General features: G+C 36.3%; 4 protein-coding genes and 2 non-coding genes across 7 annotated transcripts; 5 read left to right on the forward strand and 1 right to left on the reverse strand.

Annotated features, from left to right (window-relative positions):
* The first annotated feature begins 28,602 nt into the window (after positions 1–28,602).
* LOC117569730 (circadian clock-controlled protein daywake) lies at positions 28,603–30,102 on the forward strand. Of its 2 annotated transcripts, none has more exons than XM_034251003.2 (6): positions 28,603–28,687; positions 29,068–29,160; positions 29,224–29,377; positions 29,439–29,572; positions 29,644–29,793; positions 29,847–30,102. In XM_034251003.2, exons 1-6 carry the CDS (start codon positions 28,603–28,605, stop codon positions 30,050–30,052), a joined length of 822 nt encoding a protein of 273 aa, XP_034106894.1. In that variant the 3' UTR covers positions 30,053–30,102. The 2 variants fall into 2 exon arrangements, with proteins under 2 accessions (XP_034106894.1, XP_051860266.1); XM_052004306.1 differs by having other exon boundaries at positions 29,071–29,160.
* Positions 30,103–33,438: 3,336 nt separating this feature from the next.
* On the forward strand, positions 33,439–33,510 carry Trnam-cau (transfer RNA methionine (anticodon CAU)). The gene has a single exon. It is a non-coding gene; the product is annotated as a tRNA-Met (tRNA).
* A 460-nt stretch (positions 33,511–33,970) lies between these two features.
* On the forward strand, positions 33,971–34,042 carry Trnam-cau (transfer RNA methionine (anticodon CAU)). Its single transcript has one exon. It is a non-coding gene; the product is annotated as a tRNA-Met (tRNA).
* A 5,650-nt stretch (positions 34,043–39,692) lies between these two features.
* On the reverse strand, positions 39,693–40,543 carry LOC117566524 (uncharacterized). The gene is made up of 2 exons (XM_034246064.2): positions 40,328–40,543; positions 39,693–40,265 (listed from the first exon to the last, which is right to left on the reverse strand). Exons 1-2 carry the CDS (start codon positions 40,403–40,405, stop codon positions 39,759–39,761), a joined length of 585 nt encoding a protein of 194 aa, XP_034101955.1. The 5' UTR covers positions 40,406–40,543; the 3' UTR covers positions 39,693–39,758.
* Positions 40,544–40,727: 184 nt separating this feature from the next.
* LOC117570196 (uncharacterized) lies at positions 40,728–41,662 on the forward strand. Its single transcript, XM_034251683.2, has 3 exons — positions 40,728–40,806; positions 40,868–41,182; positions 41,285–41,662. Exons 1-3 carry the CDS (start codon positions 40,741–40,743, stop codon positions 41,498–41,500), a joined length of 597 nt encoding a protein of 198 aa, XP_034107574.1. The 5' UTR covers positions 40,728–40,740; the 3' UTR covers positions 41,501–41,662.
* Positions 41,663–56,479: 14,817 nt separating this feature from the next.
* On the forward strand, positions 56,480–58,936 carry LOC127565390 (uncharacterized). Its single transcript, XM_052003545.1, has 2 exons — positions 56,480–56,661; positions 56,729–58,936. The coding sequence occupies exon 2, from the start codon at positions 56,879–56,881 to the stop codon at positions 58,934–58,936; it is 2,058 nt and encodes a 685-aa protein (XP_051859505.1). The 5' UTR covers positions 56,480–56,661; positions 56,729–56,878.
* The last annotated feature ends 2,012 nt before the right edge of the window (positions 58,937–60,948 follow it).

The raw sequence follows: 60,948 nt of genomic DNA on the forward strand, positions 1-60,948 counted from the left end.
TGTCGTGCAGCTTTGATAACATTTTAAGCGGCTTCTGTAGATTTTATTCTTTCGCCTTGATATCTAGATAATCGCATAATTTCAAGGGCTCGTGGACAGCAATGTCTTTAAGGGTTGAGTGAGACGGGTTGAAGGTTGCGCCTATTAAGCACAACATTTATGCGTTGTCTCACACTTATTGCATATTATTTTTTGCTGTATTGTTTAATGGACGCACGTGACTTTGGTTTTAATTTGACTCAAAGAGCGAGCTCATCTGTTGCTTTTAAGTTGAATTGAAAATTGAGTTTTGTTCGAATTGAAATTCCAGTCGCAGTCGAGTGTGGTTGCTGTTTAAGCACGCTAATCGTCTGCGTTATGTGTCTGTATGTATTCCATTTAAGGGCTATTTTTGTTGCTCTAATCATAGCTATAACTACTCGTAACAAAAACACTTGAACAAAACATTTCCATGCAACTCTGATGCTTGTGGCTGCCTCTTTCTTTCTCTCTTACTCTGCTCTGCGGTTGCTTTCATGTCTAATTTAGCGACATTTTATTGTACTTTTCGCCGCAATCGCTTTCCATTGTTGTAATACAATTTTCTTGTCGCATTTCAGTCAAGTTATTTTATTTTATTGTTGCTGGCCGCAAAATGTGTTCGCTTGGGCAATGCTCGACGCCTAAAAGCAGGCAACATGAAGCGAATGTTCTGTGTCGTTTGCACATTTTGGCAAATTTTGTGTGTATTTTGCGGACACACTCCAGCACACACAGTGTCACTTGGGGAAAGAGTTCACATGGGTGTGGCACACCCTCTACACACACACATAACTCAGGAACAGAGGCTGTGACTGTGAATGCGACTGCGGCTTTGTCTGCACTTCTTTCATGAGGTCTCCTAAGATAGTGCAAGAATTATTGGCAAGCAATGCGGTGCCTGCTTTTGCATGTGGAGTGCCGCATATGTTTTATTAAAATGAATTCACATTTCGCTTTCAATTTGCAGACAATTCTCAGATGCTTATTTTTTCTCGTTTTTACCAACTGGTGTTCTCACTCGGCGACAGTATTAAAAATTCGTATACTTAACACCAAAGTTGTAAAGAAATACATTTGCTTGAAGTTTCTTTTCGGTCGTAAATTGTCAGGTATCTAATGCATATTTTAATGCTGCCTAATGGTGCATAAATTACTGTTGCTTCGCCTCTAATTACAACTTTATGCAGCAATTAATCGAGCCATATTGCGATTCAAATTGTTCGACACCTCTGGAAAAGAAGCAATGCAAAGTAAATTGGAAAAAAATAAAAATGTTGCCTCAGCGAACAGTTCATTAATATTTATAAGAGCGCATCAAAAATCCAAAGAAAATACTTTCAATGTGTCTGTGTGGCTTTTGTGTGCTTGCTCACCAGTATGTGGCAGTTGAGAACAAAACGACCAAATTAATTTAACGCCAACACTGCCCCCACTTGACCCTCTAACTATCTATCTATCTATCTATCAACTACCAACAGTTGCAACTAACAACAGGAGGAGAAAAAAAGAAATAAACTGAAGCCAGAGATAAAGAAATGAAGCAAAACAAAAAATACAGAAAAAACTTTGGTTTTTCTCTTAATTTCAACAGCTAGACAAAATGGCGTTGAGCATACCAATGGCCATAGGCCAACCCTAGTTGTCGTATCTAAAACCGAGCACAGTCCGCAATAGTGCACATTGCCACACTTGATTGATTTCATTTTATATACGCTGCGATTTTCCAATTACAGAAGCGCTAAAATCAGCACAAAATCAACGAGCGCACAGTGGAATAGAATGGGTAGATTTTAGCTTACATAATGAAACAATTAAAAAAGTCGAGTGTGGTCGACTGTAAGATACCCTGTATCCATTATGAATAGAGGCAAAACAGTGCAACAATTATTCTTAAAACATACCAAACATTTCTTAAATAATTTCAATAACACTTTTAAGATTTATAAATACTTTAATTATTAATTTTAGTACAAAAAATCAATTTTATTTTTTTTTAAATTATTTTTCAATTTTTTTAGTTTATTTAATATTTAATATTAAGTTAACTTTCACCCACTGTAACCCATTTCAAAGGCTGAAAATAACATCTATAGTGGCACATTGAATAAACTAGGGTTGTACTCACTCCCTTCCTCTCTCTCTCTCTCTCTCCCTCTTATTCTGTGTGCTGTGTTCGATTTTTCAAAAAGCACAAAACAACGAGCCTAATTGCGGAAGCAATGCGCTGGAGAATCAGTTTTCTAAAGCTGCTCTGGCCACAAAAGTGTGGTGAGAGGTCGCGTAACGTAATATATAGAAAATTTAACTTTCATTTCATTTTCGCTTAGCTTCTTTTGCTTTGAAAATGGCAATTAGCGTGGGCCAGCTAAGACACTGGAAGTGGAAGGGGAAATGGAAGGTGGGTTGGGTCAAGGCTGTATTAATGAATTAACATGGCCAAATGAGTTTCTGGCCAACACAATACAAATGGTCGTTGTGCTTAACTCTTGGCTTACGCCAAGCTAAAGCTAAGTGCAAAACTTTTGCAATAAAATGTTAAAAGAAGTTCGCCACGTGTTTCGCATTGAGAATACTGCAATTAGTCCTGTTTCACATTGTGTGTTGCTCTTGCTGCTGCACTTCACAAAATGCATCCGCGCAATTTGGCGAATCAGAAGCCGTTAAATTGTACAGCGCATAACAAATTGGTTTTTTGGCAGCTACAACATGTGCTCCAGACATACGCAGACAAGCCTTCCACTGTCCACATTCTCTCCACCTCGCTTTTCTCACCAATCCCATAAACACCAGCAAACACTCCCCCCTTCCCCCTTTGCAACCATCCGCGCAATTCTGTCAAGCCAGCCGCGACCAAAATTGTTTGTAGCCCGTCGTTGTTGTTGTTGTTGTTGTTGCCATTGTTAATGTCATTTAAGGTTGGAATTGGAGTCAAAGTCGCAGGCAGTGTCTGCTTGATATATTGTTATCATTTTAACAATGGAAATTATTTCATTACATTGTTTTTAAGAGCCCTTTCATTGTGTTAGACACGGCTCGTGTCAGAGACTGGCATAGCATTAGAATATTCTGTGGAGTGAGTCTTGAAAATAGCTAGAAGATGGAAGTTGATAAAGTTCGTAGTAAAAATATCATAGAACTGAATTGAAGGCTTTAAGAAATACTCAACTAATTTAATATTATTGATGCTGATGATAGACTCGCAGGTGTGTATGAAAGTGTAAAGGATTCTCTTTAGTTTGGTGAGAAAGTAAGAAAGCTACAATCGAGTGTGCTTGACCATTTTGAATAAAACCTAAGCAGTATAAAATAAGATATGTGTTGAACTAAAGCATTAATAAACTCTAGAAACCCAAAGGATTGTCTACGATTGTTGATTAATTGGATAAGAATTTGCAACATTCTGATCCGAATAGGATGAGAATTCGCAACATTCTGATTAAAGTCGAAAAGTTAATCGAATTGAAAACAGTATGATACGTATTGTTATATATAAAGTCAATATTTAAATAGATAATAAAATTAAAATCTTGTTTATCTAAAGTTTTTAAGCCAAGTTTCAGTGCCATTAATCAAAAAAATAATCCAATAATTGTAAATACATACAATACAGTTTAATTCGTTAATCTCTAAGTAAATGTTCATATTATTCTGAGACATATTGAATAACACTTTAACTTTCTTTCCAGTTGCACACGAGTAAATAAATTTAGATAAAATATGGACCAGTGAATCGCAGTGAATTCTATTGAAATTTTCAATCACGCAAAAAATGCTACTTTGTCTGTGTTTTTGTGCTATTAAAAACTTTCACTGACTAAACAAATTGCAAACGCAATGCTTTCGAATTTAATAAATCCCCAAAGCGGGCTTTGAAGTTTTACTTACTCGTATTTTTTTTCGCAAATCGTTGAGATACTTATGAATGCGCATTTACTTCATTTGCATTTAAAATGAAATGAAAATCAGACCAGCATAAAAATACAAGCAAGTAGCAAAGAAATTGAGAGCCGATATGGTAAAATGTTTAGTGAAGTTGGAATGTATTTGGACATCATTAAAAATGCCACATTTGAATGAGTGTTTGAGCAGTCGAAGTCCAGGAGGGAGTCCACCTCAAAGTCCTCTTCCTTTTGGTTTCGGTATCGTCTTTTGCTTGATATGCATAAATGTCAAAGTGATTACAATGCAGGCTGAGATGTTCGCCCGTAAATGTGTTCATCGTTTTGTGCCACGCCTCACTGCATTTGGCCCCCCAAAAAAAAAGGACAGCGACAGCGGCTGTGAACAGATAAAGCTATGAGCTGTGAGCTACTACTAGTGAAAGCTGTGAGCTGTGAGCATTGAGTGTGACAACGCCCATTCATTCGCTCACTCGTTGCTTATACGCCCATCGAGCACGACAAGACAGGACAAATCTGAAGTTGGAGCTGGAGCTACAGCTTCAGCATCGTCCATTCGTCGTCTTGATGTACGCAGGTGCGCTTATTGCCGCTCGGCTGCACTTCGTTTGAGGGCAAGCCGAAAATCTCGACAGCAGCAGATCAAAGCCAAGTTCCTGTCCCAGTCTCAGTTACACATGCCCATCTCGTTCCCTTTAGCATTCTTGCAAGTGCTGCTCAAGCTGTCTTCACTTTTCGCCTGGATTTCGAAGTGTGCTTGGACACAAATGAAAAGCAACGTTTTAATAATTTTGCCCTCGAAATCCGATTTTGAGCACATTTCATGTCAAACAATTTCCGGTCACATTTGCGTGACAAGTGCCACCACAATAAATTGAGATACTTCTTGAGTTTTCGATGATTCGTCAGTTTCGTGGTGACATTGAGTATCAACTTGGTTTATATTTGATTTGCATAGTATGCTTGAATTAACTCGAGTTGGCATGCCTTTTATGAAGCAACGTTTAAAATGAGTCTTTAATCCTCTCAAATTGTGACCCACACAGAGTTCTTTCTAAATTGACCATTAAACGTGCTAAAAGGTTTGCAAAAAGTTAAGGTCGAATACAATTAGCAGCTCTAGAGTTCAGTTAAGTTTAGCTCGAGTGGTCATACCCCATAGATTCGAATAGCTTCTATTGACTTTGAGTCAATGTATAATGTAAAATGTCCAATTTTATTTTATTTCTAGAACAAGCTCAAGTGATAGTACTCCATAAATTCAAATAGAGTAATTGTAGTAAGCAACCTTTCAAGTGCAACTTTAAGCTTTTCCAAATTTCTACACAAATATCCACAAATGTCTTTTCATGCGTACTTGTTAAACGTCTGCAAAAGGTTTAGTTGTTAGCAAAAATAAAAATTATTAACCGAGTTGGCAGCTCCATATTAACAGTTGAGTTTAGCTTAAGCCGCTGTACACCATAAATTCACATAGCATTTAATGACTCAAAACTTGCACTAAAATACGTTTCACGTTTGCGACTTTAAACCTTTTCAAATTTGGATCCATGCAGATGTCTTTCTAGGCGTACTATTGAAACGTGCATTTGGAAAAGGTAACAAAAAAACAAACCGAGTTGGCAGCTCCACATTTCCATAGACAGCAGTGCCGTGTGTGGGTCTCTGTGTCTGTGTCTGAAAACACTTTGAACTTTTTAAATTTTTAATGAATCAAAAATGTTTTCACACTTTGGCTCACCTTTTTTGCTGCAGTAAACACCCTATGCCACACGCACACATGTCAATCCATGTGTGAGTTGTCTGCTCTGCAACTCGCTACATGTCCTGTTTTGTGCGAGTTTATTCCCATTTCCAGCAGAAGCAGCAAAAAAAGCGGCAACAGCTCGGCAGTTTAGCCTCCCAGACTCGTGAGTCGCACAAGACCCCACAAAATGTAATTGAACTTAATTCGATTTGAAGCGAGACAAGTTTTTTGACAGCTGTTCAAGTTCTCAAAGGCTGTGCTTAAATTCCAGCTTAAATTCAAGGATTACAGTTGCTGTTTAAAAGAAAGAAAATTATTGCAAAACTAAGAATCGAATTCAAACATTCCACTTAGCAATTACTTTACCAACAATAACTCAATCACTCATGTTTTTATTCGACTCCCAGCTCACTTTATTTTTATACCCGTTAACCATTGGGTATAGAAGGATATTATAACTGTGTACCTACAAACAAATACATATTCCAGGTAGAAGGCGGTATCTTCAACCCTATAAAGTGTATACAATATATTCTGGTATATTCAATATCGTACATTTTGTGTTATATGGCATATGTTGAATCTAGCGGTAGATTAATATACCAAATATGTATACTTTGGTATATTCTATCATTTTCTTACCTCGACTGAGATCTAGACTGAAAATTTGTTTATACTCTTTAGCATATTTGGAATGTAGTAGTATATAAATATACCAAATATAGCCTTCTCTATACTATATTTTTATTTTGGTATGTTAATTTTGTGTATTTTAAGAATAACACCGCACTGTTTTCTTTTTATTGAAAATAAATACCGAGTATCTCACAGTCGAGCACATTAGACTGCAGCTCTCTTGCTCTCTTGTTTTTTTTTTAACTTTTACAATCCCAACTATATATGTATGTAGTTGGTGCACCTATCAAGTCAAGTACCTTCAGGCTGAGCGAGTCCAAGAGTTGTGGTCAATTTTTGCGCATATGTTGCGATGAAGTGAACTCAAGTGCAGCAACTCCACACACAAACACTCACACACACAATACAAATTTTCCATTTTGCCATGAAAAGCACTTGAGAAGGCAGCATCCAAACAACAACAGAAAAAAATATTACATCCAACTGCACCCTAAGGCCCTCTGTAAGTGGAGCCAACAAGTTCATTTTTCTGCCAGTCAGCCACACAATTGCCACATGACACAACACTCTATATATATGTGTGTGGGTGTGTGTGTGTGGCATGGGAATCTATCCATATATGAGAAATGTGATTGCAAAATTGCATCTTCTTGATTGCAATGGCTGAGTACCGATTTTAATTGGTCGAGTAATAAGTAATAAGTAAGCTTCAGACTCACAACTCAATATCTTTCAGCAAATACTCGTTCTTCGTTCTCTTTCAATTCAGCGAGCTGCAGAGCATAATCATAAATCTTGGGGCTCGCAAGTTGAGCCAAAGTGCATATAATTTTCATTTAAATACCTTTAGAATTTGTAGCTCCTTTGTGTCGTCGCTCGCTGTCTGGACGCCGTTCGCAAATATAATACTATCGAGAAAAGTAGCTAAAAATTTGTCCTTTCGAGACTTCGGCACCGTCATCGACATCGACATCGACAACGTCGTAACGTGAAAGCCTGAGCAATATTTTTGCATTTTGCAATATTTTCGAGAGCGTTGTTAATTTCATGGGTGAATGGTTAGTGTTTTCATAGCAGCAATTTCTTTTCTTGAAAGGTGCCATCGCAAGCAGCCTTACAAGAATGATGTTGACTCACCTCGCGTATTTTTTTTTTTAGAAATTTTCTTATGCAACGAGCACAACAAATGCAATTAAATCAACGCATAACTTTGCATTTCTAATCGGCTGGCACAACTTTTTAATCACGTCCACACCTATTCGAAGTTATGCCGAGTGCTGATAATAAGCTCTGCTTAAATTAAAAACTTTTCACCCTCCAAAAATAAAAAACTTCTATTTTATTTTTTCTGTGTTGGTTTCCACTTGAGGCTGCAATTTCCCATCGCTAATTGCAATAAATTTGCGTTAATAAACTGAAACTGAGGCAAATTGCCAGCAGCATTGGCCAAATGGGCAAAGCCTGCCCAGCTGTTTCAAAGTTTCTGTAGAACAGAAAAAACAATTTCTGCGCTTAATTAAAAATATATTAAAATACTTTAATCTCTGTGAGGAAATATTAGATTTGTGATTTAAAGTAGCGCTTTAATTTGATTTTCGTTGTGCAAGCAAAATTGATTTCTTCGATTGTTTTCACCTGTGCAAGGTAAATGAGGGGTCTCCATCTCCCAATTATACTAATTGTACCTTGAGGTCTTCTTCTGCTTCAGCTTTCGACCACGCCCACAGCAATTAGCATGTACAACCAGCGGGCAGCGATTAGTTGACTTTTTCATCGATGCTTTCAGAGTGATTAAAATCGCACAATGGACAAGATGACCAGCGATGATGCTCCTTCCACTCTCCACTCTGTTCCAGTCTCTCTTTCCATCGACTTCCGGCATAAGTAAAACCACACAATGCCTCACATTTGCATACACTTTGAACTATTCAAACAGCTGCACATCCATAAGAAGAGTGTGGGATGAAAGGAGTGAAAGGCTACCCGTTGACTCGACAATTTTGCGAAATTAACCTCAGACCTGACTGAGACTCGGCGGCCTCAGGTCACGTTGTAATTTACCAGCCACAGCATTTCACGTAAGCCACTTGGGTCAACGTCAGCCACTCTCTGACCCCATGCTCCTCCTGACCAAATGCCTCGTCAACTGAGGCTGAGGCTGCTGACATGCGGCGTTGGCATAAATTTAAAGAGCGACTCGGTTAACTTGGTCAGAGATCAGGGAGACGACAGAGGCAACAATGGATGGCAAGTGTAGCTGTGTAGAAGCCACGTCAGCTAACTAATGATGCCCTAAATTGAATCTAATCGTCATTAACAATTACACAGCGCTGGCTCGTGTGATTACCCCCAGTTAGGCCAGTCCCAGTCACAGTAGCTCACTCGACCATTAAGTCTAATCATATGCAAATAATTAAGCGTACTGACACGACCAACACACGGACTGCGGACGGAGGACGAAGGACGAAGGACTGCAGACTGCGGAGTGTCAGGCGGTCAGACAGTCAGCCGTTGAAATATTTCCCTGAGGTCCCATCGTGCCAATTGTCGCCTCTACTTTTGTCTATCTCACTGCCAGATGGACAGCAGCACAGCCAGAGGAGTCTGGGTGCAAACCTTTCCCTCAACTGGAGCAGCGTACAGTGCCTGCTGATAATGCACACACTCGGTTCATAGGTGGCTAATAAATTTGAATATTAATTGTCAGTGTCTGCGCCTGTGCCTGTGCTTATGCTTACGACTGTGGTTGCACTCTCAGATTAAAATGCGCCAATGCAGTGCAACGCCTAAGTACGAATACGAGTACGAGTATGTGAGCTAAGAGTCAAGCCTGTGGTTTGGGTTACTTTGCCAACACTTCTGGGACAGCATCGTTTTCAAGTTCTCTAATTGGTTTGCAAGCAAAGCAATTCTTACGTATATGATTATTGGCAAATGGGTTTATTAAAGGTAGTCAACTTTGTAATTGAGACATTGGAATGAAAAAACTGAAATTTCAGGCAAAACATTTTCCAATCTATTCAGTTTTGGACGACATTGAAAATTAATAAATCTTTCTACTATTTAAAATGATTTTAAGGCAATAGAAGTATTAGAATAAAACAAGGTTGATTACAAAGCAAAGGAGTTTTAGTCATTATTGATTTTGTAGATGAATAAAATAAAATAATTATTATATTAATAGTTTTGAGGGTGGAAAACTTTGTACTTAAGACATTAAATTTAATAAAAATTACCACAGTTTTAATCTATCCAGCTCTAAACAATATTAAAAGAGAATAGAGAAAACAACTTATTTACTTACTTTTAACATATTTTATTTAAAATGTTTTATATGGACAAACTTGTAATCATGTCATTGAAATAAAAAAAAAAATTTAATTTCAGAAAGAAGGCACTCCAAACTATTCAATTTTAGACGATATTGAAGATGAACAAGATAAGAAGTATAAAATGCAACATACTGTTTTTAAGGTTCTACCTTCCTAATAAAGACATTAGCATAAAAAATATAAATTGCAGAGGAAAGATGTCATAATGTATTTAAGGTAGAAAAACTTGTAATTAAAACATTGGATTAAAAAACAACTTTGAACATTTTATATTTCTTTATTATTTATAAATTTTATACAAAATAAAAAGTGTGGAGTGAAACTTTACACTTACCACTTGAATGTCTTTATCCATAAATAGAATTTTAAGAAAGTCAATAAAAAATCGTAAACTTTAAAACTGCTTTCTAGATATAAGTTGAAATATTCGTATTGATACCTTAATTTGCCATTAAAAACTTCCCAATGGATGCGTTACTTTTATGCCATTTTCGTCGAAGATTAATGCCTGCTTTGGTTAATATTTTAAATTCGTATGTTACCCAAAGGAAAAAACCGAGCACAGACAAACAAAACGAAAGACGATTGAAAGAGAGAGAAGCAAAAATTGCATCAAACCAATAAAGCGCTCATATGGACAGCCACCAAAAACCGAAACATAAAAAATGGCCAAATGAATTGCTGCGGCCCATCCAAAAAGTTTTCCTACTGCTCGGCTATGTGGTGGCATCCACATTGGCATCAACAGCAGGCAGGCAGCAGTTGGGCAGCTGCCACGATTAATTTAACGCTCCACTGTGTCAAGCTGTTGTTGAATACGTTGGATACACTGTCCGAAAATAAGCTGACCGAAAATTTGCATTTAAGAATTTTGCAGTGGCGCCTTTTTTTGGTGTTTTCTGGGCTCTTGGTTCGTGGCTTTTGGGCGCAGTGCACTTGTCGAGCGGCCAATGGAACATTTTCCGTTTCCGATGCGTTGCAAAAATGTTGCCACAGACAAATGGGTAACATGAGAACTCGCTCTCGCCTCTGGCCACCGCAAGTGGCAAGAACTGGCTGAGCTCCTACACGTGTGAAAACTGGGGGCACGCCTTCAAATTGCAGCATCCCTAGCCAAAAATAAAAATGCGATTTAATAGCTAAATTAAGCTGTATGTGTGTGTGTGTGTGTGTGTGTGTGTGTGTGTGTGTGTGTGTGTGTGTGTGTGTGTGTGTGTGTGTGTGTGTGTGTGTGTGTGTGTGTGTGTGTGTGTGTGTGTTGGTCTGCCAACATTTCTGCTGCGTTAGGCAACTTTTGCCAAGTGTGTGTGTGTGAGGCACCTTTTAGCCAACCGCGCTTGGCTGAATGCATGCCACATCAGGAGTGTGTGTGCGTGTGCGTGTTTGGTGGCAGGAATCTGCACACGCAGCACTGTTGCAAGCTTCGTGGCCATTTGTCGATGCTTTTGACTTTTAATTGCATTAAATAAAAGTCATATAATAATTGCATAATTGAATGCAGCCAATGCCCAATGTGCTGCGGGTAAAAATTTGCTGCGTGGTTGCACATTATTGTTGCAAATAATAACATTACGAGTAATGAGCCAACAAATTGTTGACCATCAATTGAGGAGGCCAATTCATCGCACAAACAATTCGCCCATTAATAAATGCAATAAATTTCAGCTAATTCACAGCCAGCACAAAAGCTTTGCTTAGCTCTTGCGTCTCTTTAATTTAGATAAATAACAAATTGCAAATATTGAAATACTTTACAATGCGGTTAGGTTAGCTGAAAATTATATTCTAATTTAAATTTCAAGTAAGCAAACGATATAATTAATTATAAAATGCAATTTAATTTCGGAATTTAACAACACAAGCAAGCTGATAACAGAAACTTCAAAATTTAAGCATCAAAAAGCTTTTCTAACATCTAATTTTACATATTTAATATTTATATTGTAAGCTCCAATATTAAGATTGGGGATAAAAATAATATAAGCAATATATACATTTAGAAAAACCGAACAAATATGTTTCCAAAAAAAGAGGGTCCACATTAATGAATACAGTTTGTCTTAGCTTTTTTTTTAGTTTTACAAAATAAGTTTTATGTTTATTGTGTTTAAGTTTCATAAATGTCAATTAAACAGATTGTTATTAATATATATTTTGCTTATCCAATATGCCTAATATTATTCTTATGAATTGAATTTCTTTTAAAATATTGGGCTAAGAATTTCATTTTCTTTTTTGGTTTAACTATTGTTCGTTTTATATTAATAGTTGAAATTGTTGCCACAGTTTGGTTCCTTTTGCTATTTACTTCTCAGAGATTCATGTCAAATGTGTGCAATCATTGTCGTGTCATTTGAGTTTCAGTTCTCCGTGGCAGTGGCAGTAAATTGCATATTGCTAGTCCGCGTTATCGCAGCTTTTGGAAACAAGCGCGTCATTTTTTCCATTCTAAGCCCGAAACGAAACGAAACGAGAAACAATCTGCAGAACACTTGTAAAACTTGACAGGCGTGCAGCGGACAAGTTTTACGGGCAAACTCGGTTCGTTGGTGCGTCACAAATTTACAACGGAACAGCTGCCGCCCCACCGCAGCCCCCATCCCAAACCAACCCAAAAAAGAGCGAAGAGGGAGCGTTTCACAAACATTTACAATTTATTGCACATTTGCCTACAAAATATCGCCCAATTCAGGGCACTGCACATTTAATGGAGTATGCAGATGGGCGCCCAGACCCAACGTGTTGTGGCACTGGCAACCAGTGACCTCTTCTGCCTCCCCCACCCCCCTCCCTTTCCCCTTAAGGGGTCCAGTTGGATGCCGGATGTAGGGCGTTAGGTGGTGTTGTGGGTGTGACATTACAGCATGTTCCATTGCACATTTGATGAATTTATTGCAGTTTAGAATTTTTTGCTCAATGTGCAGCAGTTGCAATTTTCCCAAAGAACCAAGCATGGTGCACGGAAAAATTTCAAACTGCGATACGACGCCATGTTGCTATAAAAAAAAGAATAGAAAAAAAATACCAAATTCTAGCATGACTGTACATTTTATACCCTGTATATACTCGGAAATCTACTGACGGGGAAGTAAAGTTTTTAGTAAATGTCTGCACAAAATTGTTGAATTAAAAAAAAATTAAAAAATAAATTGTGTGGCCGAACTGCATTAAACTTTTCAACGTTTATGACAATGAATTGTAGTATTTAGCAAAAATATAATTTATTAAAAAATTATAGATTTCATACCTATGTTTTTACTTATCAGCACGACCTCTTAATTTAAGAAATTCTGATTAGACAATGATTGTCTGCCTATTTGTGTAAGGATATCAATCGCAACTACCAAAAGAGCAAATTACATTAACATAAGCTAAGACTTAGTTTCTAATTCAGTAATATACAAATTTATGCATTTAAATTTCCCTAAAAAACAGAAGAGTGCTGGGTATCTCGTAGTCAAATTCACTCCATCACTGCAATCTTGTTGCTGCTCGTTTTGTGTAGATGAAACTGTCAAAATGAACGTTTAGAAACTTATTTATAGTTTGGCGTATACAATTTTCAAAGTGGGTGCCAAAAACTTGGTGCTCGATAAGCGTGCAGCCATGAAATGAAGTTGCAGCGATATCGCCAATGACAGTTTGCCATATAAGTCTGTGTGTGCGTGTGTGTGTGTGTGTGCTTGGGATTAAGTTGTCAGTTAAAGTTTGATGATGTACTGAGATTAATTAATAGTCGTAAGCTCAGTTTTAGGCAGCTATTTTACATCAACTACTTGGCAGCAGGATGCCTAACGTTCAGTGATTAAATTACCTTGCACAAATTAAGCAATTTCAAGGCTCCACAGTTGTGTTCACCTGCACGCTTCAGCACGCCGTTTGTCTGGTTAATTACCCACTGATTACAGCTAGCTGCAGTCCATGCGAAACTCTTGGCCAGCTGGCCACTTGCTTTATAGCCAACTAAGTGGTATTTACGTTTTAATTTAACGCTTCTTTTTGGCCTCCGATAGAACGAGAGAATGGCGCCAAATGCGCTTTCGGTTTCAAGAAGTGCAATACAGGAGAAGTCGAAGGCGAAGGCAAAAAGCAAAAGCCAAAAAAGCAAAACCGGATGCCAAGGCTAAAAAGCTTTAAGTAAAAGGCAAAGACGTTCCCCGGGCTGGGCCGGACTTTACCGTCTGTAATTGCTGTGGCTGCGGGCAAAGTCCCTTAACACAGGACTCTGTCGGCAACTGTTGCCGTTGCCATCGCCATTGTCATTGTCATTGTCATTGACGTTGTCGTTGTCCCGTTGGCGCCCATTCAAGTGGTTTTTGATGACAAAATGAAAGGTAATTTTAGCGAAATTCTCGCTCTGATTTCGCCACTGCAGGGTGTCCTAGACAAATGACAAGTTATGCCAGCTCCAGACCAAAAATAGTGAGAGCCCATAGGCTTTTGTGTGTGTGTGTGTGGGATCGTTAATGCAAAAAAATTGGCTTGTCGGCAATTGCCGGCCCAAAAAGCAACGCTCAAAATGTGCAAAGTTATAATAATGAAAGCGTTTTTCGGTTTACCGGAAATTGTGGCTACATTAGAGATAAGTGTCTGATGAGGAAGATACAAGACTCCAATCTTTAACATGCTGGACTTTAAATGGATTCCCCGCTGAGATAAACACCTTTAAGAGCAGACAGAAGGAAATCAAAACAAAACCAAGACTCACTCTGCTAACTGGGCATATAAACGACTATCTGTATCTGTATCTGTTGCTGTTGCTGTCTAACTCTGTGTGTGGCAGTAAATCTTTATAAGCGCGAATAATTGGTTTCCTCATTTAATGCGAATGGTTGCCCAGGAAGAGGAGGAATAGAAGGGAAGCACAGCATTGCAATCGTTGCGCCGCCGTCATAGTAGAATATGCTTCACAATAAACATCAACATTTTTTTTGCTCTGCTCTGCGCTGCTCTGCCTCCCAGTTCGTGTTGACTGTCAGAGCAAACAGCAGGAGTCATAATATTGCAACAGCATTGGGAACGCTGCAAAGTTCGAGTCAAAGCTTCGAGTTGTAGTTGGAGTTGGAGTTGGAGTCGGTGTCCGCTTTGACTTGGGGGAGCGAAAAAGAAATTGCTGGAAAAAATTAATTGCATTTTCATTATGTTGACTGGCAGAGCAGTCCGGGTGTTTGGGGGCAGGCAGACAGACAAATGACATGGATATAGGCAATACAACGAGGGTAAATGCGACTAAACTGTCCTGTGAAGTTAGATTAATTTTGATCACAATGCGCTGCCGAGATGATAATATGAAATACTTAAACGGGAGGGCAATGACAGTCCTTACTAACAGTTATATAACCGTTTAGCTTTTAGTGCAGATATTAAAAATAAAAGACTAGACTCATGCTCGCATTATCATGAGTTGCAATATATTTCAAGCACGCGCTACAAAAGTGGATCCCCTTATCGATGTCTTATAAATTGATCAATAAAAAGCAAAAAACAAAGAAACGAAGTATAAAAAAATAGAAATGCCGCAAGAACTTTTCTTATCTGCAGCAATGCGGCGGGAAATTGATTTCACAAGCAGGTTTTATATAAACTTGTTTATGTGTTGTCTAACCCAAATCGCTGAATCGATAAGATCTCAAAAATCACATGTTACTTGCAGGTTAGGTTGATGATGACTTCGAAGAATGAATTATATTGAAATGAACCAAACCCTAAAGAGTATAAAGCTTTGTCATTATATTGCATGATTCATTTCAAATGAAATCGAAATGTTGGTAAACAGACAAACGTTTTTTTGAAATTACAGCCATGCCCATGAAACATTATCGCATAAAAAGTGAACGAGTTGTATAAAGTTTGACTGATATCAGGCAAGATAAAAACATTACAAAGTTATTTGCATAAGATACTCACACCAAGAAATTATTCTGAACTTCGATTCATTAGTTTTTTGCTGTTGAATTTTCCAAAAGCGATGCTGGCAGGTGTTTGTCGAAAGTAGAATAGAAGAATCTCACACTTGATCGATTTATACATGTGATAAGCCTGCTATTCTACTTGCCAATCCACACCACGAAAACAGTTTTTGGAAGATCCTCCTTACACAGTTGTACGATCACATTTGTATTTAAATTCACACACTTTAATCCTTTGCCAATCACAGATTTCAATCAGGTTCGCATTCAATCTAATATAGAATCCATAATATGGTAACTGCAAAACGAAACACGGAACGAGAAACGCAACACAGAACAGAACTGAATACTTGGGAGTTCAATAACGAAATAATGACATATTTTCATAGATATCGCTTTTTATATGATATGCCTTATCTGACTAGCGTTTTTTATTTACTTTACCTCTTACTCAGGCAATATCTTTCCGACAACACACACACACACACACACACAACGAAGTGTGTGTGCGAGTGTGTGTGGAGTAGATAACTGGATTTGGATTGGACACTCTTATCGATAGTCGCGACTGTGAATGTGACAAGTCACATACTTATACACAGATAGATACGACAGCGGCTCATGACGAATGTGCCGGGGATAAAAAGCGCCAAGTGAAATAGTTCAATATAGATATGACGAAACGGGCCAACAGGTTAGATATATATAGTATTGCATTTTATTTCTCAACTAGCAGCTCATTGAATTTAGTAGTTCACTTCATCATTAGTTCTTCAACTTACTTATACATCTTATCTGAACACCCAATGTCCAGTTGTGGCTATCGAAACACTTTTCTGTGTGTGTGTTTGTGCAACAACATTGAGCACTACCTGCGATTTTAGCCGCCGTCGTCACTGAGTCAACAACGAGCAGCGAGCAGCAAACAGAAATTGTGTAAAAGGTCGTCAAACGTGTCGACTCGTTGTTGTTGATAAGAAACCCCGAAAAATCAAACCACATATGAATTCGTCGTATATACTCGCTCAAGTATTCATATATGTACTATATATACTTGTATGTTCATACATATATATGTGTCGACTGTATTTTCGGTAATAATATCAATACTTGCTTCTACTGCGGCAGTTACCAGTAAACTCAACCAGAGATAAGATACAGAAATTACCTTTGATAAATGCCAATCGGGTGAAGAACTCAAGAAGGTAGCAACACACAGTTTGGAAACTCTCCTCATGGGATAATCAAATATTGTAAATTCCAAATATAAATAATCGAAAAGAGTTTCTTAATCTTAACTTACGAAGCGGTCTTTCTCTCTCTTTCTTACTCTCAAATAGAACACCTTTTTTATCTATTAGATCAATCAAAAGCGATAGTTAGCTTTGATAAACAATACTCGTTGTAGTGTCAAGAATTCTCTAGACTTATTTAATTCATACATAAAATACATACAACATAATAAAGAATAATTTATTTTAAAGAATGGGTTCTATTAATAAATTGGGAAATAAAATCCATTTTATCATATTCACTCTTCCTTTGCATATTTGTATATTCAAAATCCTCCAACTTATTCTTGTCTTGCATGACAAACTTTTACCATACCTCTTTTATCCACTTTCGGAACATTTCCCATGAGTTTACAGAGCTAAAAATAGGGCATTATGACGTGCTGAGAATGAATTTCTCAATAAGTGCCACAATAATTCACACCTATTGCAACACGTCGGCCCTTAAAAAACATTAACCCAAATCTCTTGTCTAATCAATTTTATGCTTGGCCATTTCCGCTAGCAACACTTACTAAGTAAACTAACAATTTCGGCGTTGCATAAGCCAACTTTGCCTCATGGTTAGCAAATAATATTTTCTATTATTCTTCGTACTCGATAATTGGGTACACAAAAAGAATGTGGCATATCTTATCGTGAGCCAAGTCAAAAATATATATACTATATTGATATGTACTTTTCTTTCTGTAAGATTTGATATGCCTTTTTAGTTTAGTCATCGTATGTTAACTTGCCCATAAATCGATACGTGAAATACGTTTGCTTATCCTGTGAATGATATCATGAATAATTCTTAAATGGGGTTCAATCAATATTTCTTGCGAATATGTTATTACTTCTCTAATTTGATGTCAATACAACAAGTGCAAAGCATATCAAAGCAGTTCCTTGTTTGCAATATTCTTTGGAAAAGGTTATAAAATCAACTAAAAATAATCTTTTATGAGGGGTCGGCATAACATCCGTGTTGGGTTTCTATAACATTTTGAAAATGGCGCCAACCTGAGTGATTCAGTCGTCTATTGATAACTTGTCAAGTGGAGCAGCGACAAGTATTTTACTTGTTTTTTTTCCTTCTTGCATTTATCAAAGTTTATACAATTGTAAAGTTCGATCATTGCCCAAAAGAAAGTTACCCTTTTTTAGGCATACTATTCGAATCGAATCGAATAATCAATGCAATATGCTTCCAAGAATTTAATTAAATTCCTCAAATGACAGGCCACTGAATCGAGCAGCCATCCATTCATTTTGTGGGCATATTAGGGAATATTCAGAATTCGCACGTAAAACTGATTAAAAACTACGTGTTGTGATTGCATAATCAACGTCAATGCACAAAACGCCCCTGCAAGCACTGTCTGATTTGGGGTTCCTGGACACTGCAGTAACTTTTGTATAATGGGCTGAAATATCAATGGGGGAAACGATGAGGTAGCTAAGGTAACAATTCATGAAAAACTTGGCCTGTCAAAATTGGGTGTGAATTCGGTGGAGGAGTGAGGAGTGAAGAATGCATGGAAATTCATTGATAAAGAAATAATAATTTCCGCCCTTGTCGCCCACAAGTGCACACAGCTAAGATGATTTTCAATTTCCGGGTGATGAAGAAAGAAAAGGCAACAAAAAAAATAAAATATGAAATTAAAGCGATTTAAAGCGCTCTAATAGCTCTTGTTGTTGTCGCTGTGCCAAAAGGTCGAGGACCGAGGCTAAAGTCAAACCATCAAAGCGGGGCAAACAGAATGGCGTCGCATCGACCTAAGCCTGGGCAGATTTCACCTGCGGCAGCTTGCAATGAAAAATCGTTTAATGACACCATTCACACACTCAGCGAGAAAGAGAGAGAGAGAGACCCAAGAGTGAAGGGGAAGTCGTTTCGAGTGTCTGCCTGTTGCAGAGTGTGAATGTGTTTCGTTGCGCTGTAACGCTGCAGGCAACAATTGCAACATTTTGCAGCCGCCATCGAAATGGCAACTACGAGACTCGTACCTGCAGCTGTCCTTTGTGCCTTTTGCTATACCCCGACATCATTTGTCAAGCTCTATGGCAATTAGATTTGCCTTATAACTGTTTTCTATTTCCATTCTTTTTTTTGCACTCTACTAAAGGGTGAATAAACTGCGGCACATAGACATCGCCTAAGGGCTTCTTATCTGCATAAAGTGTATACTTTTGATTGAGATGCCTTCCCCTCTGAATAGATCTTGAAAATTAGTAAGTACCAAAGACATTCAACATTCTACCATCAATCACAGCGCATACATTGTTGATCTTTATCTTAAGACTTGTCAGCTTTTGACTACTAAAACGGACGTTTGGCTAATCTAAATATACTCATCGTTCATCAATCAATTTCACCAAAGAAGAAAATAGAATTACTTCTCAGGTTTTCAGAAACGAGCTTGAAGTATTTTCTAGAGTTTCCTATTATAGTTTTTCTTTGTTAGTCTGGGACTGTACACGGTTCTTTTGAGTTGGCGGCCCACATTTTTATACCATTTTTTTTTTCATTTATATTAAAATTTAGAGCCGTTTATAGCCCCGATAAGATATGATGAACTAACGAGTAAGTATATAGTACATATGTGTATAATGTTGTCGCCGGACCTATTCGTATATGTGTTTACCTGTGCCACTTTTAAACAAGTGATTTCGATTTATGATTAGAAATTTGAACATAGGTAAACAGCTTATGCAGTCATGATAACGAACCACATGGATTTCTCGGTATGTAAGAAGGGTGAAATATTGAACTGAGAAGTTACGGAGAACGAAGCTGATTCTCGGTTGCTAATTATCGATGCATCTCATGCCAATTCGATGCCACAATGCCACAATTTTAATCAATGGCCAAAAACCGCAGCAAAGTCAACCACTGTCAATGCAGCTAATGCTCATTGCAGACTCATGGCAACTGCCAACTGCCAATTGGCCACAGTCAGGAACACTTTCGCATGCCGCAGCACGTAGAGCTCGTTAGACATTTTCTTAAGCTAATATTTTCACAGCCCACGGTGGACACGGACACGAACACACAGGCAGAGAGAGAGAGAGAGAGAAAGAGAGAGAGTGAGTGGGCTGCTGGCAAGAGAAGATTATTCAAATGATTGGAAATTATCATGTCCTTGCATCCATTTTTGGCTGTCATTGCCTATTGCCGTTTCGCAGTGCAGGTCCAATGTGCAAACAACAAATTGCATTTGTCATCTGCTGCATAAATAACGAGATAATACCGTAACATAATAACTGTCAATGGGTGTGGGTGGTGTGGCCCAAGGCGCCAACTCCACCTCGCCAAAAGGTAATCCACCTTTCAGCTGAACGTGTCTCCCATTACAGTGTGTGTGTGTGTGGCAAATGCGAATTTGTATCGTCGATTTGCATATTTAATCAAAATTAACATGACCGATAAAATCAATTACACACACACACAGAAGCGAGAGACTGAGACTGAAGCGTAGCAGCATCTGCAAGATACAGATACACACTCACACTCACACACACACACATTCTCTCTCGCACCTTGGTGAATAACAATTGCATTAGAAAATGTCGCCATTCTCATTGTCATCCTGCTTCTGCTGCTGCTGCTGCTGCCTCAACTCCATCGTCAACGTGTACAATTTTCGGTTCGTTTGCTCCTAAAATCCTTTTTGCAGAATCTACGACCATGTCGCTTTCAAACTGTGTAAACTGCAGTGCCATCCACATGTACTTGTCCCTGTCTCTGTAGTTGTATCTGCTTGTCTGTGTGTGTGTGTGTGTGTGAGTACATTACTGCATTGTTACAGACACTAATACGCCCAACGGCTTATCCTGTCCAATGTGCTTAAATTGTTTCTTCCTGTCACACTGATTTTCTCTACTCGATTTATTTCATTTCGACTTTTCCATTGTTGTTTCTGCCCATTGCTCTTTGATATCGAAATGAATTTATACTCGAAATGCCATGAAAGAACAACAATTCCACTGCATTGCACTGCGACTGAACTGCATTGCACTGAATGCTTTAAAATCCAAATAAATATCAGATTGCAACACTCTCGGTATGTGTAAATATATTTAATTGCATTTACATTTACATTTACATAATATTGCACTATGTGCATGTGTGTGTGCAGAGACAATTACATTCATATTTACTTAATACATGCATTGAGTATACTCAATACTCGGCACGGAGATTTAAGTAAGCAGCCGTACATTTTATGATCCATTAGATATGAAAATATATACTCCGACGACCCTTCAATAAAGTCAAAGCAATTGAGATGAAATCACTGCAATCTCAAACAAACTAATTGCATATTTTATATATAAATACATGAGTTTGATATTGTTTACCAATTGTAAGTGTCATATTTCAAATAAAGACAACAAGTAAGTAAGCTGCAGTCGACTGTGATACCCGCTACCCATTTTAAATAAAAGTAAAACAGTGTAGTATTATTCTAAAATATACCAAATTAATATACCTCAAAAAGTTTATTAAATTTACAATCCGAACTGTACGAGGTGAATACTTTTCTACACAATAAAGCGCCACGCGAACCCAAAAATGAATTTCCTTGGTGTCATAAAAGATGTCCCGCGAAAATTCCTTGAATTTAATTATGCTTTCATTGCCCTTATCTATATAAAGAGGGAGCAGACATATATATATATTGAAGATATTCGCATTGAATTGAATCTAAAGGTAAAGTTGAATTTTCCATTTAATATTTTCTCGCAGACAAATTAACACCAATTGCAAAAGAGCTTTAGAGGACCGACAAACTGCTTAAAAGTCATGGAATGAGGTTTGATGGGCGAAAGGGAGGGAAGAATGGAGGGCGTAAATGGACTCCATAAATTCGCATTGATTGCGTTCAATTAAAATTCAGTTATGCTCCGGCGGCGTTTGGCAGTAACAGGAATATTTTAATTAATTTTCACGCGCTCAGCACAAAATTTTCGTTAGCTGCCAAAGTAAATTTTGTACAGGTCTCGTCATCATGGCAGTTGTTGATGCTGTTGCTGTTGCTGCTGCTGCTGCTCGATATTTCCATTTGGCATTTATGCGTATTTAAACTGCAGTCTGCAAAAATTTGTATTCTGTCACTCATTTCATGACATTTATTTTTAACAAAATCTTTAATTATTATTTTTGTTGAATCAGCTAAATTTAGTTTTAAATTATTGATGCGCTACAATTTAATTGAATGCTCGAGTGCAGTAGCTTAGCCTTAAATCCTTTGCTAGATTTATTGGAATCTGCAGTCAACTTTTAAATTGTTTTTTCTCGAAGTCGATTTAAACTGAATGAAATTTATTGCGCAAAATATTTGCTGAAATGCATTTACGATACGACTCTATGTAAATGCTTTCTATTGTTTGTCTCTGCAAAAAGAAAATATATACTCACGGTGTGTTTAGTAAAAGTCTAAACTGAAATCAATTTAAATCAAATAGAGCTTGGTCTTGAAAAGCGCAACGCGTCAATTTAAAGACACAAAATAAACCAGTTCAAAAAAGTCTTCGTCCTATGGCTTACATCTATTCGCTGTGCAGACATCAACATCATCAACATGTATATAGATACACTTTGTCTAGCATTTCAATTGGCAAACATACTTCAGCTTGAAAGCGACTGCCAGAGGTTTAGAGTAAAAAAGCCGCACACGCTGCGATAAATAAACAACAAGCAAGCGGGTTTTTCCTCCATCTCCTCATTTTGCACATTTTCGAACCTTGTCTACGCATTTGGCGATGTCGAAAGCCTTTCATCTACTTCAGTGCTCAAGTAGCAACAGCAAAATACACAAACAAGTCGACGACGCATCGTCAAGGCAGTAAGGGCAACCGACAACAACGCAGCTAAGTGTGATTTTCGAAAATGGCAAAAGTATGTTTTTCAAATCTGACTTTTGCGTCAATTTCAAGGCCAACAACAACAACAAAAGTAACAACAACATAAACTTTGGCGCAATTTGCAGTCTAGTTTTTGGCGCAAATTGTCGTCTTGAGGCGGATCGACGCATCGCTTGAATGTCAGTGTTGATTTTTCAAATTATTTACCAAGGTTCCCAAATGATGATAGCTCACACTGAAACCCCGAAACCAACAGGCGTTGATGACTTTGCTTTGTTTGCTCGCACACAAGTCTCTGTCCTGTCCTTCAGCTACAGCTCTGAACATATGAATAGAGATTATATTAATAATATAGATTAAGATTATTGCAGTTCATGAAGACTAGTTTTAATGTCTTGATTCACATATATAATATATATTTCTCTATTATTTATTCAATATTTTGATTTCATAATTTTAATTGATTTATTTCCCTATTCAAAGCTGTTCATCGTTGCTTGTGTATCCTGGCGGCAGTTTAAGCTGTTTTTCCTGTTTATTTTAAACTTTGCTTAGCGCGCTCTATTGAAATTTGCAGTTTTAGTTGCTTTGACTTCACAGTTTCATATAGCACACAACTAATATGTTTTCCTTGCCAAGATTTAGTCATACTTCTCTTGTTGTCCTCACTCCATACTTGGCCACAAAATTACTCAACTCTCTTCTAAAGCTTCCTCGTCAGTTTCGTCCGAAAACTTCAATAGTTTGGCTTCTGCGTCAGTTCAAATTTGAATAGCAAATCATGTATTAAGAGTCTTTAAGACAAGAAAGTAACTTTAGAATATTTATAAAAAAACAAAATTAATATACATATATATATATATATATATATATATATATATATATATATATATATATATATATATATATATATGTATATTAATTTTGTTTTTTTATAATATTCTAAAGTTACTTTCTTGTCTTAAAGACTCTTAATACATGATTTGCTATTCAAATATATATATATATATATATATATATATATATATTATACTTTATTATACTTTATATATATACTTTATACTTTATTTTGGGAGTTTAAAAATATGAAATATTTAAACTAGTTTAAAGTAATCTATAATATTTAAATACTTCGACTTAAATCGTTTAAAGCATTTACATTTTCTATAATATTCTTTAGAACTTCTTTACTCTGATTTAACCCAAAAATACTTTTTGTTGAATTAAGCTGAGCTTCGCCAAGCGCTGGCTATTAATTATTAGCTTGAACAAGTTGGCAACTCTGCCGCTAATTAAAATAGCCCCAAAAGTATGCAATGCGGCAGTAAGTCAACTTTTTTGGCTGTGCTGTGCTCTGTTCTGGTTGTGACTAATCTATGTATGTAAAGTTGGCTTTCAACTGCAGTTGCCAAAACGCGGCACCACACGTAAAAACTGTTATGAAATTCATTTAAAGTTGAAGTCAAAAAGTCGCGGCAAAAAAATGCGAGGACAAAGGGAGACACAAAAGTTTCATACTGATAACGAGGCTGGCGACCAAAGTTGTCCCTTGATGAACTGCGACATGGACATGGACGTGGTCACATGTGGCAGCAAGCAGCTCTCGAAACCAGTCAATTTAAGCGGCTTAGAAGCCACCCTTTTGTACTTTTTGTATGCATACGCTGCGTATGCGTAATATTTATGCATTTATTTGTGTTTCTACTCGTAATCAAATTTACATATTTGGACCACTGAAATTAATTATAATACCACCACATATACACACACACACACACACACACACACACACACACACACATAAACAAAAATCGCATTTAAAGATAAAGAAAGGGAGATATGAATCGGTTGTGAGAAAAAGAAGGCTATGAATATGAAATGTGTGGCTGCTTTTGGCTTTGGCTTTGGCATTTGGCTTTGTGGACCCGGCCAGCTGCCAGCTCAGCGCCAACGCCAGCGCTTTCTCCATTGAATGTGTTGGTAATTTCATTTGACCAGCATCCTTTGCACCCACCGCATACCACCGCATATATATTCACACACATTGCAAAACTCATTTCACGGGTCACAGAGTACAATCATCCGAGAGGGCAGCAGCAGGCAAAGCAAAGCAACAAACCGAGGAACAGACGAAACAGCAAAAGCAAAGCACAACAAAAAAAAACCTGGCCAAAAATTGATTATGGCGGCGGCTGTAACGCCAGAGGGTCAAAGTGGCAGTGTAGAAGGCAAACCAAGGCAACTATCATCAAAATCCTATTAGTTGGCCCATACAATACGATGCTGAAGCAGAAGCAGAATGCAGAGCTACAGAGCTTTGTCCTTGTCCAGTTGCCTGCATTTTGTCAGCGTTTATTTGCCAAATTAATTCCCAAAAAGGTAAGCCAAACTTGCGATTTGAAACAATCAGTGCTGGCAAGGTTAGGCTGTCCCTTTCCCTCTTTCCCTCTTCTCCTCCTCTACTTCCCTACCCTTTAACCCAATTCACCATAACCCTTAGTAAAAAGGGCCGTAGCTGTTGTCCTTTTCTTTTTTTTTGTTGTTGCTGCAGCTGCCATTTGACCAGCGGGCAACCGCCACCTCAGCTAGCACACAATTTGTGACAATTCCTTTTTGCGGATTAATATTTGCTCTTCTCCAGTCCCTTCCTTGAACCCTCCTGGCGGTCCTTTGCCGTACCTGACCGGTTGCGCTTTTATTTGCCTTGTTGTCTCCTTGCCTTCTTGCCAGCCTGGTCTGTCCTTCCTTTGTTTGTTCTCTTGGCTCGAGCTCTTTAAATTAAGATACGCATATTTTTTAATAGTCTTTGCATCGTGTGGCCATCCAATGCCAAAACAACTGTTGAAAACTTATCTGAAAAGGTGTTTCGGCAAAGGGTTTTATACCCATTGTGATCTGAGGCACGAGATAATTATTTTTAATGCTGTGCTCATTGTTTTAGAACTTAATAATGTTTTTGGGGTGCTGCAGCTTTTGTTTGCTTCGCTTGCCAAATTATTATTAAGATGGGTCCAATTGGTTAACTTTCACTGATATTGTAACAGATTAACACTGCGGTGGAGATCCGGTGTCCCTCACTCTTTCGAAATTCAACTGCCTAACAAGATGATTTTATTTTATATTCGTAATGATTCGGAGTTCAGTATTTTTACAAACTTTCTTTAGACTATACATTTTTGACTGAATGCAAATTACTGATGTTAAAGTAAATATAAATATTAATGAAATAATTAAATAAAATGCAAAATTAAATACAAGGAAAGTATAAAGTCAGGACTTTACTTTTGGTGTTTAAAGATTATTATTTATTTAATTCGTTAAATTCAAAAGGTTAAAGTTGGCTTGGAAAATATAACATATCTATAAATACAGAGTATTTAAAAGTAAGAACCTAATGGCAAGTACAAGAAGCAGAAGAAGTCTTTTTATTTTATGACACAATAAGATATTTAACAGAAATTCAACCAAATTCCGTGCAACATCAGAATTCCTATTCATATTCATAGACATTTGTCATTGTGGAAACTAAGCATGGGGTTAAATCGTTTTAAATTGGATACAAAGAAGCATCTCATGTCTTTAGACTACTATTCTGATTATATGAATAAAAATAAAATAAATCATTTATTAATTTTATAAATACATATTTACAAATAGTCAAATTTATTGTAATGAACTTTATCATAGTTTAATTTTTAAAAGCAAGCGCAATATATTAAATATCTTTAGGATGCAGTTCCTCTGCATGAATCATTGCAAAGCACTTAGGAAAATGATTTAATTTTCGCAATTGCCCCCAAAATAAATGTACTCTTCTTAACGTTGCAATAATTGAAAAATAAGCTTAACATTCAACGCGATGAAATCAGAAAAACTTATGGAGACAGAAGAGAGTGGGCGGAGTAGCATACTCGTAATTCCATTGAAAAGTACACAAGAAACAGCTATGCAACCGGCGATAAGAGATACCAAAAGTTTTCCCTTACACAGAGTGCACTTGGAAGCTAAAAACACCAAACCAAAGGCTACAAAAAGGACTTATTGTGGCAAAGAAAAAAAACATACTTGGGCGCATAAAAGATGTCGAAAAATAACGCCTTCTAGCGGTGGAAGTAGACCTGCAGCTGATTTGCCATCGTCTGAGGGCATGACATCTATCCTGATATATGGCTGGACATGCATTCAACTCTTTTTTGTTGCACGCTGCAAGTTGCACGTTGCACAATGTCCGACTAAGTTCATGTCGTTTGTTTTGGTCCGTTTCCTTGGTCTCGTAGGCACTAAGAAGCCACTTGAAGGACACTAATGCGTTCACTGGACAGCACAGCGCAAAAGAATTGTTGACTCTAGATGTTGCACATTTTTTTTGGCTCTTATGCTGCAACCAAAGTTGTTTCATATTTACAGTTTTTACGCATTTTCTTTGTTTTGGTAAAGTCAGTTAGTCATCTAAAAGTTGTTCTTTATTCATTTAAATAAAATACTGTGAGATACCCACTAACTAACTAAGTATTTCTTTAATAACTTCCACAATTTTTATCTGATCGCAACCAAATTTTCAGGAATCATAACTACTATAGTAATTATTGTATACACCAAAATTCGCAACTCTAGCTTTAAAATTAGGCTTGTTATTCGATTTTTTTTATTTGCGGGGGCGGAAGTGGGCGTGGCAAAAATTTGAAACAAACTTGATCTGCGTGCAAACATAACAAATGCTGTCAAAAAAAAATTATAGCTCTATCTCTTATAGTCTCTGAGATCCAGTGTTTCATACGGACAGACGGACAGACACACAGACGGACATGGCTATATCGTCTCGGCTGTTGACGCTGATCAAGAATATATATACTTTATAGGGTCGGAGATGACTCCTTCTGCCTGTTACATACATTTCCTGCCGGCACAAAGTTATAATACCCTTCTACCCTATGGGTAGCGGGTATAAAAACAAATTTATATGGCATTCTACTGGGTAACAAGTTTTGTGCAATTTGATCTTTCTATTTTTGGTGGATATGTGGTATTTATCTATTTAAGATTAGATTACCAAATTGTTGTTATTATTTTAAAGGAGAAGGCAAAGCTTCTTCACCCTGTCTTCTATGATCTTTCTATTTTAAATGTAGATATTTAGCTATATAAAATTAGACTACCAAATTATTGTTATTATTAAAAGTAAAATGCAAAGCTTTTTAATCATCTGTGATTATAATACATGTTATGTCGATGGTTTACATTTTCGTTGGATATTTTCTAAATATGTGAATTCAAAATAATTTAACTTTTTTGCAGCCTTAAGGTTCCAGCAAGATTTCTAATGTGATGAATCAAGTTCAAGCCCGGTAAGCCGAGAGCAATGACCAGCTTTACTTCTTGGATCGTGCATAGCATAGCAAATCGAAGAATCAATTGCTTGCCACACGATGTTGCAACTTGTACGCTAACCAAGTGTCAACACATTTTTCGTACACTTGCGAATTTTATTGGCGTCTTTTTATTTCCCCACCGAAAATAAACGAGAAACTAGAAAACCGACGAACGACAAATAGTCGATGATGAAATGGTAACTCCAACTGCCAACTACCAACTACCAACTGCTAACTGTTCTCTCTTCTCAGCTTAATGGCCCACTGACCAGCTGTTTCCACTGTGCAGCGGCTGCGCAACGTCTCAGAGCAAATGCCTGTTGCAGTTGCAGTTACGAAATGCATTTGTGAGCCGCGCTCAAATCCAGTTTTTGGCCAGCGGCTTCAATGAAAGTGAAGTGCAAAATATGAAAATTGTAAAATGTTTTTCGCGCGTTTCATTCAGTTTTCATTCACAGCTAGCTGCAGCTGGACGTGTCAAGCGGCTGACAAAACCCAAAATAAATAAATAAGAGATCAAATTGTGATCGTGTCGTCTAAGATGTGGCAACTACTTGGACGCGTTGTGCTGCTGGCATTGGCCACAAGCGTAGTTCGAGGCGACGATGGCTTTCTGACAGAGCCTCGTAAGTTTGAAGTGGAAATCGGAAATAAACGCTTAATCAATAAAACCGAGTTCAAGTGGTCCGATCGTTACAGTTAAAGTAGTTTTTTGCTTTTGCCAAATGATTGCTGAATTTAAATATCATTATTAATTATGTCGAATACTCAACACACACACACACACACACACTCACATGCTAAGCGGCTAAGCTTGGACGACCGTCACATAATTGTAACTAACCCACTTTATGTTTTTGCCAAATATTGCACCACTAAACCGGATTTGTTTCTCTGCATTTATGTGTATTATTTTATCTTGAAATTCGACTCAATTGCACAAAACAACAAAATAAAACAAAAAAAAAACAAATAAAACTGAACCCAAATTCTAATCGAACCGCAGCAGATTACATTAAGCAATGTAAGATAGCCGATAAGAATTTCGTCAACTGTTCCACCCAAAGCATACAGCAGCTCTTCGATAAACTGAACGATGGTAAGTCAGTGAATGAATCTAAGATAATCAGAGGTAATATGTGAGTGTTTATTTGTATTCAAGGCATACCGGGTCTGACAAGCATCAAGAGCTTCGATCCATTCCACTTGAATCGCATCAGGATATCCCAGGGCAATAGCAATGCGATTAATCTGAAAGTCGAGCTGGCCAATGTGAAAATCAGTGGATTTGGACACACAAATGTCATGGAGAGTCTGTAAGTGGAATCAGTTAAATGCATTAACTCTCCCCTCTATGCCTACTCTCCTCTCTCTCAGTGTGTTCAAAAAGGATTACAGCTGGAAGACAACGTTCACGTTGCCTGTGATGAAGCTGCAAGGTGATTACAGTTTATTCGGCCGCATTCTCCTAATACCCCTCAATGGGCGTGGCCAGGTCTTTCTGGATGCAGGTTTGCCTTTACTTCTTACCGTACTTGCAATGCACGCAAGGTTAATTGACTCTCCCCTTCTTCCTCCCCAGATAACCTGACTGTCACCATGCACACCAAAACGAGGTTGTATGAGAAGGGCGGTTTCACTTTCTATAATGTCACCAGTTGTCGCGTGGACTTTAAAATGGATGGCCTCAAATCGTACTTCTCGAATTTGTTCAATGGCAATAAGCAACTAGGTAAGTAACTGAACAGAATCGAATCGCTCACAAATCTTTATTCCGTTTTGCAGAGGACAGTACGAACAAGTTCTTCAACGACAACTGGCGCATGCTGGCCGATGCTTTGTACACGGTGATTACACAGACCATCGAGGATATTATGCTGGATATTCTGAAAAAGATATTCCACTTTATACCGGCGAACTATTTCGTCAGCGATATTCCGACACCGGAACAACTCTATGGCAAAGCGAAGACAAAGTCGAAGCCAAAATAAAACACCTGATGTAATGTTTAATGGTTTCGGCTGACTTAAAATAATAATTAAATATACTATAAATGGGATCGATAACAAAAACTTTACTTATAGGAAATTTCATTTGAAAGATCACAACAATTTAACTCGAAATCAGACAGTGGTTAAATGACTGATAGAATTAAAGATTCTATTTAATTGTCAGTACTATACAGGGAGAAAAAAAACTGATTGAAAACTAGATTTCAAATCTTGATTTAAGATCTAGCCTTGTTACTTCATTTTGAGATTTTACCATTCTAAAATATTCTATTCTCAAATTTCAAGATTGGATATGATTTAAATTAACTTGATTTAAGAATAAACCTTAAAGGTTCAATTCACATTCTTAGTTTTAGCACGTTTTTTCTTTCTCTGCAAGAACTCTGCTTGAATGGCTAAATCTGTTCAGCAAACTATATACTTTAAGAGAAATTTCATGCATGGATTTTTATGTGCTGGTATTTGCAAAATTATCGAGTGCAGTTAAGTAAATTGAGCCATAAACATGAAAAACCAAGTTAAGCGTGCTTCAGAGGTTCAGAGGGGAGTCAGGGTTAACCACAACTACGGCAAAGCTAAAGCTGTGTGTTTAAATTAATTGCCGCAAACAGTCCCTCAACCCTTAAATTAATTTATATTTATATTTTTTTTGGCGCATTGGCTTTTTGAAGTCTGCCAATAATTTGTAAATGCAGCGGCTGCTGATGTTGTTTTCGCTGTTGTTGCTGTTTTTGGGTTTTTAAATTACCCGCACCGCAATTAAAACATTTGACGCAGCGGCAGTGGCCATTACAAATGTCCGACAATTAGTTTAAATTTAATGCGCAGTGAGTTTTTGACTCGCGCTTACATTTTACATAGTTACAGCATTTTGCGGTTGCAGTGCGCCATTCTTTTTTTATTTGTTAGGATTCTGAATACCAAAGCGACAAATCCTGGTGCGTGATTGCAATAAATTCGGAGACTGTGCCAGGCCAACAAAATGCAGTCGCACACAAGGTAAACACAGCCAGAGATGCGAGATGCTAGCAGACAGTGGAAAATGTTGGTGCCACAAAAACCAAAGACAAACAAGCTGGTCGAAAAACTATTCTTATGATACAGCATTGTTAATACTCTTTCAAGTATTAAAGGGAAAGTTTAAACAAAACAAAAGCTAGATAGAAAAGTAATTTAAATTTTTTTTGATCTTAAAAAAATTAAAGTCTTGAAATAGAATTTGTATTTTGAAAGAAGATTGCAAATTTTAATTTAAAAACTTTTCGATTTAAAAAAAAATATTTCTTTCTTGTTTCTTAAAATGTTGGAATTCCCTTTCTTTAAAGTTAGAACCTAATTGCTGGTTGTTACTTTTAGCTCAGTAAGTAGAGATGGCGCAAATCATTGTGCTGAATGGTAATATATATATATATATAATTTCAAGATTGGTCAATTTAGATTTTTTGCATAGTTTCGATCTCGAATTAAGAATTAACCTATTTGGTTAAATTTTTCTTCAAACTATCTTGATTCAAGATTTTATTCTTAATTAGAGCACGTGTTTTCTTTCTGTGTATGCTAATATTTCTACTACAATTATTCCCTTTTAAAGCAAACATTTGTGCAAGATGTTTTCAGAATGAGCAATACTCCTCTTGCGCTTGGTATATGAAATGCACCCTTTGGTTTTTGCATATGTGTCTGATAGAGAGCTCTCTCTCTCTCTCTCTTTCTCTGTAGTTGAAAGTATTTCAATATTCGCAGCCAATGTTGTTCAATATTTGCCGGGCCTGTATTCCAGCACCTATCTTCACTCTAGTCAACGTGACAGATATTTTTTGTAGCCAGCTTAAAAGTATGTAAATCGCTGTGAATTCAAAGTCTAAAAGTATGCAGATCTCGTTTAAAGGCGCCGCATTAAAGTTTCATTCTTAAGGCGCATAATTGCACAACTGGCAACTGGAGAATGGAAGTGGACAGCGGAAGTGGCCAGCATGTCCGTTGAATGCTGCTGGCTTTCTGCACCCATTTGGACAAGAGAGAAGTTTTTGTGTTCGTCTCTTGTTTTCTTTGCTTGCCTAAAATGCTGGCAGCGGTCAACTTGTTGTAACATTCGACATCAGCTGTGGTTGCCACAGAATGTGGCTATTGTTTCGAGCTTAGAACACTTTTGAAAAACTTGTGTATAGACTTCAACTCAACTACGCATTCAACACCCAGCATAAGCTCGCTCTTTGTCAACTACATTTCACAAACATGTGGAATCCTAATTAGATCAGCGTAAACTTCAACGCACACCCATAAATTAAATATTTAATTATTATGTCCACTCAGCGTAGTTGGCCAATTAATTATAAAATAATTTCAAATTAAATGATGTTATTGCACAATTTACGCACATTTTTATGGATTAATTTATATATCTACATTGCAAACAGTTGCATGTTAAAAATGTGCCATAAAAATACTTGCACACATGAACTTTAAAGCCCGAATAATAAAAATTTATGGCCAAATAATTGCAATCTCATTAGGACAGCCCTGTGTTGTACACAACATGGACATGATACCACACACATTGCCGCTCCTCCAATTTTTGTAGAGACACTGCCATTTGGGGAATGTGTAAATATAAATATCCGCATTTTGTGAAATATTTAACAATAATTGAGCGTAAAATAATCGCATGAAATGTTTCGGGGCATCGATAAAATCCTTGCCACGCCAACAAACTCCCAAACCAACTCTCCCGTCCATTTCTCCCCCCGAAGTTGCAATACGCGTTAATTGCAGCGATTCTGTTGGGGCAGTTGCCATTGCATCGCTGTGATGCACACGTACACGAATTGCGGCGACAATTGTAATTAAATAGACACCACACATGGCAATGGCAATGGCTGCAGCTCTCCTGTCTTCTGTCCTCTCGATACACAACAATCGTCGCCAGCAATGGTTGGGCAAGCGGAAAAGCTTCAATAATACTCAATGAGATACTTATGTATGTAGCCTTGGAGCACTCGATATACAGTGGAGAGAAAATATCTTCTGCCGATCTTTAGAAAGTATAAGTATATTTAAATTAAGATATTAATTTGACAATTAAAATCTTAAAATATAAGGTATATAGAAAGAATTTTATTTAAAGAATTTCTTATCGCTACAAGTCACTACTTCATTTAAAATTAAGCAAAAAACTCTAATAGAATTGATAAATCTTAATTTTTTTATGATAATTATTTGAAATATTAAGTATTTAAAATTATTTTTCAATTAGATTTGAATTAAATATTAAGAATGTATCTAATTGTAAGATAAGTAAGTATCTTAAAGATTCGCAATTTTGTTCACTGATCAGAGAAAAGCATTTTGTCAACAGTTTTGCAAGCAGCAGAGTGGCGCAGTGGAAGCGTGCTGGGCCCATAACCCAGAGGTCCGAGGATCGAAACCTTGCTCTGCTAGTTGGATTAGTAACTTTTTTAATTTTTTTTTAAATAATATTTTGATTAGTTTTTATAATAGAAAATCGTTAAGAATATGCGATTAAGCTAAACAAATTATTATATTATTATTATATTATTTCAATATTTATGAAATGACTTTAAAAATGTAATAAATATGTTCACCCGAAAAGAATACCTTCAATACGTAATAAACGCTCCACCTAAAAGTATGCAATGAAAATTGCAATATGTACGAATAAGATAATTAGCAATAACATGTTTTTAGTAAAACATGTTAATTATTTGCAAGTAATTAAATTAGAATTAGTCATTGCTTATATATATTTAATAAAAAAATAAGAATAATTAATAAAAAAAAACTAGTATAAAAAACCTATACGGACCGGGACTTGAACCCACATTCACAGACATATTCACATGAGCTTCATGTTTTCGTTTTGACACAGTAACCACAAGCAGCAGAGTGGCGCAGTGGAAGCGTGCTGGGCCCATAACCCAGAGGTCCGAGGATCGAAACCTTGCTCTGCTATAATGTAGAAGTGTGTATGTGAGCACTTTTTTTTTTTAATTTTAGCCATTGTCAGTGGTCTGGTTACCTTTTCTCATTTACAAAGCGAATTGCGACCATTTATTTGAAATAATTGAGTTGTTGTTAATTTACATGCACACACACATGCGTGGTGGTATCATTTTAGCAGGCATTTTGTGGTGGGCTTCCATTTGAACGACAAACATCGAGGCGAACTTCAACACAAAGTGTAATCTCGTAAAAATAAACAACATTTCGTTTTAATCGATGCGCTTTACAATTTTCCAGTGTTGTTTTCGGTTATGGTTGCGTGTCATTAAACTGTTGGCAACGTGTGTGTAGAGTATTAGCATTTATCTGGTAGGAAATCAGAAAATACAAAACAAACCGTTCTTTTGAATAATGCTACGATTATGACAATTGTAAATTATTTGTGTAATTTGTTGACAATAACATTGGTAAACAGAATGCAGATGGATTTGGATGAGAAGCGAAAGACAAACAATCAGCGAATGGCCATGAAAAATAAAAGAATCCTCATCGTAATAAGAATTTTACAGACTTCCGCTCGGCTTCAGCTCAGCTAAGGATGTCCGCCAACGGCAACAGAGCTGAAGCAACGGCGTCGTTTTACAAGATTTTATTTACACCTCCTGTGAAAATGTTTACACTTGAACAGACAGCGCCAATAAGCGCAGGACGAAGGCTGAAGAGCTCCTCCCCATGCCGCTAAAATGAGCAATGTATAAACCTCCAGGATGCCGAAGGCAGCGCCTCAAACAATTGAAAGTGGATTTCCGGCTTAAAAATTTTGCTCAAAAGGTGGAAGAGTGCTAAAGCTCATAAAAAACCGAACGTGGAGGTGTTGAAAAAATGCTAACGGCCTGCATAATACGCGTATATGATGAGGGGCGAGATCTAGAACGAAGACGAAGACGACTGAGGCATGTCATAGCGTAAATTTATGTTAAAATTTGTAGCAATTGCAATAAGTTCGGCGCCCAGAAGCAACGTTTCTTCAGAAGATTGGGCAATTTGTGTGCAGAAGCAAATAAATTTTGCGTTTCTGAACGCATTTTTATGCGCATTTTTAATACGAGCAGCTACTCGAAAAGTGGGCGGATTGCTTTAGGCTATGCTTGGTTATGATCTCTTTAATGCGAACTGCTGCTTACAATTTGTATAGTTTTTAGAGTAATATAAATTTGTTAGTTACTATAATATAAATAAGAGACAAGTTGCTTAAAAGTACAAGCATATTTTAAATGCAAAATAGCAATAAGAACTAAACGAAAAACTGATAACAGTTTCTCCACAAGTATTTACCAAGCACTCCAAAAGTCAGAATGTGAGTCTGTTGGCATTGCCAAGCCAATAATGTACAAAACGTCTTAAGGAATGAATATATATGTACTGAAGTATTATATATACATATACAGAGTAGGATGCAATCAACCTAGAATCCTCAGTCTCCCCATTTCTTGTCTATGCTCACTCCCCAAAGGCACAACGACTGTCAAAATTAGCTCTCAGCTGGCAACGCCTCAAAGTGCAAATATTGAGCCAAGTGAAGGAAAACTGCCTTAGACTCAACCTCAGCCTCAGACTCCGACAGAGTCTCCACCTCAGTTTCCTTCTTTGCACTAGGAGTACACTCAAGCAGTTGGCAGACAACATTTCATTTCATCAAAATTTCGACTCGCTTATATTTTTCTCTCATTGCCGACTGTTATTTTTGGCAATTTGTTTGTTTGCCAATTGTCTGCCGGTTATGCTTATCCTTTTTTGTATGGCCATGCCCCTCAGGCTTATGCTCTCTGGGCTCTGTGATTTAATAAGATTTCATTTCTCTGACTGTCTTTTTCATGGCAATTAACATAATTTTTGTAAGTGGATTTTCATAGTTGAGCGAATTGCGAATTAAAAACTTTAAGAGAAACTTTTGCAGCAAATGGGCATTGAACTCACACTCCACTCGCCACTCGCAAATGGGTAAGTTAATCAAAATTCGTGCGATCCAACGATAAGACATCTATTGAGACCGAGTTTGACTATAAACCGCTAGCTCCCACCCTTTCGCCTTTCTTTTTGCTTTTTGCTTTTGGCTTTTTGCTCTTTGCCGCCCCCCAAGAAACGGCATTTACATTTGCCAGCACTTCAATTGTGTGACAAAAATTATTATGCCAACTTCATATGTCGAGAGATTGCGATTGCGATTGTCATTGCCAATACGATTGCGATTTCGACTGCAGATACAGACTGTGATGGGAAAAAAGAGAAAAAGACAAAAAAAAAACCAAACCAAAAACATGAAGAGTATGCAAATTGTAAAGCCCAGAGCAATGCTAACCCACAGAACCGGGGTTAAGGTCTTAAATTGCTCAGAGATCTCACACTCTCTAAGGCACACTCCATTAAAATGTAAAAGATGTCGCAAAAAATAACGTTAGACGCTGTCCAGCCAACAACTATTTGCCAATTATGATATAATCATAGACATGGACATTACAGTTCTTTATTTCGAAATTTAATTCATAGTTCAATAAACTCATCATAATTGGGCGTGGCATAGATTGTAAAGAGAACTTCACGACTTCTTATCGACACGACTTCTGTTCCCGGTGCCAGTCACGTGCCGCAACATTTGAATTTCTCATGCCACTCAAACAAACCAATTTGCATGTCTTACCCACATTTTATTTATATACAATATATTTTTCGATTTTTTTTTCTTTCTCCAAATTCGGTGTTCAATTGCATAGAAATCGGTTTTAAATCGATCTTCTCACTGATCCGGATGCTTGAAATGCTTCACATTACTTTAATTCCATTTGCGGACTAGCTTCTATTTTTTACCTCACATAATTTATACTTGGGATTTCCCAGTGGAACTTGTTTATTCGCAATTTATAGACGGATTTCAGTTGTAGATACCCTTACAAAGGGTAAGGTAGAATTTATGGGAAAGAAGTAGCAAAATAATACAGCTACAAGAGCTATAAAAGCAAAACAGTGCGGTATTATTATTATAATATACCAAAAATATTCCAAGTTCTGTATTTGACTGTTTTGGTATTTAAATATACCATAGAGTACAGAAAATATACCACATAGTCAGCCAAAGCAACTTAGACCTGTAGTAAGTAGGAGTGTTTCATAAATGCTGTAATTGGTGTATACAATCACCAAAAATCTCTCAAAATTATGATTCCTATTCGATTTCTGTCAACTTTAGGGGAGCGGAAGTGGGTGTTGGAAAAATTTTGAAACAAACTTGATCTGCATGCAAACATAACAAGTGCTTAATATCAATATACGTTTTTTTAGAATATCACAAAACGTAATAACGTAATAATATATAACTGCGATTAGAGGATTTCGAATCCTTGTAGAGTATATAGATTTCTATAAGAGAAAAAGCAAACTATTCGCACTTGCTTTTATTTATATCACCTCTAAGCTGAGTCATTAAATAGAGGCAAGCCGCCAATTTGTATGTGAGAAGAATTCAATGATCAAAGGAGAATAGAATGCTCCACTTTTGGGGCTCATTTGGAGTACTTTTTATGCAGTGAACCGCGTGACAACACCATCGTAATAATGACAATTATAAATTGCACATTCAATTTATAACCTTACAACAACAATTACAGTCAATTTCATGACAATTGTATCAACCGAGATGTTTTTCAACAACTTGCGAATTTTTTTTTTTTTTTTTTGGGTGTGCAAAAAATTCGAAACGGTAAGCTCAGCAAATAAATTGAATAAAAGCCATTGAAATGTCAATAATTGAAATGCGTACCGTAAGAAAAAAAGAAGCGAAGACAAAAGAACAGCAAAAATTTACATTTTTATGTAACAAATTTAATTTGGACAACTCAAGCGAAACACAAATGGCATAAATTTCGTTGACCAGCCGTTGACGGAAGGATATTGAAACAGGTGTGAAAAAGTTGACAAATTCAAAGAAGACAAATTGAATTGTTTTTTAGGCCTCAAGTGAAGAGTTGAGAGATTGCGAATACGAAACGAAATAAGTAAATTACGAAAGAAGAAGATGGAAGATGATAGAGTTAAATCTGTTAATTTTTTAAGAAATGTCAATAACCGATTTGAAACATGAAAAGTAATATACTTTTTTATGTTTGTCTATAAATTGAATTGAATCACTTACTACTTTCATAGTTTAAATTCATTTAAAATCCTCATAAAACTTAATGTTAGCTAAGAACCTACAAAAGAATGAAATATTGTTAAACACAACGTTCCACACAAAATACCGAAACTTATTTTAAGTGCAATGAGGCCTTTGCGAGAATTTATCGCTGTCTTTTTACGAGTTAACTTAGACAAAATTTATATGTGGGTAGGAGATGCACGAGTACGAGTACGAATACGAGTATGAGTATATATAAGTACATATTTTTTGCTTACCCCATCGGCCCGACCCGGCCTGGCTTGGCTGCTGCTGAGTCACGAGATTCAACGAGACATTACTGCTGTCAACGACTTTTAGCTTAAACGATGTGCATTGCATCCTTAATTACAGAAAGTAGAAAACAGAACAGAACCCGACACTCGAGAACCTTCTAGTCGTATTCCCCACTCAAACAGCACATTCCGTAGGTTTGTTGCTTGTTTTATCGGGATAAACTCGGGAATGACACAAAAAAAAAAGAAAGAGAAGAGAGTAACTTCAACTATTTGCAAGCTTTTATTGTCTTTGGAAAGATGTCGGTTAACTTTGTGCATATCTATCTGGATATCTATCTAGTAGTATTATATAGTTGTGGGTAGGCTTTCATCTCTCTCTCTCCGACTCGATTACGTGGCCTTTGGGCTGACACGTTCTGCATGAGTAATGAGAGAATTCGTAATGATCAGTTTCTGGCTGCTGCCTGTGCAAAGTGCATCAATGAATTATGCTGGCATTATTTAATGGGCAATGTTTATCTACCGAGAGTAGTTTCGGCAACAGTTTGCCGCGCGACATCATCTTCTTCGCCAAGAACCCTTAATTTATGCCACTGCCAGCGATATCAGTCCCAATCAACACACGAGTGCTCGAAACCCCCAAAAACACATGGCAAGCAAGCTGGCTCTAAATCATTGTCGTCTGTTTCACATTGGGCTACACAAACGTCTTGGCCTCCTCCTCCTTCTCCTTCCCTCTCTCATTCACACGTACACAAACTCACACATTCTCCATCTCTCTCTCCCTCTCTTGCTTTGGCTTCGCTCGTCCGTTGCCATTATCAGCGTCATCAATTCGCTGCCTGCAGACAGCTTGTCACCGTCGGGTAAACATGCGAATTTCGCAGTCGAGCTGGCAAACACGTGACGTTGACGGTGACTCTACCTGCTCCTCTGTCTCTGTCTCCGCCTCTATCTCTGCTTCTGCCTTTCGTATCACTCTGCCTCTAGCACTGACTGATGAGCAGGCAACAGAGGACGAGGTGTCCGACTATCCGCTGACGATGACGCCTCATAGCCGACAATGATGTCAATTGTGCGACAAAAGGTATTTTGCATACTAAAATCAGACAAACAGCAGAGCAACAGCACAGACAGGGAGTCAGACATTGAAGACAGTGCCCAAAATACTACAACGCGATGACAATAATTTAGATTGAAGACTGAAGTGCTGACAAATTTATAACATTTAAGACGAACATTATGAACACAGTTATGCACAATAAAATATATCATTATATCAACCCAAGCTGAACATTTTTAGATTATTGAAACCTTTCGATTTATCGATGCGTCCATGAAGCGTGCCATGAAAGATCTCCTGACCTTTGGCCTGTGTCAATTGTAGGCCAAACTGAAAGTTCGTCTCTGGCAGAAAACTGGGCAACAGTTCCTCATCAATATGATAGCCCCGCAGTGTATAAGTACCTTTAGGCAAAGGGCATTCCTTGAAGAGTTTGCCAAATCGCAGCATGTCCTGATAGATAATACGTATCAAAGGCTCGGCACTGCGATCCTTTAGCATCTTGCAGAAGTTTGTACTTCTACTGACGATATTTGTATAATTTCCCAGTTCACCTTGTAGACCAATGCTTATCGATAGTTCTACATCATCCAGTGGTTGAAGCACATTGATAACTGCATTCAATGCGCTGTTCTCGTCATCATTCTCAACTTCTAATCTCACATCCAAAAACTTGGCATTCGGCTCGAATTCAAAGCGCGTAAAGACGACTTTGAAAGAACGCTAAAGTCGAGCGAGGAAAATGTTTGGCAATATGTTTTAAAAGAATCATATTTACTACTTACCCAGGCAGATGACGAGGAACTCCTCAGTAGGATGCCAAGTAGAAGGAGATACAAGCTAGTGAACGACAGTGCACGCATCTTCGGTCAATTATTGTCTGACATTTTTTCAATTAAGCCGTAGTCATATTATATCTGCTATTACGAAACATGTCAAGGATGAATGAAGCAATAATATTGTAGGCAATTAGACAAATCAGATTAGATAGAAATCAAATAATGTCATGGCATAATCGTTTGAAACCTAAGTCAAAGGTCATTTAAAAATCATTCAGGCATTTTATTTTTAACCAATTTGTCGATATCATTGAATCTAAATGAGTTAGTCCATTTCCACAAGCGTTTTCCAAACGCTATAAATAGCTAGAGTTTAACGAGAACTGACAGACATCATCGTGTCCATCATCGAAGTCATCATGTTGTGGAACGGTTTAGCTGTGTTGCAAATCGTTTTGGTTCTGTGCCATGGCGCTTTGGCTGAGGTGAGTAGTCCTTATTAAACAAAAAGGTAAAGCCTTTATTAATTTACTTTCCTTTGAGCAGAAAATGTTGCGGCCTAAGTTCAAGGATATCAAAATCTGGAGCGAGGAGAAAATGGTCAGCCACAAGGTTGTCTATGACCATGCCGATCCCCATTTGAATTTCTCAATGGAAGTGCATCAGGAGCTGCAAGATGTCGACATCCATTTGGAGGCGCGCATCTCTAATAAACTGGATCCAACCTACACAACCACTCTGAACACAACCATCAACATCTGCCGAATCCTCAACTTTGCCAACAAGTCACCTGTTGGTCGATTTGTGCACGGTTTCATTCGTGAATATGGCAACATCATCGATACTTGCCCGATTCCCAAGGTAAGTCCGTTTCTTGAGTGTGGACCTTTTGATCCTACACTAACATTTCTCTAGGGTAAATACAAATTATCCCGTGACTTACGCTTTAAACGCAAATTCCAGGGATCTTACTTCATCAACAAGTTTTGGTGGCCAGAGGATCCAACTACTGCTATCCTCCCCGAGTTCGATTTCGAAATCTTCTACCAAGCCAATCTTTTGGATGCCAGCAAGAAGCGTACACTCATCATGAATGATCACTTCACTGGCGAGTTCACCGTACAGGATGTGAACAACCTGAAGCCAGGCATCTTTGCTATGCTGCCCAAGACGGCCTAAGAGTATTTAGATATCTCTGAAGTAGATGCGCTAGAGAAGGCCTCGCAACTGGAGTTCAGTTTCAAGTTTTAATCAGCACTTTCAATGTTTCAATGGTATTCTTTTAATTTGTCTATCAACCTTTTATTTATGTTTCAATGAGCAATATAGTTGCCAATAAGCGCAGCCAAAAAAAAAACCCAAACTGCATTTTACTATCAGACATGGAACTAGCATGCGATTCAACCTTTTTTTCATAGTTTGTTTAGTAGTGTTGTAAATTTGAATATCCAAATTTTACTTTCACATATGAAATCAGCATTTCTTAGTTTAATAATTCATTTTCAATAATTATCAGCTTTTTTAAATGATCAGTATCATAGGCGTACAATTTTTGGGTCTCAAGTATAAATCTTTTTGTATTCTGTCAAGAAGTGTTGAAATTTAAATGTCAGTATATTCATATTATCAGACATGGAAGCATCTCTACTTGATTTAGTGATTCATTTTTAATAATTATTAACTTAAATATTCGGTACCTAAATTTGTGGGTCTGAAGCAAAAACATTTCCATGCTCTGAGCAAATTTCTGCTTTATATTTGGCCTAACAGTACTGAAATTTGAATGCCTATTATTGAACTTAACAAACCAAAAAAAAAAAGATTCAACTGCCAAATGAATTACTGTATATGTATTAGAAAGATATTGTAAGTCTATAGCTTCTCACGACTTGAATGCTTAGACGTAAATTGCCTGCAAATTGTCTAAAGCTGTCACTTTTCGAATATCCATCAACGTCATTTATCATACAATTGTTCATATTTCTCCGTATCGCGATATTTGCATATTTTCGCACAAATTGCACAAATTGAATTAAAATGGGCCGTCAAATGGGCCATCAGAATAGACGGTAAAAATACGAGAAATTAATATTCAATATATTTGCAATAAAATGTTTGTGACTTGCGTCGTGTTTATTGTGTTCCCCGTGACAGTTTGCGAATTTTAAGAGTGCTTCTGGCTATATTTTTTGTTGCTGTTATTCGTTTTTTTTTGTTCATTGTTGCACTGCGAAGTGGCAATCGCAATGATTTCGTGAGTATTTTGTATGATTTATGTGAGCTGGCGATCGATTTTAGCTGTGCTGCGTTTTGTTCGAATTCAATTTTTGCCAATTGACTGTTTGCAATTGGTCGTGCTTAGCTTTCTGAGCGAAACTATAAAACGTCAACACAATCGGCGAATGCTAAAAAGTTGCTGTCCAAACATTGACATTTTGAATGACATCTATTATAACCCCAGTATCATTTATTAAATCAACAATATATATTCCATGAATTTCATTTGAATGAACCAACAAATTTGTTTTCATAGGGCAAAGCTAAAATGTATAAGAAATTCGTTCAGATAACTGTATAATTGTGGTATAAACCACAAAAATGTTTAATACAAAAATTTCATATTTCATATAAATTTTTCGACTAACCTGGTATCATTTTTTTAAACCGAAGGCAAACGATTAAAGCGTTTGCGACCATAAAATCTTTTTTTTTTGTATCTACGTAAATATATAAATCGAAATCTTAATTTTACATGTTTCGCTGGTTAATTTAAGTGGCTATTGTTAATATTCATACAATAATTTCCCCAATTAAAAAAACGCAAGATATAAACTTTAACACTGACCAGATTTCATTCAGTTGTATTTTGTTTGCTTCGCTTTTTATAACATGAATATAATATCAACGATAATTCTTCTTTTTGGATGCCTCTCTCAATTTTCATATGTGGTAAATATTAAAAATATTTCAACAAAATAATTATACTAACATTCTAATTTTTATTAAGATGTCCAAACTTGAACTGCAAAATATTCCCGAATGTAAAAAGCTAAATTTTACATATCTCCGGAACTTTTCTTTGGCAACACAGAATTCCGAACTGTTTTTAGACATGGATCTACTTAAGACATTGGATTGGGGACTGCAGTTGAATATGGATTTTCACATACGGAAACCAAATTCCAAATCCTATCAGAGTTTTTACAAATACACCTTCGACGTATGTCCAATGCTGGTCAATCAACGGAACAATGTGTTCAAAAGATGGGTATTATCCTTCTTTGAATCTGGAAATATAAATTCACGTTGCCCTTTTCCTCCAAATCATTACTATATAAAACATTTTAATTTTAACAATCAAGTTCTACCCACATTTCTGCTGGCTGGCTCTTATCGCTTTTCAATGGACATTTTTCAAAATAAGGATTTACTTATTTCATGTTTCGCAGATGCAAAATTAAAATAAAATGGAAGAATAGCAATTCGACGTACATAGAATGAATAATATTTATATTAATACCTAAAAATTTTTATTTAGATATTATTAACAAAAAATTTTTTTCTTGACAATAAAAATTATTATAAAAAATATGTTGTAATAACGATCTTTTATTTATAATATGTTATTAAAAAATGCGAATTTTTTATAAGAATATGTTTTTTTTACCCTAAATACAATTTAGTTCGTCTACCAAAAACTATCGAAAACAATTTAAAGTTCATTCCAATTTAATCCAATCAAATCCAATCCAACGACCTTTGGTCTAAATCAGTGTTATCAGTCAAGTTGATATATTTTTTACATTTCAATATGTTAGCACGGTATGTTAAATAATATAATGGGCTTCTTCCTGAACAATTTTATAATTATTTTGTGAAAATATAAAAAATTATTTCTTACTAAAATATAAGCTGTAACTTTGCTAATATTTCATTTAGTCATATTTTGTTTTCATTGCCTTTCATAGCATGAATCTATCAGCAATTGTTTTTCTATTTGGATGTCTTTGTCAAATTTCCATTGTGGTAAATATAATTATATGCAAACAAACCATAATGTACATAAATATATTATTACTTTTTAGATGTCCAAATTTGACATAGTCAGGCCTCCTGATTGTTCGAAATATAATCAGTCATATGCTCGCAATTTTACTTTGATTCTGAAAAAGGACATAATGAACATAGAGTTGGACTTAATAAGTCCGTTAATCACGGGATTGCGTGTACATTTGGATTTCTACACCCGCAAAGATGATTTTAAAACATACCAGAGTTTCTATCAATACTCTTTTGATCTGTGTTCTATGATGGGTAATCACAAGAATAATATGTTTAAGCGCTGGTTCATATCATTCTTTTCGTTTGGTAATTTTAAGTCGTATTGTCCCATTCCACCAGATCATTACTATTTATGTAAGTATAATGTTAACAATGTTCTTATTCCCACATTTCTGTTTACTGGCTCTTATCGACTGTCATTTAATGTATTTCAACATAAGAAATTGGTGAAAGATTTTGTACTAGGCTGCAATGTAGAAGTCAAAATTAAATAATTAAATGAAGTAGAAAATCTTAAATAAATTGTAATCATAAACAAACAAAATTATATATGGTATTTATAATTATTTGTAAGACAGTTCGATTTTATTAGACTAATTCAACTCAGAGACAGATTAAGTTTGTTTTCAATTTTTATCACACCCACTTCCTCCTTTTGTGATCTATAAAAATCGAATAACACACGTAATTGAAAAGCAAAAAAACAATGAAGATGGAGTCATGAATATTTGCTAAAGACAATAATAATTATAGTTTTTATGAATCCTAAAATTTTGCGATCCGATAAAAGTTAAAGAAATTATATAAGAAATTCTTATTGGCAAAAACAACATTCTTCCTATGGTTCTTAGTTTTTTGGACACTATAACATATCATATTTTGAATGCAGTACTGCATCAATACCAAATATAGTCTTTGATTTCTGTTGCTTGCATTAAAAATAATAATAATAAATTATAAAAAGCGGGTATCTCACAGTCGAGCACACTAAACTGTAGCTTTCTCACTAGTTTTTTATTATTTTCTAATTTATAACAAAAATAGTCCAGAAATAAACGAAACTAAAAATAATTTTAATTGCGTTATAATGTTATTAAATTTTGTGTTTGAATTTATATATTTTGTTGTAGCTTATCTAAAGATCTGAATCTAAGTGCCGGCAATTCGGTTGATTGCTTTGACTATATACAGCTGATTGAATAAATGTGGTATTTGACATGTATTTAATTCTTTATCAGATTCATAATCGACGCATAACTAACTCCGCTTATATTACAAATTTATCATGCGACCTTTTAAATATTTTAATATGCTACAATGCTTTGCATGCTACTTAAATTTAGGGATTTTGTTTAAAGTTCTTTAGATTAGAAGTTTTAGCGTTAGTTTGATTGTTTCGCTCCATGGATGATGAATACATTAACATTATTTCTGCTTTTGGCATGTGTTTCTCAGTTGTGTAGCGCGGTAAACAGTTCTGTAAATAATAAATAAATAATGCAAACAAAATAATAATTTATTTTTAGAGATCAATGTTTGACGTTCTAAGGACTCTAGAATGTGATAAGTATAACTCTTCATACATTCGCAATTTATCTGTAAGCCTCACGAATGCCCAAATGAATGCAGACTTTAACTTAATCAGTCCGTTAATTCCGGAAGTTCGTGCCAATATGGATTTCTATAACCGCAAGGAAAATTCAAAGGCATATCAGAAATTCTACAAGTACTCGTTTGACGCTTGCTCCATAATGAGAAATTTAAGGAGTAGTATATTCAAGCGTTGGTTTTCAACATTGTTCACGCATGGGAACTTTAGGCCGGATTGTCCAGTTCCTCCAAATCATTACTATGTAAAAAATTATAACATCAAAGATCTTCACATTCCCTCATTTCTGATTCCTGGCTTTTACCGTTTCGCATTTAATATATTTCAACTTAAGGATGAGGGAAAACATAACGATTTTCTAATTTCTTGTTCCATAGAAATAAAAATGAAATAACTGAAAACACATGATGGCAATTCTTCTCGAATATTGTAATTTAGTAATCAAAATTTCGTAGCCTAGTTATTTATATTGATGACATAAAACAAAAAACAATTAAAACTCAATTTGTAAACGCAGTTGTTTACACTCAATTTGTTTCTCACGCGTCGTGAAAAATAATTACTGTCATTCCAAACTGGAAGTTGCACCGAAAATGATCAAATTATATCCGCACGGATTTATAATCGAAGCTATTTTACTGATTGTGTCTTGCAATGTACCATTTGCCAAAGCAGTGAGTAAAATAAATATGGACTAAAATAAAAACTTTAATTTTCCTTAAAGTCCAGCGTCCTTATTCAATCCGGCGACTGTAAGTATAGCCCCAAATTCTTTGATAACTTTACGATCACCATTATCAACAACACACTCAATCTGGATATGATTACCAAAAAACGGATCACTCGTAACTTTAGGGTCCATGTTGACTTTTCTCTCAGTCTTGGAAAAAGCAAGCATTATCAGAGCGTCTTCACACGTATTATGGATCCTTGCGGAGTTGTTTCCGCGGTGAAAAATAATATATTTAAGTCCTGGTTTCAGTCAATGCAGGAGCATGGCAACTTTATGTACAACTGCCCAGTCGTAGAGGGTCATTATTTTCTGCACAACTGGCAATTGGAATCTCAACTTATTCCACAGTATTTGCATGGAGGAAATTATCGAGTTACTGGACACTTTTTCTATGGAAAATTTAAAACAAAGAGCGAACAATTTGTTTTGGACATGATTGTTTTTGGACTTTTGAAAAAGAATTGAATCAGCACAAAAATATATACAATAAAATGAAAATAAATTTTGAAATCATTTTCAAAATTTTTGTTTTTTACTGTAAGTTTTTATTCCCGGAACTTGTAGGGTATTATAACTTTGAACCTTCAGGAAATATATATATAATAAATAGAAGGAGGCATCACCAACTCCATAAAGTATATATCTTTTTAATCAGCATCAACAGATGAGACAATATGACAATGTCCATGTATCCGTCCGTCCGTCAGCCTGTATTTTGGTATACTGGAAAAATAATACCTCACTGTTTTGTTATTATTGAAAATGAGTACCGGGTATCTCACAGTCGAGCACACTCGTCTGTAGCTTTCTTACTTGTTTGTTATTGAGAACGTGATTTGAAGAATGAGGTAAAACGTAATAATTTCAAAATTTCGCACCCTATATATATTTATATTGAGGAGAAAAGAAAAACCAATTAAAACTCACTTAGCTGACAGAGTTGTTTACACTTAACTTGTTGAAAAATAATTATTGTCAACATCATTCCAATATGCAAATTGCACCGAAAATGATCAAATTATATTTGCACGGATTTATAATCGGAGTTATTTTCCTAATTGGGTGTTGCAATGCACCGGTTGCAAAAGCAGTGAGTAACATCAATTAGAATTATAATCAAAACTTGAATTTTCCTTAAAGTCCAGCTTCGTTATGCAATCTGGCGAGTGTAAGTATAGCCCCAAGTTCTTCGATAACTTTACCATCACCATTACCAACAACACACTCAATCTGGATATGATCACCAAAAAGCGTCTAACTCGCGGATTTAAGGTCCAATTAGACTTTTCCATCAGTCTTGGCAAAAGCAAGAAGTATCAGAGCGTTTTCACGCATATTATGGACACTTGCAAAGCAGTTGCGGCGGTAAAAAATAATATCTTTAAGTCCTGGTTTCTGTCAATGCTGAAACATGGCAACTTTATGTACAACTGTCCAGTTGTAGAGGGTCATTATTTTGTGCGAAACTGGCAATTGGAATCTCAACTTATTCCACAGTATTTGCATGGAGGAAATTATCGAGTTACTGGACACTTTTTCTTTGGAAAATTTAAAACAAAGAGTGAACAATTTGTTTTGGATATGATTGTTTTTGCATTCTTAAAAACGAATTAAATCATCACCAAAATATATGACAAAAATATGAAATTAATTTATTGAATGCATTTTCGAAATGTGTATTTAATATTGTAAATTGCTATACACGCAGCCGGAGGGAAATAGAAGGGTAACTTTGTACTTACATGAAATGAATGTAGTATATAGAAGGAGGCATATTTATATATACTTTTAAGCAGTGCCAACAGCCGAGACGATATATCCATGTCTGTGCGTCGTTTCCTTCGATCGTGGATCCGTGGACCGTCTATCCGTATGAACCAATAGATCTCAGAGACTACAACAGATAATGCTATAATTTTTTCAGCATTATTTGTAATTTTTTGCACGCAAATCAAGTTTGTATTAGTTTTTGCACACGCCAACTTCCGCCCCCGTAAACCAATTAAATCGAAAAGCAAGCGTAATTTAGAAGCTAGAGTCGGGATTTTCAGATCCATCAATAATAATAACTAGATTACTTACCATTCTTGAATTGGGTCGATCAGATTAAATTTGTACAAGTTGTTTAAGATACAATGTAATGAGAAAAAGACGGCTGCTGCTCTCGAGTCTTTGTTGCTTTGGTTAACAATCTGGTTTATTTTCAGTTTTATGGTATATTTTTATCACAGAATGTAACCTGCGGTATATTTTTGTATTTTTCGGTATTTCCATTTGGTAGATTGTAAGAATAACACCGCACTACTTCGCTATTATTAAAAATGGGTAGCGGGTAGTCGAACACACTCGACTGTAGCTTTCTTACTTATTATTATTATAATTATATAAATTTTTTTTTATTGAGAATTTTATTTGAAGAATGAGGGAAAACATAACGATTTCTAAATTTGTTACCCTAGTTATTTTTAGAACATTGATGAGAAAAGAAAAACCAATTAAAACTCACTTAGTCAACAGAGTATAAACAACACTTAAACAATTACTGTCAACATCATTCCAATATGCAAATTGCAACGAAAATGAACAAATTATATCTGCACAGATTTATAATCGGAATTGTTTTCCTAATTGTGTGTTGCAATGTGCCGGTTGCCAAAGCAGTAAGTAACATCAATAAGGATTACAATAAATACTTGAATTTTCCTTAAAGTCCAGCTTCGTTATGCAATCTGGCGAGTGTAAGTATAACCCCAAGTTCTTCGATAACTTTACCATCGCCATTACCAACAACACTCTCAATCTGGATATGATCACCAAAAGACGACTAACCCGCGGCTTTAAGGTTCAATTTGATTTTGCCCTGAGTCTTGGCAAGAGCAAGAACTATCAGAGCGTTTTCACACATATTATGGACACTTGCGAAGCTGTTGCTGCGGTAAAAAGTAATATCTTTAAGGCTTGGTTTCAATCAATGCAGGAACACGGTAACTTTATGTACAACTGTCCAGTTGAAGAGGGTCGATATTTTGTGCATAACTGGCAAATAGAATCCCAACTTATTCCACAGTTTTTGCATAGAGGAAATTATCGTGTAACAGGACACTTCTTTTTTGGAAAACTTAAAACCAAGAGTGAGCAATTTGTTTTGGACCTAATCATTTTTGCATTTTTAAAAAACAATTAAATTATCAGCAAAATATAATGCAAAACTGCATAATTAAATTATTGAATTAATCCATTTTCCAAATTTATGATTAAAGATGAGATGACTCATCTTTTGTCTAATTTTGTACATTTTTTTTAAATGTGTTATTATTATTATTGAAATTATATATGTATATCGTTCAATGATTGCTCTTCGAATATAATTTTTGACGCTGATTAGGAATGTTCATAAAAAAAAGAGAAACGATTGAGCTTACCAACCAGTATTATACAATTGATGGCGTTGTCAATACCTTTATTTATATTTTACCCTAAAATGTGCTCAAATATCTTAAAGTTTACTATCACAATGTTTATATTTATGTCAATAAAGACGAATATGGTATGTCTTAATATTCAATTCAGTTAAACATAAATTCATAATAACTTTTTTGGCAGGCGAAAAGAATGATATTTAATAATTACTGTTGTAATTTCAATCGCGACATAATTTCCAACTTTACACTTCAAATACCAAATGGATTAATTTATGTAAATTGCTGGTTAAAAAAAGCACTAACCTTTGGTCTAAAAGCCCATTTGGGCTTCGATTATCGTCCGTCCAAAGCGAAACTCTTCGAGAGTGTATTGCATCATGATTTTGATTATTGTTCATTATTCAAAGCTACCAGGATGACACTTATTCGACGATTGTATCTTAGTATGAGAAAGAAAGCCAACTTTTCTCCCTCCTGCCCCATGGTGCCCAGTTATTATTATATGCATGGCTGGAAAGCAGATGGAAACATGGTGCCGTCTTTTTTGCCCAATGGAGAATATCGTGTAACAGCGAGTTTTTATTATGGAAAGTCTCGGGAAGATAACGAAAACTCTGTGTTGAATTGCTCAGTTGAAGGCAATTTAATTAATTAATAAAAGGCATATTTACATTTAAGACATATTTAAATTCAATTTATTTAAGTAATCTGCAGTTGTTTTTTTTTGTTTTATTTATGGAGGTCCCTCAGAGGTTCTCAGTTTAATTGAAAGTTTAATCCATATAGTATTCCCTTATCCGCATTTGTATTTTTAATTTCCCTGTTTAATGACTGTGTTTTTAAATAATTATACAATCAATTGTCAATAGATAAGTTAAACATTGTATTTTTATAATTTTGTAATTATTATAAATTTATTTAAACAACTTTATGTTTTAAATGTTTTCGATCGGAAATAAGATTAATATTAATTTTAAACACGCTTCTCAGATTGGCCAATTGAGTTGAACTCAGTCTCATTCGATTGCTGCAGCAACAAAAAGTGCTTATGCACCGGAATTATATAAAAATTTATAATGTTCTTAGATTTCATAAAGTTGATGTTAATCTTTTTGGTGTTCATGCTAATGAATTGCGCTTTGGTACGTCCGAAAGATCTCTTTTGCGATTACGTGCTTTCTAACTCTCATTTCAACAGGCAAAGTGGGTGATGTTTAGCAATCCACATTGTAATTACAATCGCGATACATTTCCGAATATTACTTTGAGCACTCCAAACGGAATAGTTTATTTAGATATGTGGATAGCGAAAGCTTTACCAGTCGGCTTAAGAGGTCGCGTAAGCATTGAGGTTCGAGCAGTTAAAACTAAACCGTTTCATCATGTTTTCGACTTTGATCTTGACTATTGTGAAATGCTGAATAATCCTAGGATATCTCTAAGTCGACGATGGTATTTCAGCATGCTGAAGAAAGGCAACTTCACCACTACTTGCCCAGTTCCGCCACGTTACTATTACTTATACGGATGGAAGGTCGATGGAAGTTTGGTGCCTTCATTTCTTGCAATGGGTGATTATCGTGTTACCACTAATTTTTATTATGGAAAGTTTATACAAAACGAAGAGAAGCCACTATTGAGGTGCGTAGCTGTTGTAAATTTGGCTGGTTAAATAAATTGCATTTCTTTTGATAAAGTTGACAAGTTTTATTTTGATGGAGAAGTGGAAATACTTTATATCATTTTATAATATTTTGTATTTTACATTATTTTTGAACTCCGGTACATTTGATAAAAATACAGATTTAAATAAATTGTTGGCTAAACTCTGCAATTGATGTTAATTATAAATTCAATTGGTGTTTAACTAAAATACTCTCCTGAACGCCTCACTGAATATCAGCGGCAATTGAGCTAAACTCAGTTATCAGTCTTTTTCGATTCCTGCAATTGCAAAATCTGTTATTGCAGCAGAATAATACCATAACAAAGAATGTGCTTAAATCTCATTAAATTCTTTTCAATAATTTTCTTTTTTATGCTAGTGCATATTACTTTGGTATGTATATAAATTTTTCTTTTAAATATCGAAGATATCATTTTATTTCAACAGGCAAAATGGGTAATGTTTAGCAACCACTATTGCAATTACAATCGCGAAGTATTTTCCAACATAAGTTTAAAAATACCAAAAGGAATTATTTATTTAGACATATGGATGATAAAGTCTCTCTCAGTCGGTTTAAGAAGTCATGCCACTTTAGAACTTCGAGCGATCAAAAATAAACCCTTTCAGCGAGTGTTTGATTTCGATATCGACTTTTGTGAAATGCTCAATAATCCAAGGCTCTCTCTTAGTCGACGATTGTATCTCAGTATGCTGAGGAAGGGAAACTTTTCCAAATCCTGCCCATTGCTACCAGGCTACTACAATCTATATGGATGGAAAGCGGATGGAAATTTAGTGCCTTCGTTTCTTACATTTGGTGATTATCGCGTTACAGGCACTTTTTACTATGGAAAGTTTCAGGAAAATGATGAAAAGCCATTGTTTACGTGCACTGCACAAGCAAATTTAGTTCTTTAAATAAATTCTATATTTTTTTATAAATCAGAAAGTCGGCATTTATTTTTATTTTAAGTATTTCTGCAACATTGAAAACAAATCAAATTCATGTTTAAGGAATGTATATATACATATATATGTACATTTATTTGCTATTATTATTATTTTATAATATTCGAGTATATCGAGTTGTTAATATTGGCATGTGAATGCTGCAATTGATATAGATTATGATCAGTGGTTAGTTAAAATGCTTTTCGAAACGCCTCGTTGAGTATCATCAGCAACTGCTTTAAACTCTTTTGTCAGTTTTAAAAAATATTTTCAGCTGTTAAAGCATTTATGTGCAAACTTAAAATGTGGTCAACTATCTTAAGGCTTATCATGATCTCCTTTCTTTTCATCGCAATGAATGATACACTAGTAAGTCTACAAGATTATTGAAAAGAATAAATATATATACTTATATTTATTTCAACAGGCCAAAAAAATGATGTTTAGCAATGGACATTGCGATTACAATCGAGATGTATTTTCAAACTTCTCCCTTCGCATACCAAATGGAATAATTTATATAGATATATTGATTGTCAAACCATTACATGTTGGCATGAGAGGCCATCTAAGCTTTGAATTTCGAGCGTCAAAAGCAAAGTCTTTTCAGAGAGTATTTCATTTAGATCTCGACTACTGCAGTAATCTCAAAGCTTCGAAGAACTCACTCACTAAACGATGGTATCTCAGTATGATGAAATTGGGTAATTATTCCACAAGTTGTCCTATAAAACCTGCTTACTATTATATGCATGGTTGGAAAGTGGATGGTAATTTGGTGCCTCCATTTCTCACAATGGGTGACTACCGTATTGCTGGCACCTTTTACTATGGAAAGTTTCGGGAAAATGATGAAAATCCTTTATTAAGATGCACAGTTCAAGCCAATTTAGTTGGATAATAATTTTAATTTATTTAAATTATCAATTATCTGACATTTTCATATATATGTATAATACATTTATGAATTATTAATTATTTCGACCATGAAAAAATGCTAATAGCAATAATTGCATAAATTAACCATTTTTTCAATGATGTCACAAAAAAAAGAGTAAAATTGCTTACCCATACAATGTACATATTTCTAATTGAAAATAAAGGAATGTAATCGCAAATCCTTATTCTGACAAAGACATTCGTATTTGATTGACAAACGTGAAATTATTTTCACATTGCTTAACAATATAAACTTTAACGGATTGCCACGTAAGGACTAAACGGTCAATTCAGTAACCATTTCAGCTCCATTAGACAAGAATGCAGTGGAAAATCTTTCTGACCAAGGCTTAGCTAAAATTCATTGTTCAGTTCAACTTCAAAATATACACGGTCGTGGACTATCACACATTTACAATGCTTACCAATTGGTCAGACTGGCAGCTGCTTAGCTTTAGCTTACGCTCGAATTCTGCATTCAAGTTGTAAATCTTGAAAAATGGCCATTCAATGCAAACATTTTGAAAACATTCATCAATATGTTGGCTAGAAAAAGTCGACGAGACCATTCGATACGTATTATTGGTTGCGGACTACGCACCAAACAATGAAAATCTCAAATTTAACGTTAAAGCTGATACACTGCGAGAAATTATGTGTACACATTTATAAATGTTCTTATTTAAATGTTTTATTATGCGTATTACGATTTATTTACAATTTGATTATTATAAACAACAGAAATCTTTTGAAAAATTTCTTTAAAATGCTTAAATTGCTTAATCAATCCATTATCCTAGACTTACTTAATTTTGGATATATTCCTTACTTAGGATCTATTTCTAATTAAAAATATAAATATATTTTATTTATTTAGAATCTATTTCCAATTAAAAATATATATGTATTTTATTTATTAAGAATCTATTTCCAATTAAAAATATAAATTTATTTTGTAAATTTATAGCCTATTATTTTAAAACAAGATTTTGCGTTATTTACATTAAATATATTCAAAATCCCTTATAGAACAGAAATCTTTAGTAAAACTTATTATAAAATGTTAAATTTTGAAACTAATCCATTATTATTATGAACTTATATAGTTAATTTAATTCTTACTACTTGGGATCAATTTATAAATTTCCTACCTATTATTTTAAGATTAGCTTCAGCATTATTAATATATTTTCAGTATAATAAATATGTTTAAATTCGCAAATTTATTTGAAATATATTTATTTGTCAACCTTCCCGAACTTTTGAAGTGTCTTTTAATGCAACATATTGCACACAGACCGCCACCGTTGAACCAGCTTCAACCTTCACATATGGCTCAGCAGCAGCAGCTTGGCAGCGTCACAACCTCGAAGCCACACACACTCACACACACATAGAGCGTCGGAGCCTCACAGCTAGTCAGAGCCAGTCAAATCTGTCCATTTGGCTAATAAATCCTTGAGCAGCTTATTGAGCAACGTCTGCGCATAAATATTATGGCTGGCAACTGGCCGAGAGAAACAGAAAAAAAGAAAAGAAAGAGGAGAACATAGAACGACTGTCGCCTTTCCATTCACTTTTCACTTCAATACTTTTGTGTCCTATGCCCCCATCTCTCTCTTTCTCTCTCTCTCTGTTCTTCTCTCTTTGTTCCCCTGTGGCATTAAAGCGGAGCATTCTGTGCCTGCCTCGTACGTGTTAAATAAAATTCAATGCTTTTTTTTGTTGTAGCTCACTCGCTCTCTCACTTACACTAGCTCGCAAATTCTTGAGCTGACATTGGATTTCGGTTGACTGTCGTGTTGGTATTCGAATGCAGGACTATTGTTGTTTTTGTTGTTCGTGCTTCTTAAGTACGCTCGCTGCACTAAAAGGATATGCAAATTGTTTGAATAGCAAACGACATGCTTAACAATTTTAGCTCTGGCCTCTTCTATAAAGAAATAAAATCCAACACATAACATTATTCTTTAGTTTTGTGTATGTTTTGCCACTGCTTTTCGTTTTGGTCAAACAATTTTTCTTGTGGCCATCGCAATGTTGTTTGTTTTTGCGCATTAAGTTGTTGCTACAAGGATACCAGACCATGTCCTCCACCTCGGTGCAATGTACAGGAAATCAGGAAATGTTTTGTTGTATTTCACACTCGCTGGATATAAATCACAATGTCCCATGTTGCTTGTCCCACACTCTTACTATGTTTTCCTCTCTTGATTTCCCAAACTTAAACTGTGGCCTGCCTCCTCTTGGATTATTGAATTAGTTGATTATGTTGTGGAGGCAGGAGGCAGCCAGTAGCTTTTCTATTTGGGTTTTGTGCAGAGCAATAAATCTTTTATTTTCCAGTTCCAATTTACACATTTCAAATCTCATTTAAATCCGTAACAAGGCCAATTCCATGTTGTGGTATGAAGAGACACTTGCAACTGTTCCCCACCACCGCTGAGTTTCTTTATTATCTAAAAAAAAATCAATATTAGTTTACACTCTCATGTTTCCATAGGTATTTCTTGTTTATTTTCAATTAGGAAGTAAAACTCTTTTAAGGACAAAATTAAAGTTTTATTTGAGTTATGCAAAAGTCGCATGTTAATTTCCCAAGTTAATGCCACATCAAAAACTCAGTTTAATGCGCAATCAAGCACAAAAATTGAGCAAACATATGCAGGAATCAAGGTTGCTGCTAAGCTGATAACGAAGACAAATCCAAGGGGGACAGCAAAGACAGCAAGAAAGTTATCCTCTTTGCTGCTTGGTATTTAGAGTTGTCGGAGAGTAAGTAATGCAGATTCGTCACATTGTCACTGCGCAACTGTACGTGCGTCTCGGCACATTCTCGCTGCGTAGTTTTTGGTGCACTTTGACATTTTGGCAACTGCGCAGTTGTGAGTGCACATTGGCACATTGTTACTGCGCAGTTGTGAGTGCGTGTCGGCATATCGACACTGCGTTGTTGTGTGTATGCGTGTTAATATTGCATCATCCTTTCTGTGTGTTGTGATTGGTTGTCTGCATTTTGTAGCTTTAAGAAAAGTCGTTAATGCGGGGCGACAGCGTGTCGCCGCTGTCGCCGAGTGTGGTTCGATGGCTCAGGCGTAGACAGTGAGACGATCGAGAGGGCAGTGTGCTCTAGAATTCGCCTGTGAAAGCATCGGAACGCGCTTCGCTGAAAATGGACAATCAAGCTACGGCAGATCAAACTTCGACATCAGAAGTGGGATTCGGCCCTGAACAATCTACTGCAAGGGATGTCTTCACGTTGCTAGAGCAGCAAAACAGAAATTTTTTGACATTGCTTAAGGGGCTACAGACGCCGGCGAGCGAGGTGCAACCTAGTAGCGAGATCTGCTTGCCAAAATACAATCCGGACATTGCGGGTGTAGACGCCACGCAGTGGGCCGCTACAGTCGATATAATTTTACAAACAAAACCATTGAGTGACAGCGCGCTAATATTAGTGTTGAGTAAAGCCTTGGAAGGCTCATCGGCCCAGTGGTTATCACAAATTTGTTACCCAGGAATAACCTGGCCACAGTTCCGGCAATTATTTGAGCAGCGTTACGAAACATCGGAGACGCCAGCTGCTGTCATTTCGAATCTACTTAGCAGCCGTCCAAGCAATGGTGAAAGCTTGCCCGTTTATGCGAGTCGCTGCGTGACGTCACTATGTACAAAACTCCGAAATTTGAGTTCAGAACAAATTGCCATCGCGTTGGTTCTGGGACACATGGGTAATTTCGACCGACGTTTGCAGCGGACGCTACATACAACGCATATAACTAGTCGACGAGAACTGCAAGCGGAGTTGCAAGCGTTCTCGGCACTGAGAGAACGTCCTGTCATGTCAAATGGGGAACCAGAGGCCAAGCGTGCTAGAACCATGGAAATCAAATGCTATCAATGTGGAAAACCTGGCCATAAGAAACAAGACTGCAAATCTGGAAAGAGTACTCAGGCTCCGGCAACTGCGAGGGAGTGGCGCTCAGGGCAGCCTCGACTTGGAAGGGCTAATGTGATATGCTACAGATGTCAGGAGCCAGGACACATTGCCACAAATTGCCCGAATAAAAAGCAGAGTACCGGATCGGGAACGAAATCGGAAAAAAGAGTGGAGCTGTGCGCTGTAGGGGAGCCTCAATCGAGTATGCTGGTAAATGGTGAGAAATTTCCAATTACATTTGACTCGGGAGCCGAGTGCTCATTAGTTAAAGAAAGCACATCTAATAAGATAGTTGGTAAGAGGATTCATAATGTTATCGCGTTAAAGGGAATAGGTAATGCCAATATTTGTAGTACTGTACAAATTGAATCAAACATCATGATTGACGGTAACTCGTTGGTTGTTTTGTTCTATGTAGTGCCAGATGAATGCATGAAGAATAATATTGTAATTGGCAGAGAGATATTGGCTCAAGGGTTCTTAGTGGAAGTTGCGTACGATAATTTTAAGATTGTCCAAAGTAAAGTTGTAAACATTTGCGAAACCTATCAACCCACTAATTTCGATGCCATTGAAACTGAAATGCTTGGAAAAGAAAAAGAAATTTTAATATCATTATTGAAACAATACTCAAAATCTTTTATTGAAGGCACTCCACAAACGCGGGTGGATACTGGGGAAATGCATATTCGTTTGATTGAACCAACTAAGACCGTGCAAAGGCGACCATACAGATTTAGTCCAAGCGAAAGGGAGTTAGTACGTGCTAAAATTAAAGAATTAATCGAGTATAAAGTTATCAGACCTAGTAGTTCACCATTTGCTAGTCCTGCATTATTAGTAAAGAAGAAAAATGGTTCAGCAAGACTTTGTGTTGATTATAGAGAATTAAATAAAAATACTGTAGCTGATAAGTTCCCATTACCGTTGATATCAGAACACATAGCTAGACTTAGGGGAGCTAAATATTTTACTTCTCTTGATATGGCTAGCGGGTACTACCAGATTGCAATGCACCCTGAATCGATTGAGTGTACTGCTTTTGTTACTCCTGATGGGCAGTATGAATTTCTTTCAATGCCTTTCGGATTAAAGAACGCACCCTCAGTTTTTCAAAGAGCTGTATTGAAAGCACTTGGAAACCTTGCCCATACGTTTGTAATTGTTTATATGGACGATATATTAATTGTTTCAGAAACTAAGGAAGAAGCGTATGAGCGATTGCAACAGGTATTAAGCGTTCTGGTGAAGGCTGGGTTCTCTTTAACATTTCGAAGTGCTTTTTCTTAAGATCTACAATTCGCTACCCTTGGCTATGAGATAACAGCGGGGGAGATACGCCCAAACTTAAGCAAGATAGAATCTCTTGTGGCGTTGCCTCCACCAAAGTCAGTTGCTTCTTTAAGACAGTTTATTGGATTAGCGTCATATTTTCGTCAATTTATTCCGGGGTTTTCTCAACTGATGAAGCCTTTATATTTTCTCACGTCCGAAAAAAATAGTTTTGAATGGCAAACACAGCATGAGGAAATTCGCAGTAAAATAATCGGCGTATTAACAAACAAGCCTGTTTTGATTATTTTTGACCCTCAGTTTCCGATAGAACTGCATACCGACGCCAGCTCGATTGGGTATGGTGCTATTCTTTTACACCGAATAAATTCTAAGCCTCATGTGGTTGAATATTATAGTAGAGCAACTAGCTCCTGTGAGTCCAGATACACATCCTACGAGTTGGAAACCCTGGCTGTCGTAAATGCAGTAAAACATTTTCGTCACTATTTGCATGGGAGAAAATTCGTGATTTTTACTGATTGTAATTCAATCAAAGCTTCGCGTAATAAAGTCGAGTTGTCACCTAGGGTTTATCGTTGGTGGGAGTTTCTACAAACATTTGAATTCGAAATTGAATATAGAGAAGGTAAACGCATGGCACATGTAGACTTTTTATCTAGGAATCCGGTGTGTCAAAAGTCAGTATCAAGAAAAACAGAAGAGAAACGAATTGACTTAACAGAAATATCAGAAAACTGGATTTTGGTGGAACAACAAAAGGATCCAGAAATATTAGAAATCGTAACTAAGTTGAAGAATGAGGATTTACCATTGGCGTTAGTTAACACTTATGAAATTAGATCAAATGTTTTGTATAGAAAGATCCAGAGAAATTCAAAAACTCGTTGTTTACCTGTAGTTCCTCGTGCGTTCCGTTGGTCAGTTATAAATCAGGTACATGAGTCTATCATGCATCTAGGTTGGCAGAAAACGCTGGACAAAGTATACGATCATTACTGGTTTTCTGGCATGACAAAATATGTTCGAAGATTTGTGGAGAACTGTATTACATGCAGAGTTTCTAAGGGTACGTCAGGAAAACCTCAAATTGAATTACACCCAATTCCAAAAATTAGTATTCCTTGGCACACCGTTCACATAGACATATCGGGAAAATTGAGCGGAAAAAGTGATCGTAAAGAATATATCATTGTACAAATTGACGCTTTTACTAAATTCGTTTATCTGTTCCACACCTTTTCCTTGGATGCGAATACTTGCATAAACGCAATGAAATCTTCAATTTCCATTTTTGGCGTGCCAACACGTCTAATTGCCGATCAGGGGCGCAGTTTCACGGGCACAAAGTTTGCGCAATTTTGTTCTAATCAAAAGATACAATTACATTTAATTGGTACAGGTGCAAGTAGAGCCAACGGTCAAGTTGAAAGGGTTATGAGTACACTAAAGAATTTGTTGACGGCTGTTGAGACAAGTTCCAGATCGTGGCAAGATGCACTGGGGGATATACAGTTAGCCCTTAACTGTACAGTTAATCGTAGCTCTAAGTGTAGCCCTTTAGAACTTTTGATTGGTAAAGTGGCGCGTCCACTCGGATTGATTCCTATTAGTGATACTGAAACTGAGATTGACAAAGTTAAATTAAGGGAGTTGGCCGCTAAGAACATGGAAGAGGCCGCTAGTTATGAGAAAACTAAATTTGATAAAAATAAGGCTAAGATAATTAGGTTCTGTGTGGGTGACTTTGTGTTGCTTAAAAAATAGTGAGAGACAGCAAACAAAATTAGACCCAAAGTTCAGAGGACCCTTTTTGGTGGTTGAGGTATTGGACGGAGACCGGTACATTTTAAAATCAACACAGAACAATAGACGTTACAAATACCCACACGAAAGTTTGCGAAAGCTACCGGATGTGCAAATCCCAGAAGAGTTAGACATAAATGAGAAAGGGAGAAATCTGTTGGAAAAGTCTGTTGAAACAGAAGAGAATGCGTGAAGTCATGTGA

This window comes from Drosophila albomicans, chromosome 3 (genome assembly GCF_009650485.2).
Source record: "Drosophila albomicans strain 15112-1751.03 chromosome 3, ASM965048v2, whole genome shotgun sequence".
NCBI classification, from domain to species: domain Eukaryota; kingdom Metazoa; phylum Arthropoda; class Insecta; order Diptera; family Drosophilidae; genus Drosophila; species Drosophila albomicans.

Excerpts from the sequence above, each read along its gene's own strand:
- LOC117569730 (XM_034251003.2), top strand. The coding sequence starts at position 28,603 with ATGTGGCAACTACTTGGACGCGTTGTGCTGCTGGCATTGGCCACAAGC. Across the intron at positions 28,688-29,067 it reads TGGCTTTCTGACAGAGCCTC|CAGATTACATTAAGCAATGT; the intron begins GTAAGTTTGAAG and ends ATCGAACCGCAG. Across the intron at positions 29,161-29,223 it reads CTTCGATAAACTGAACGATG|GCATACCGGGTCTGACAAGC; the intron begins GTAAGTCAGTGA and ends TTTGTATTCAAG.
- LOC117566524 (XM_034246064.2), bottom strand. The coding sequence starts at position 40,405 with ATGCGTGCACTGTCGTTCACTAGCTTGTATCTCCTTCTACTTGGCATC. Across the intron at positions 40,266-40,327 it reads GTTCCTCGTCATCTGCCTGG|CGTTCTTTCAAAGTCGTCTT; the intron begins GTAAGTAGTAAA and ends GCTCGACTTTAG.
- LOC117570196 (XM_034251683.2), top strand. The coding sequence starts at position 40,741 with ATGTTGTGGAACGGTTTAGCTGTGTTGCAAATCGTTTTGGTTCTGTGC. Across the intron at positions 40,807-40,867 it reads GCCATGGCGCTTTGGCTGAG|AAAATGTTGCGGCCTAAGTT; the intron begins GTGAGTAGTCCT and ends TCCTTTGAGCAG. Across the intron at positions 41,183-41,284 it reads ATACTTGCCCGATTCCCAAG|GGATCTTACTTCATCAACAA; the intron begins GTAAGTCCGTTT and ends CGCAAATTCCAG.
- LOC127565390 (XM_052003545.1), top strand. The coding sequence starts at position 56,879 with ATGGACAATCAAGCTACGGCAGATCAAACTTCGACATCAGAAGTGGGA.